The sequence below is a fragment of the Pteronotus mesoamericanus genome, unplaced genomic scaffold (genome assembly GCF_021234165.1).
Source record: "Pteronotus mesoamericanus isolate MK-2021 breed Mesoamerican mustached bat unplaced genomic scaffold, CSHL_Meso_final contig_52, whole genome shotgun sequence".
NCBI classification, from domain to species: Eukaryota; Metazoa; Chordata; class Mammalia; order Chiroptera; family Mormoopidae; genus Pteronotus; species Pteronotus mesoamericanus.
In genome coordinates, this window is record NW_026555189.1 from 2,917,099 (window position 1) to 2,989,187 (window position 72,089).

Consider the following 72,089-nt stretch of genomic DNA (forward strand, 5'->3'; position numbering starts at 1 on the left):
GAATTATCTGATATGCTACCTCCTGCAATAACTTAATGGACCCAAGTCTGATTATCCGAGAAAGTTTAGAGTTCGGTACAGTTTCTTGGTGCTTCTTTATGTGATCCAATGCTTAAGAGAAAATTCCTGAAAACCAGCACCTGGGACCAGACCTCTCTAGGGTTGAGGAGAGACAGATGTGAGAAAAAGGACGTCCCATCCCTTCTTTAAGGCCCACAACTGCTGTGCTTTGCAGAATATGGGGGAGAGGGAGCACATAGGGGAAGAGAAATGAGTCATTTCCAACACTTATATTGAACATTTCTAAATTGTTAATATTAAGGGTTCATGTCTAAAACACAAGTTTTTAGACAGACACTATCCTGCTAGCTATAAAGTGAAATGTGTGTGCATTATGTCAGGGAGATACAATGCTTACAAAACCAAATACATCTTATTTATCTCTAATTTTAAAATAATTCATTCTCTTTTTGGGTATGCAAGTGAGCAATGGAGAGAGTGGTGCATCTGCAATACCTGAAATTAAAAAAAGAAAAAGAAGACAAAATGAAAATAATCACAGGACAAAGATTCGAGTCAGTTTAAAAATGGGCAAGATTAGAATGTTGTGGATTAGGGACCCCCATTAAATGAAGAAGCAGAATATGCAGTAATAGACCATGATGGGACAGCAGACTGGCCATGAGACAGCTCACAGGTAATCAGTCAACAAAGAGAGATCTGAATGTAGTATGTTATTAATTCTTTTAGCTTGCAAAATAAACTGACTACTCACCTGCTGGTGCCAAGGATTTCAATGCTTCCAGAAGATTCGGGCTAGAGAACTTCACTAGGCACCGGAGGGGTTCTTTTCTTTCAGCCAAGATGCCTCTCTTTAAGTCACTTTTGAATTTCGTTTCAAGCTGTCAACAAATATATTTATAAATGACTACTAAACATATCGGTGTGAATGGCAAAATAAAACAGAATCAGACTGTGCATTTCATTAATTCTTATCATCAAGAAATATAGGGATTAATGGGTGGGAGAAGCATTAATTTGCTAATTGCAAAGGTAGAGGGCAACTAGCATATCAAATGATAGCACACATAAAAGGCCAAGGTGCACAGTGTCTGACTTACAGGAGACCTTGGATGTCAGTTTTGCCCACAGGTGCCCTTTCTTGCATTCTTAATGGAAAATTAGCACTACCTTTTGTTACCTGTTATTTCAGTGTAAAAATGTCATGTCTTTTCACTACCATGATTTCCTTTTTACTTCTGATTATGGAAGATTTCAAAAACATACAAAAATAAGGAGCACAGTATAATGAGTCCCATGTGCCTTATCACCCAGCTGAAACAATGACCAACTCGTGGACAGTCTTTTTTCATCTATTAACCCCCTCCTGTTCTCCACAGCCCACCCCCACTGGATTATTCTGAAGGAAATACAGGGACACCATTGTATTTCATCTATAAATATTTCAGTATGTATCTATGAAAGAACTAAAACAGGATCTTTTTCACTCCCATAACATTACCATACATAAAAAATTTAATAATATCATCAAATATCTAAGTACTGCTACTTCAATAGGTACTTGGCTCTTGGATTCTAATTTCAAAATTTTTTTAATTTACAGTAATCCTTCACATTTAGAGGCGGTGTGCTGAAATGTCTGGAGGGTGAGTAATGTCTGCAACTAATTCAAATGGTTGAGGATTAAGAAAGAAAATAAAAGAAAGTAATTGTGGCAAAATGTTAATAATTGGTGAACTGAAGCAAGGGGCCATGGATATTCACTGTAATATTCTTGTAAGTTTTCTAAAGGTTTGACAGTTTTCAAAATAAAAAGGTAAGGAAAAATTAGTAGCAGGTATGAATCAATGTGCACTTTGACTTACAGAATAGAGCCATTCTAAGATGTGTATAAAGGGAGGTTTTGCAGATTAAATCTTACGTATTCTTTTTCAATGTGGTCTCTAACTTAGCATGCTGAGTTAGCGAGAGGGCTTGTAAAAACAGATGGCTGGGCTCCACCTCCAGAATTCCTGATCCAGTAGGACTAGGGTAGGGTCAAAAATCCGCTTTTCTTTTCTTTCATTTATTTATTTTTTTAAAATTTATTGATTTAAGGGAGAGAGAGGAAGGGGGGAAGAGGAGGAGAGAGAAACTTCAATTTGTTGTTCAAATAAGCATTAGGTCTAAGTGAGCAGATTAATAGCCAATTTCAAGTGTGGCCTGTAGCTGTAGGGCACAAAGAAGAAAGAATTTTATTGGTGGGTTTAGGGGGAGGAGAGTGTTGTGAGTATAAACATAGTTATTAGAATAGGATGATCATGATTTGAATGCTCTTGTGGTGGCAATCAGCTTGTCCTCCACCCTAGCCTTTCTGGTGGCCAGTGACACACTTCTAGAATGAGCTGAGTTTACAGTACTAACTAGGCTACTGTTTTTTTATTATTTATTTATTTTTAAAAAAGATTTTATTTATTTCTAGAGAGAGGGGAAGGGAGGGAGAAAGAGAGGGAGAGAAACATCAATGTGTGGTTGCCTCTCATGTGCCCCCTACTGAGGGTCTGACCTGCAACCCAGGCATGTGCCCTGACTGGGAACTGAACTGGCAACCCTCTGCTTTGCAGTCCAGTGCTCAGTCCACTGAGCCACACTAGCCAGGGCACACTACTGTTTTTTTAATCCATATGCTACCAACCAGGCTATATAATGACTTATTTATTCAGTCTTTTATTCAACAAATCTTGTTTATTTTTTTTTATTCTATCCAAATTGGCTTTTTATTAATAGTAAAGGCTATTGGCCCTGGCCAGTGCAGCTCAGTTGGTTGGAGCTTTGTTCCGTAAACTGAAAGGTTGCGGGTTTGATTCCTTCTCTGGGCACATGCCTCAGGTGTGGGTTTATCTCTGGTTGGGGTGCGTGACCTTGGGTGAGTATTAAAAAGAATAGTAAAGACTATTTACACATAGTACTTGCAAACAGTATAGGCACAAAAATTATAAAAATAAACTAGCAGATATTTAAGGGCAAATGTAAAATTTGTACATTAGGTCATTAAAGGTTTTGTATACTTTTTTATACTGTTATTACAAACTAGATATATAAAGCAAAAAAAAAAAGGCAAGGTGCACATCAGCAACTATCATATGCTACCATTTCTGCTTTTAAAAGGAAAAAAATATAGACAAACACACTTACATGTGCAAGGACTACCTCTGGAAGATTACTTAGCCATTAAAATAGTTGTCTAAGGGACTGGATCAAGGAGTGGGAAAGAAATTGCTTTTCCTTGAATAGCCTTTGGTACAATTTAAAAATTTTTTAGAGTCAATCATGTACAAATTCTTAAATATTTTGATTAGTAATTTTTTTAAAAAACAATATTGATTTGAGAGAGAGAGAAACATCGATTTGTTGTACCACTTATTTATGCATTCACTGGTTGCTTTTTGTATGTGCTCTAATTGGGGACTGAACCCTCAACTTTGGTGTATGGGGGCAAGGCTCTAACCAACTGAGTTGCTTGGCCAGGGCTGGCCAACAAATCTTTACAAGCACCCTCTATGTTGTAAGTATTGTTCTAGGTGTTAATGGGCTAGAAAGGTATAGACTGCAATTTTTTTCCCACAGAAATACAGATCACAGCCAGTTTTACATAACTGAATTAATATGAAAGAGAAGATGAAGAGACAAATTAAAAATTTCCAAAGGTCTTTTTTACTGGTAGAGGAACTTATTAAATGTGATAGAGAAGTCTATTTTAGCTCATAAATTTATTATATGAAATTAAAGTAACAAATGAATAAGAAAGTTTTCTAGAACCATTTTCCACCGAAGGTGTTGTTCTTTTGAAAAATACTGATAACTGTAGATAGTTTATAGCAACGTCCTACCTTATACTGGGCAAATTCTAGTCTTGGTTGAGGGTAGTCTCCAAAAATTTCTTGAGTCATTCTTTGGACTCTGTCTTTTTCTATTCTGTTTTCATGAATGATCCTTGAATCCACTAGAGATGGAAGATTTCAAATAAAACATCTGTTAGAAATCTATTTCATCCTTAAAGTATCCTCCTTTCATTCCTAACCTTTTAACTTGCTTATATAATTTAAAGATAATGTTTACTGTTTCTCCTTGATTGTAATAATTTCTTATTGTAGAAAAATTGGAAAGGGCTGATTAAAAAGAAAAGCCACCCACAATTCTATCACACAGAAATAAGTACTGTTAACATTCTAATATATTCCTAACTATCCCTTTTGTCATTGACTACAAGGATGTATATTTTTAAACTGGGATTATAACAAACACAATTTTCTATTCTGCTTTCTTTACTTAACATGAATGAAATCAATAGCAGTTTCTACATCATTGTGAAGTCAAAAAAAAAGTTTAGTTCATAATGGCTGTACCATTTCATTTTACTATCATTTTAAAAGTATACTTCCAAATTTCAGTTTTTATTTTAAAACATACATACTATTTATATCTAGTCCAAGGCTTCTTTCTTGTAGAGGTGTAGTAGCGTTGTGAGTTTCAAAGGTCTAGGGGAAAAAAATAAAAAAAAAAATGTTTTCCTAATTTTAACACCTTGAAGTACAGCTGTTAGGTGGTTGTAGTACATAAAAGTATATTAAATTTTATTTTTATTTTTCTCAACAAGGAGAGACTTGAGGTCTGAGGCTTTACAGCCAGACTGAATTGAGCATTTCCTCTAGACCAGGATACTGCCGAGACTGCTGGGGTTGGCAACACGGCTGTTTTGCCTGAGGATCTCTGTACCTTGGTATCTCATAAGAATGAATCTGGAAGACATAGGTGGTGAGTGCAAAAGCTACAGAAATCAAGACAGTATTTGCAATTTGATATTTCAACTTGATAGCTATGTCTTTATAACCCTAAAAAGCTCACTGAGATTCCTTTTGGAGAAACAGCTTTCCCTACTGAAAGTCTGAATTTCTCAAATCCCTTCTCTGACCTTCTGCCATTAAAGCCACCGTTTTTTATAATAAAGTGTTTGATTATGTGAGTTTTCCTAAGAATACAACTGCCAGAGCAGAACAGTTAATATCAATTTGATGTGAGAGTGATGGGGACTGCTATGGGAGAAAAATCATCTAACTTCTTAATGTTAGATTTTTTTCCTTAAAGAGTGGCCTGCCGAGAGCCCTCACTTTTTTCTACCTAGAACAGATGAAATACGTTAAGTACAGAGTGGAGCCCAAGTAGGTTTACAATTCTGAGTAAGCAAACTTTATTCTTTTATTATTTATTATTGCATTATTTTCCATACAAACAACTGTAAATCTACTTTTGCTCCACCCTGTATAATATATGTAAGTGATCAAAGATATACACAGAACATTAGTGGTTCACCTACAGGAATCTGAACATACGAGCACACGGATACCATGCAGAGGAGCAAACAACCCGGAGCCTGTGACTATGGCCAGATCTCTTTTTCGTATTAGAGGGAAACAATGCATTTAAATAATTTTAACAGAAAAATAAATTGTGGGACTTAATAAACCAATGCTTTTTCCTTCACTTCTAACCCTTGTATCATCTGATTGACTGATGGGACAAAAATTAATTCTGCTTCTCCCAGGCATAATAGAATAATGTAATTAGCTTGAAAAGGCAGTGTTGTCATTCTAAAAAGAAAATAAATTCTAATTAGACTAGCTGATCTACAAACTGGGATCTACAGCATTGTTTTGTTTCCTTTCATGTTAACTAACTAAAAGCTTTCTCTACTTCAATAATATGTGAAGCGATCTCCTTTTGTTAGAGGTAGACTTTCCCACCTGCTCAGTGGCTTCTAACTGTTGTGTAAAGAGAAAATGGAAACTTGACTTGAAAGAATGTCATTGATCAGCTCACCTGATTATACTCTTCAAAAACAATAGCCTTAAGAGAGTCCAGATATCGGCTTCTGAAGTCCATTTTCACAATCCGATGGTGTTTGCTAGCAATTGTCAGTGCCTCAAAGTGAAAGTTATGAGACTATTAAAATTACTGTGTCTATTCTCATATTTATAATATTCATCACAGTAAAATTAGGAGTTGCAGTAAATGAATAGTTTCCACTTAAGAGTGAAAAGAAATGCAGAAAAATGTAATCTCATGTCCTGTTACTCAACTTAAAAAACAAAAAAATGCCTTAATGGCATTAAAATCACCATAAATACAAAGTCTTTTGTACCATTTTTAGAGATATGATCCTATTTAAAGTTAGGAATTTTAATAAGTTCAGAATTAGAAATAAACAATGAATACTCAAATGTTACCATTTTAGACTACCAGTAATCTAATACTACAATAATAATGCTACACAAGAATGCAAATATGTATGCTTTAGGACAAATATTGAAGAAAAAATTACATATTAAATGCAATTTATAAAAGCTCCCCATTATCTGGGGAAACACGTTAGAAGTCTGAAACAGAATTAGTAAGGTAAGGTATTTACCTGGAACTAGAGGGTAGAGATAAGTTTGCCTTAAAATACACAAAGGAAATAAATACTAGCTTTTGGGGTAATGTTTAAGCTAGCTGTTGCAGGGTGGACTCACATGGCTGTAAGTGAATGAATGACCACTATGAATTATGGAGGAAGAGATCCCAAACATAAAGAAAGAGGTAGTAGGTAAAAGGGAAATAGAAGCAAGAAGCCGTAGAAATCTTCCTGCCATTTCACTAAATAGCCAAGGAATTTAAATGACAAGCAAGTCTATCTGCTGGGATACAATAGGGCTCAGATCCACAACCCTGGAGTGCATGGTCCACTTAGCACTAGAAGTAACGTAGCCAGGATGATGGAGCTGCTCACTTACAACCAGCTGAAATGAGAGCTCTGGCACCAACTGAGGTGCCACTGTAGTTGTGAACATACATAGAGAGCAGAAGTAGCAGCAGTCACCAGGCCCATGTAGGGATGGCTTATTCTGGGGAAAGGTGCTACGAAGCCAGAGCCATAGCAAGAAGCAGGCTCTGAATGTTAAAGCAGTCTTCTTACATACAGAATGTGGAGAAAATGGCTAAAAGTGAAAATAATGTTCATTAATAGGCAAATTATGCAGTCACAAAAATGTAATGAGGTATATCATAAGGAACCACATGGAAATGTTAAAAGCAAATGACAGATGGTTTTTATAATAAAACATCTGAAAGAAAAGAACAAACTGTTAATAGTAGTTATGCTGGGTGAATGGGATTAGGGAAAAGGGTATGAAGTTTTAAAAGACTAACTGCTGATCTTTAGAGACTTCTGTGTTGGTTAAATTTTTACATTAAACTTGCATTACTTCTAGATTAAAAGACAATAAGAAGAGCTCCAAACTAATGCTTTCACCACTTTCCCATTTGCAGAAGAACCACACTTGCTTATTTTAGGAAATGAAGACTTACATGTGGCATTTTTATATACAATGCGTAAACCTACATAGACCTCTAAGATAGGATAATAAAATTTTAGAGCTGTAGTAATTGGTTCCATACCTGGCCCAGAAGGGGAATACTGCTCCTCAGCTGCGAGGAAGAAATGAAGGCATATGGAGTCTGGGGATAATACACCACATACGTAGGTTTGTACTGGTTTGGCTTTCTGTACTGTGTTCCCCAGGCAATTCGAATCCAGACTGCGTTCTCCTCAGTGTCTCTGAAGATGACCGATACCTTATTAAAAAAAAAAAGAAATATTTAAGTTTCCCAATTAAAATCTTGTGGCACCAAGAAAGAACACATGCTCTTTAGGGGTGAAGGGGGTCATCTTCCACACAGCCTTTTCTCCAGCTTTTCATTACAGTGCTTTGGAAATCTTTGAGAAAATATTTTGTGGTTGTTTTGTAGACAGATATATGCCTTGCAAAGTCTTCTGGAAGGAAGAGAATTTTTAAATCTACAATCAGGGTATGATATCAAAATTTTTCAATAATTTCTTGGGCCTGAAAAGCTGTGTTCCTCTACCCATGAGAGTTTATGAAGGCAACCTTACACATGATGTACTTGTTTTAAAATGGAGCCCTTTTAGAGGTGAAAGAATTAAGCAAAACAAAACAAAAAACTCACAAGCACAGACAACAGTATGGTGATTACCAGAGGGAAAGGGGGGTATAAGGTAGGAAGGATAAAGGGGTAATAAATGGTGATAGAGGGAGACTTGCCTTGGTGAACACACAATATAATATACAGATGATGTATTATAGAATTGTACACCTGAAACCTATATACTTGAATTAAATGTCACCCCAATAAATTCAATTAAAAAATGGAGCCTTTTTAGCATAGAGCGTGCACTATAAAATTTAATAGTAACATTTAATATAGTAATACACTTAAAAAATACTAATCCTAATGCTTTTATACATTTAGCTGAGATGCTAAAAATCACTCTAAAGGAAAGTTATGTGGTGAGAATACAGGAAATTCTACCTGGTTTCCATTTCGTGGATAAAATGTAAACCATTCTAAAATTTTAAATATAATTACCAGTTAGTCTGGAATTTAGTAACCTACTCTTTAGTAGCTCCCCCTTGATTCAGCTTCCCCTTGGAGCTCAGATCCGGCAAAGGAGGCACTGAGACAGGTGTACTTGGCTGGCCCATGCCTCCTTATTTCCTCCCTCTTGTGTCTTACTCCAGATAGAAGGTCGTGACATTGCTGCCGGCATTAAGAAGGCAGTTTCTTTGACTCTGCCCACTCTTTATTTGGCTGCTGTTCCAAATTCCCTTGGGGCATCATATAAGGAACCCTCCCCAGGTGTGGGTGTGGAGGGTGCAGAGCTGTCTGGCTTTCCCTGAGTGATGGGCCCTGACAGAGGGACCACTACTGCCCTGAATGGAAGACTGAGTCTTATTCTGAATGGTCTCTGTGTCACGTTACCAAAGCAAAAAGACCTGTAAAATCAAGACTGAATACAGTATATGGAGGGCACAGTTTAATTAGGAGGATAAAACTGGTAGCACTCAATATATTCAGGTAGTCTCTCTGGCTCAGAATGAGAATCTTTTAAGTGACGGTTCATGGAGGGACTTAAAGAGACCTGTGACCTCCCTGAATTGGACACACAGTCAGGGGTACACATCTAAGTGTATGCTTTTCTGGAGAGAGGTTCTGGATCACTTACCAATATTTTCATAAGGGTCTATGGTCCAGAAAAGGTTAAAAAAAAAACCCAAAGGGCTAAGAGAGAAGGATGTCCCCGCATCAGTCTAATTCTGGCCCAGCTAGCATCCAGGTGTTCCAGCTCACATATAGACTTCTGTTATTTTCCAAAGAAATCATCTTAAGAGATATCATACTGCAATAGTTGGGATAAAGCATTTTTCACTAACAGTAGCTTAGATCAATAATGCTCCAGCTTTACTGGGTGACTAATCCCACCAAGGTTCCTAAGTGGTTTGGATAACCTGACACTGTACCATCCAGGGGTGTCCAACCCATAGCCCAGGGTGGCTATGAATGCAGCCCAACACAAAATCATAAATTTACTTAAAACGTTATGAGACTTTTTTTGTTTTTGTTAGTGTCTGTGTATTTAATGTGTGGCCCAAGACACCTCTTCTTCCAGTGTGGCCCAGAGACACCAAAAGCTTGGACACCCCTGCGACTATCAGTTGCTGGCTACCACCAGCAAGCGACTAAAGATATAAAAAAAGGTTACTGTGAGAATCAAGTGAACCTTGTGACACATAGAAATGCCACATATTTAACTGATACATGATATACAGGCATAAAAAATGAGTAAATGTAGTTTTTATAATTGAAACATTGTTTTCACTTGTCTCTTATTTTGTAAGTTTTCCGAGAACTTTGTATTCTGAATAGTTTTACCACCTACCTCCACCCCCGCCCCGCCAAAGGCTCTGCATTGGATCCCTGAACTATAGACCCCATCCATCACTTCCCAGTTAGGTTCCCTGTGCCTTCTTATACCAGCTTCTCTACCCTATTGATTCAAGGGTAGAAGTTCTTAACCTGAAGTCCATAGTTAGAATTCAGGGTACCTATGAACTTGGTAGGGGGAAAATTACATCTTTATTTGCACTATTTTCTAATTGAAATTTATCATCTCCTTCAATTGTGAAGGTAGGTAACAAAACAGTAGATTTTTAGGACCAGCTACTTTGTTGTTCATAGAAATCCCAAATTTTTTAAAATCACATTATAGTTGTTGCAGATGCCTCAAAAATTTACACCCATTACTATGTTGAAATTAGTTGTCTGTAGACCCACCATGAGATTATTTGTGTTAAGAAACACATGCATTAACTGTATAACAATTTAGTATTTTAATACCTTGCATACCTTGTATACTTTAATATCCTGTATAATTGGTTTCTCTTGTAATTCTATGTATTTTATAGCATTTAAAAACACTCTTCTGAGAAGCTGTCCATAAGCTTCACTAATGGCCAAAGGGGCTCCTTGGCACAAAAAAGTTAAGGTGCCTGTCCTAGAGCAGCAGGTGAGTCACTCTTCAATCCTGAGTACCAGGAGATGCCAGTTGGCATGACATCACCATCACCAGCCTTCCAGAGAGTGGGGTTATCCGTCGCTGGTTATATTTTGAGGACAAAAGTGAAGATGAGCTGGGAGTCCCTGGTCATTTGAGAAAAGGGGTTAGGACATGCTGACCAGCTAAGAGTAGGGGAACTATGGATAGAGAAGACACAGGAGCTTTACTTGTACATCTCTATCTTCTAAAACGTACAGTGTCCACAGCACATCAGTCTCTAGGCGACCTTTCAAACAGGACAGATATGTCCCATGACGAACCTCCTTTGTTCCCCTAGCCTCTCCGGCTAGTCTGCTTGAAATCCATTCAGGAGGCAAAAACTTCTGGAATATGGCAGTGATAAAAAGAGAAGAAAGTGAACGACTCAATACATAGGCATTAAAGTAGGAGGAAATATGAGGGTTTCAGACTCTTCTCCTTGAATGGTAGGGGCAGGAGGCATGGGGCTCAGAGAACATAAGTTCCTGTTGTCGAAGAGAGACATTGAAGAGAGGGCACTGAAAAGGAAGGAAGAAGAGAGACTCTGAACTGAAGCTCTCTGGGAGGCTTCTTGGTTTGGGCGAAGTAGTGTGGGAACACTGCCAAGAGTGGTCTTCAAAATGAGTTGGCCAGTACTGTTCAGCTTCATAAAAAGGCTAGTTCCAGAAAGGTCCAGACCATAAATCCACAACACTTATGGAGAGTTGGCCAGGGGCTCTGAGCCAATGAGGCTTTGTATTAAAAAAAAAAAAACAAAAAAAAAAAAGGCCACTCGATGTGCCACACTCAAATGGGACTCTATTTTCATCTCTGAAAGTTTACAATTTCATTGTAAGAATATTCTTCAACTAGTATAATCAAAAGTAACTTAGGTACAAGGTATAAAAAAAATTTATTTATAAAAGAGAAAAAAAAGGAGAGACATATCTTCTCTTGGCTTGCAATTCTCCTTGAATGAATTTATAAATTAAATGAATCCCCACTCACAACGCTCAAGATTTAGTTTGTTTTATAAATCTGATAAAATGATTCTAAGGTTCATCTTGAAGAATAGTCAAGATGTTTCTGATAAAGAAGAATAATCAGGGATGGGGCAGGGTGAACTTGCCTTAATGGTTATTAAAATATTAAAAAAACTACAGTGATGGAAGGAATGGGGGGTGGTTTGCAAAGCATGTGACCGATTCATTTATTCCCCAGTATTTGTTGAGCCCCTGCCTGGGTTGGTGGGGAGCAGGATGGTCAGGGTTCTGCTCTCAGAGAGCCTACAGGCCGGGGAAAACTGACAGTAAACCCAGAACATGGGAAGGGTTGGTGACAGGAGCACAAGACAGGCAGGCAAGCAGTTCAAGTCAGGGAAGCACTCTGAGGGAGCACCATTTAAGTGGGGGTCAAAGGGATAGGGGGGAATGAGCTGTGCAAAAACCAGGTGGTGGAGGTTGTTTCAAGGAGAGGGAACAGCCTGTGCTAAGTTCAAGAACTCAAAGAAGATTAGTTCAGTTTGGCTGGAGGGTAGAGTACAGCTGACGACACCTGAGAGGCAGGCACTGCATCCAGGAGGACATGAGGGGAAACAGATCAAGGAGTAGAAAAACACAGACTCTATTAAGTATGAATGAACCTGAAGATTCCAATGACGATAAACCCATGGAAAAAGCTGAATTAGTAAACAAATGTTGGGATAAGTCATTAGCTTCTGAAAGAGAAATGATTAATGACTCTATTCCTCTCTTCTTCCACCAAAGAAAGTTCCTGTAGCTTAACTTCATTGGTGGAGGGCTGAGTGCAGAACCTTGTGGGATGCTCTAGTCAAGGGCAGAAATAAAGGAAAGAAGTTAGTCACGGAGACAGTACAGGAGCAGTTTAGGATGCATAGAAGACAACCAGGAGAAGACAGATGTTTAAGAACAAGAGGGTTTGACTGCCAGTTGTCTCAGGGCGTGACTTTGAGCACAAGAAATGGATGTTGTGCATCTTTTTTCAACAAAATTGTTTAATTTTTAGAGAGAGGGGAAGGGACGGAAAAGGAGAGGGAGAGAAACATCAATGTCATAAAGAAACAATGATTGGTTGCCTCTTGTACGCACCCAGGCTGGGCACTGAACCCACAACCCAGTCATGTGCCCTGACTGGGAATTGAACCAGCGACCCTTAGCTTTGTGGGAAGACACCCAACCAACTGAGCCACACTTCTCAGCGTTGTTGTGCATCCTTCTAGCCCCAGCATCTGGCACATGGCAGAGAGTAAGCTGAGAAGGCCTGCCCTGTGTAGATGTGAAGAGCATGGCCTAGAGCCACCTGCCTAAGTTTAAACCCTGGCTCTGCCATTTTCAGCTGTGTGACCCAACTTGTTTCATCAGCAGGATGCAATTAGTATTTGGAAAGGGGTTCATATAGGGCCTGGCTCATGCGGTGTTTGCAATCAGCACAACTGTTGAAAGATAACAGGCCACGGGATTTTGTGATAAATAGCACTCGCACCCCTCCAACAGGGAGGTTCTCAAACTTGACTGGGCATCAGCATCACCTGGAGGACTTGGGCTCCCTGCCAGTCTCTGATTCAGTAGGCCTCAGGTAGAGCCCAAGTATCTGCATGTCTAACAAGTTCCCAGGTGATGCTGATTCTGCTGATCTGGGGATCACTGTGAGAACCAATGCTCATCAAAACTCAGTTTCAGTCTGTCAGTGAGGGCAGTAACCAGGTGCAAGGGACTTATGCGTAAAGCCAGCAAGGATGGAGTACCCTTTCAAAAGGTCTTTTTGGGGAGGTCTTTGAAAGGGAGCAATAAATAACACCTCTCTCCTCTATCCTATTGAACAATAAGAAGTAAGGCAATAGAGTTGGTAGGTAGAGGCCAACATGTAACTCATGTTACCAAGAAGCTGGTGACTGGTTTATGTCTGCAGGCAAGTGGTCCTCTGGACAATTAAAACCCAGAGTCAGGCAGAGCTGCCCATGTGGCCGCTGGCAGAATCACTCTGGGTGGCCTCCCTTGCAGGGGCAGAGCCAGGCCCAGGAGCAATAGACCAGATTAGGTGCCCTCTGCAGGCAGCTGCGCTCACTCAGGTTAAGTCAGTGCTCCTGCTGGAGAAAGGCGAAGGGGTGGTGGTGAAGGGAGACACCTTCTACATGAGGGATGTATCAGGAGCAAGAAATATTTCCTTCCAAGTGTTTTATGCTTAATGATGGGCACAGAGAATGGATGTACTTTTACTGAGACTTGGGCATATTTATAAGTGGTAGAGTAGGTATCAATAGATGAAGAGGTTGAGAATGTGAAAGACGAGAGAAAAACCAAGCACGTAGGCCCTATGAGGATGTAGAAGATGGGTTCAGAGCACACACAGAAGGGTCCTTGTAAGAAAGGAGAAGAGAGAATATATACAGCGACAGGTGGCTACACGGAAAGAATGAGGGAAGTTAAGAAGGATGAGGTAAGGAGAGGCAAAGATAGATCAAGGAATTTGTGTATGAAAAAAGAGGGAACACTATTATTCTAGGGAGGACAAATATAGTATGGTGAATAAGACAGATTTTTTGGCATGTCTTTATTGTGTAAGGAGGACTAAGGCAGACAAGGTGGAAAGAGAATGAAGTAGGACAGGTTGTCAGAAAAAAGGATCACAAGATAATAAGGTGGTGCTTTTGGAAACGGAAGTAAGATTCTTCGAGGGCTCTCAAGATGCACTGACCAACACAGGAGCCACTAGGCACTCAGGGCTATTGGACTAAAATTCGTTGCAATTAAGTTAGATCAACATTTTAGTTCCTCAGTCACACTAGCCACATTTCAAGTGCTCAGTGGCCACATGTGGCTATTAGCTAGTGTACTGGACTGCACGACATAGAGCATTTTTATCATCGCAGAGAGTTCTATTAGATGGGGCCGCTCTTGAGGAAGAAGCATTTGCCCTTGAATTGAGAAGTGAGGGGAGAGCAAAGTTTTCATGATAAAAAGTCTATCTTTGTTATGGACTAGAATTGTGCAGAATATTACTAATTGAAATTCTTACAAATAAAAAAAAAGGAGTAGCATATTTTTAAGTGCACAGATGCCATGAAATTGAATTCAGAAAGATTGGGTTCTTACATTTTTTAATGCTCTTTGAAGAATTTTCTTAAACGAACTTTTGAATTGTTTCATATCAAAAAGGTCAATGTCTTCACCTGTCAAAGTGAAAAGAGAAACCAAGAAAAATTAAGAGCTACAATGTCTCCAATACATTTACAAAGACCCTGAGGTGAGCATTTTGTGTAATCTCAAAGATCAAATCACACAAATACTGCTGGTATTCTGACATAGCACTGCTAAATATTTTGTTCATTTTATCATAAATGAGTAATAATTACCTCATTTTGAAAGAAAAGAGATTTAAGAGGAACGTACTGCTGTTTATTTTCAAATTGACAAAATATCCAGTACAAATGTTCACTTTAAAAGGGAAAATGTGGAGGTGGGGGTTGGAGGCAGTTAGCACGGCAGCCTCCGCTCCCCTGATCCTACTGTGGCAGCGCAAGGGGGGTTGTGCCTCCTGTAGGACCAGGACAGGACAGGGGTTGGGGGTGGGGGCAATAAAATTAAAAAATAATATAAAAACAAAAGGGAAAATGTTACCTGGTTCTTTAGTCATCTGAAAAACATCCCAGACTTTCTGGTGCCGATGAAATTGAGTATCTGAGGGAAGTAGAGCTTATTGCTATTGTGTCATAGAACTTTTAAGTAATGTGCTTATAAATATATATTTTTAATAACACAAAGGTGGAGAAAGTAACAGTGATTTACAAACTAGGTTATACATTTTTATTCAAAACACAAAGTTTACATGGATTAAATTTACTCCAGACAAATGAAACACATCATAAAGAACTACTCAATCTATTAGAGCTTTAGCATTTACTCCTAAGTCAGATCACATATTCTCTTTCTACACAGAATGCTGCATTTATTGAACAGGTCAGGGATAATGTGCTCCCTGTAACTGGTGTGTGCACTGGCTGGATGTTCCTTTGTCTGGAGCACTTTTCTCCTCACTCATTGCAGACTTCATTCCCACACCTCATCTAAGTCTCTACTAAAATGCCACCTATGCTGTGGCCTACCCTGATGACCCTACCCAAACTGACACCCCCATCCCACGCTGCTTTAGTTTCCTTCACTACCTGACATTGCAGCATATATTTAAATGCTCATTTATATAGTGCTGGTCTCTCCAACTAGAATCCTGTGACACACAGGACTTTGTCTTGTTCAAAGTGCTTGTCTAGACACTGGCTGGCATGAAACGAGCACTCTGTATACACCTGATGAATAAATGGATGAATAAACATATGATATAGAAGACACCCTTCAGGAATTACAAACTTAAGAGGGTCTTGGAGTAAAAATGGACCAAGGAAGTTAAGTTTAATCCCACCACATTATCATCCTGGATTTACTCTGTCCCTGCACGGACCTCTGTCTGCATCCCTCTGTCTTTGTACCTAGGATGAAGGTGCTCTGTACCCCATAAAAAGGGGCTGTTGGCCCCAACACTCAAGGGCATGAACTTGCTGTACTGTTCGTACTTTTCTGTCCTTCCTACAATGTAGTGTCTTTTTTTTCATTATAGGGTGCCTTGGTGTCCCCCTCTCCTCCCATCTGAGGCAATGGCCTGACAATTCTTGATTACCCAAGTTTTGTCTACAACAGCTGTTGCCTGGCACAGTGTGATGCCTGCCCAAGAGACAGCATCCAAAGGGTTTTTGTTCCTTTCTGGTATTTTCTTCTTGGTTCTGTGTTTCAGAGTTAATATGGCCTGCTAATTGATCTCTGAATAAGGTTGTTATAATAATAATAGATATTAAAATTTTTTGTTGTTAATGATTCCATTAAACATCGCACCAAAGTTCATGACAAGTGACAAGGACTTAAATACACATGAAGACATTTCCTCAAATACAGTATGTCCTAGACTAATCCATGATCTTTGTGACAAACTTGGTCTACCTATAGTGTTCCCTAACTCAGCAAGGAGCTCCATTTTCCTTCTAGTTGCACCTACAGACCCTGAAGCCAAGCATGCTCCTCCCACTCAATTCCCTGAGACCACACCTCGTGCAAATTCATTTTAATCCTCACATTCAAGATGTATTATCATAAGACCAAATTTTCAGAAATATATTTTAAATTCTGTTAATAATAATACAAATCCTAACAGATATTTACTATGTGCTTATTATATGCCAGATACTGTACTAAGAGCACTTCAAACATTATTTCCTTTAACCCTTATAATAATCCTGTGGCTATATTGTTATAATATTATTATATTAACAGGTGCTATTATTATTTCCGTTTTACTTAGTAGAAACCTGAGGCCTAGAAAGGCAATGTGACTTGGCAAAGGACACAAGACTGGTAAGTGACAGAACTGGGATTTTTACACATCAGATTAACTTGACTCTAGAATCTGAGCCCTTACATACAAAACTGCCTCTCTGATGAAACTGGATTGGTTAAATGTAAATACAAATCACCAGAACTTACAAATGATGTCTAAAAGGGCAGCATCATTGACACTTGCACGGTTCTCCTGAAAGAGAAGGTAAAATAATCAGTAAATATGGCTATAGATTTGATTCTACCCCATTCATAGCACATTTGCTTAGAACAGACTAAGAGCACCCATTCAATACCTTACTGACAACCTTTCTCCACTCTATGCTCTCCTGTTAAGTAACAAATACACCTTTTGATTCATGTTTCAGGACGGACACTCACAACTGTTTTCCCACAATCTACTCCTTACTTATCACTTTTAACTTTTTGTTTTTTCAGTCAAGCTTCTGGACTTCCCCTACAACAGGGTTTCTTATCTAGGCACTACTAACGTTTTGAGTCAGATAGTGCTATGTTGTGGAGAGCTGCCAGAGGATGTTGAGCAGCGTTCCTGGCCTCTATCTACTGGAAGCCAGCAGCACCTGACTTGCACAGTTTTGACAATGAAACATGCCTTCAGACATTGCATTCTCTGGAAGACAGAATCATCCCAGCTGAGAACTATGGTTCTATACATATACAGTTATATCTATGCATAGCATATAGTTTCTTTCAATGTATACACAAAGGTCTAGTTTATTCTTCTTAATGGCTGAAAAATATTTTGTTATGTGGATGTATCATTGTTCAGCTAATCTTCCATGTATAGTTGTTGGCAATTTTTTTTAAACAATGCTAGTTAACATCTTTATTTATATATAATTGCTTACATATTTATAACTCCATGTATAAATGTTTGTCAATTATATTTTTATATATGTATCTTTATTTGTAATGATTTTATGCACATGAATTTTCAAAAGTGGAATTGGTGGGTCATAAAGTGTATTTATTTAAAAGTAAGGGTATACCGGAATATGGGAATTCTTTGTATTAGCAACTTTTCTGAAAGTCTGAAATCATTTTAAAACAAAAAGCAAGTAAGTAAATAAATACATGTGAAAGAGTGCCTCTTTCTGTACAACCTGACCAACACATCTCAGTATTACTATGTTTTCATCTTTGACAATCTGATGGGTAAAAAAAGAATACTGCTCATTACTATCACTTGTTTTTCTCTCCCATGGTATTCATGTTTTTATTAATGATTTGTAAGCAGTTTTGGTACATTGAAAAGTCAATTAAAAATTAGTATCTTCTCCACTATAGTAGTACTAGTCTCATCACTTCACAGTTTAGCAGCTGCTTCAAATCTCTTTTGAACTAAGATAAGGAAAGAAAAAGAAAAACAAAGGGGGTAACACATTGTTCAATGTTAATCATTTTGAACATTGTTACCTCACAAAGCAGAACCAAGTCATGAACAAGAGATTCCTTTCTCTTCCGGAAGTTTATGTTCTGCAGTTGATTTTCAGATAAAAAATCCCAGGCTTTTAGGATTGTCATCATTTCAGTCATTGGGATTTTCAAGATGGTTCTCTTCATAAACTCAGCAACAGTTTCATCCATTTCTTTGGCACTTTAATAAAACAAAAACAGCACAAAAGATAATAACCAGCACAAAAATTTAACTTACCAGTGAATTTTTTTCCAGCATATTTTTAGCTGGGATTTTGATTTGTAGGTCAAACGCCCAAATGTTTATTTTACCTTTCTCAGGCAATCTGCAAAGTGTTTCAGCAAGAGGTTTTATTTATTTTTTCCTTGAGCTGTATATTTAAATATGTTTTAGAGTTTTAAAAAGTTAGTGCTCTCTCTCCTTCCTTGGCTAGAGTATTTTGATCTTTTGATGGCAATGATATGGGAATCATGAATTCATTTACCTATTCATGTAACAAGTTCCTGGGCACTGACTATGCCAGGCACTTTTCTGGGCACTGAAATTAAATACATCTTTAACCAAAAAGGTAAAAATCCCTGCCCGTATGGAGCGTCCTTTCTACTTGGGAGAGACAGGCAACGGGAAAGTCACAGTATGTATTTAAAGTGGTAAGTGCTGCAGAGAAAACGGAGTAAGTCGTGTTAGGACACTAGTACTAGTGAAAATGGAGCAGGTTGGGAATGAGGTAGAAGTGGGGGTGGAGAGAGTAGGTCCCACAGAGAAGGTGACATTTGAGCCAATCCTTGGAGGAGTAAGCCATGTGGCTAGGTATTGGAAGAGTTTTCCAGGCAGAGGGAAGAGCAAGCACAAAAGCCTTGGGGCCGTCAAGGAAGAAGGTCTCCAGGGAGGCCAGAAGAAGGAGCACAGAGGAGGTGAGGTCAGAGATCACAAGGGCCCTGAGGGCCACTGCAAGGATCTTGGCCTTGACTCTGACAGAAACCAACTTCTGGAAGGTTTTGAGAAGAGGCTGGATATACTCTCACTTAGGTTTCCTATCAGGATTAATCTGGCTCCTGTACTGAGAATGTAGTCTAGGAAGAAGGGAGAAAACAAGGATGCCAGCTAGGATGCTACCTCAATGATGTAGGTTAGAGAGATGATGGGTAGACCAAAGTGGAGGTCAGATTCCGGATCCACTTTTAAGAGAGAGTCCACAGGATTGCCCAATGGATTAGATGCGGCGTGTTTAGCAAGAGGAATCAAAGATGATACCAAAGAAACTGAAAGAATGAAGTGGCTATTACGTGAGATGGGGAAGACTACTGGCAGCAGTGAGGGGGGCAGAGGAAAGCTCAAGAATTCTGTCTTGCACACGTAAATTTTAAGGTTAATTTTTAGACTCTAAGTGGAGACACTAAATAAATAGCTGCATTTATCACAAGACACAATGAAAGCTTGAGGTAGAGAGGATTACAGTCTCTTCTCCAATGCATTGCTAATTAACATAGAGCTATTACATCACTTTTCCAGCCCCATGCCTGAAGGTGATTCTTTAACTGTCCAAAAAGTCTTGCCACAAATCTGGTGTCACTCCCTCAGCAACAGACGGGGTAATGATCTTCTGGAGCATAACTTAGTGGCTCTCTTAAAGCTGTGGCACAGGGAAGGGGGATTCTGAGCCCTTTTATGACTTCCTTCAGGGAAGAAGCTGTAGGCCGAGGGTGACAGGTGATCTCAACTCTTACTACCTCATTTGAAGATGCTAATGGGCATCTCTCCCTCAAAATATAAGACAGAGCAAGGCAGGCAAGTATGATTTCTAAACAAAGATTAAGTAGGGTATCCTCAGACTTTAAATACCCTCAACAGCCTATCTTCTAGGAAAGAGCATACAGACCTTGGTGTCCGTGTTTAAGGTAAGAGGCAATATATCGATCTAATTTGCTGTCACCACAACTACAGGATTTCTAAAGACAGAGGCATATCCCTCACAGGAATCCTGACTGTGTTTATTTCTACCATTTAAGTGTGTGTTGAACACTGCATATAAATTATTACCACTGACTACTTCCAAAAATATATGGATCTTGACTGTATTTTAAAAAGATACTGAAAACAATAGTTACAGCAAAAAAAGAGGAACCACTGAATCGTTTACAAAAATAACTGAGTGAAGAACATGAGAACAGAATTAGTCTCATGAAAACGACCTTAAGGTCAAGACTGAAATCCTCACAAGGCCCTGCACTGTTTGGAATTTTGCCTCTGTCCCCATCATCTACCTCTATCTCCTTGGCTTTCTGAGCTCCAGCTACATTAGCCTTTTAGTTCCTCTAACACAAAACGATCCCCCCAGCAAGGCCCATCATATCTGCAATTCTCCCTGTCTAGAATATTCTTTCTGCAAATACGCACATAAGCAAGTCTTGCTCTAATTCAGGTCCCAGTTCAGATGGCTTCTCAGGAAGACTTACTCTGACCACCCAATCTAAAGTTATTTCCCCACCTTCATTGCTTGTCTTTGACAAAACTAACTGAACTTACCTTGCTTATTGATTACTTTATTGCTTAACAATATTTTACCGAGCTCCACTAGGGTAGGAACTATGTCTTATCCCTGGCTCTATCCCTAAATGACAAATACTGTGGAATGAAGCATTACTTTCCTTAAGCAGTGTGCCTGAGGGGATAACCTAGGTCGGATAAGGTTCCAACAAACATCAAAAACAATAGAGGTGGGGGTGGTCTTGTTAAAATGCAGATTTCTGGGCCTTACCGATTTAAACTGGGGCTGGGGCGGGGGGGCGGTGTCACCGAGCAGGGCTTGGGATTCTGCCTTTTAGAGTGTCTGAGAAGATTCTGTATTTTGGATAGTTTGCAGAATGCCATTCTAAACAATTTTGGTAGAAAAGAGCGCACTCAATGTCACCAACAAAGCTGGAAAACTCTTGAGTAAACTCTGATTCCCTGTGATTATCTAATTTCTTATTTTCTAGTACATAGCAACTCAGTGCCTGGAATATAGAAGGTGGTCGAGATATATTTATTGAATGAACACATGACCAAAAAAAGCTCTTTCAGGTAACTTTCTTGTAGAGCTACACCGCTTAAGAACTGCAATAAGGAGCATAAGAATTGAACGCGAGAGACTGCGTGGACGAAAACGGACGGAAGCCAAGCTAAACGGAAAAATCAAAACACCCAACTCTGGACAAAACAGCAATCCAAAGCTGGGATAGTTGAGGAGCCGGTCACGTGACAATTCTGGGAGGCTCGGCACCGCGCACGCTAACGCAAGTCCCCGCCCCAACATGGGCGGACGTGAGGTCACAACGAAGCTTCGTTGCCCTCTCTATCCTAAGTCTCTACCATAGTCCATGCCCCTCCTCCTCCAGCCGAGACCGAGCTCCAATCCCGCACCTTGGGACGTGCGGCAGCCGCGAAAAGGTCGCCCCAGAGGCTTGGGATGTGGGTTCCTCAAGGCTTCCGCCACCCTCCAGCGCACGATGCGCTGTCACTAGGTTCTTACCGTTCACATCGCCAGCCGTCTCACTCCACACAGCTGTTCCCGCCCGCTGCGCCTTCAAAGCCGCCAATTGCAGTTCCCGCCGCTCTCGAGTCCTGCCCACTAGGGGAGGGCAAACTTTGGACTGTACCCTCAGCGTAGGGGGTCTCGTGGGAAGAGCTGCAGAAGAGAAACTCAGTGAGTCCCCATGTCACTTTATTAACAGATAATATTGTTTAAATGCAGTTATTCTCACCAGTGACAGCTGACTTGTTGGTTCATCTTGCTCTTTAGGCTTTGCCGTGTCGCTGTGGACTCGGGACCCTGCCACCACCCACTGTAAAATGGGCCCGTCCAGACTGGGTGGCGCATGCGCCTCAGAGGCCACGGGAGGCTGGGGCGCGTCGAGCGGGTCAACTGTGGAGGGCACAGGAGTATTCACCACCTGGAGTTCCCCTCGCCCGCGCGCAGGCAAGCCGGCCTTTGGGTGAGGAGTCTTCGCTGGTGAATACCACTTCAGCCCTCCTGGTGTGGCCGCGAGTCGGGTGAGTGAGGGTTCAGAGGAGCGCTCTCTTTTCTGACCGCGACGTCCGGGGAGGCCGCGGTAGACCCACCTGTCTGTCTCTCGGCCCCTGCTCTCGTGCGCCCCCCGGCGCAGCGTCGTTTCGGCCGGGACTTTCTGTTGTCCTTGGAGGTTGGGATCTGGAAGGCCCGGTTCTTAGGGTGGCAGTTGCCTCCGCGTTGGCGGTTTTGTCTGGGAGGCTACAGGTGCGCCCTGAGTTGTCCGCCCCCAGGTTTCTGCTGAGGACCTGCTTGCTAGTATTTGAGGACAAGCTTTGTCCTAGATCTTTCACTCTTCTGCAGGCTCTCCCGCGGCTCTCGAGTCTTGTGACTGGGCGGGCTTCTCCGCTCCCTGAGCCTCGGCTGCCTCGCCTGTAAAATGGTATAAATCCATTGCTTCAGTTGTGAGAAGGGAAGACCTTAGCACAGTGTTTGACATGGTGAGCGCTCAGTACATTGTATGATTATTGTTATTGATTATGTAGTTTAGAATTTGCAGGCCGAAGATGGGAGCTTAGGGCGCATCTCAGCTCCCATGAGAGTTGCCATCAGTCCATCCGGCGATGGGAATCCCTTAATATGCCTATGAGTACACTTTTCAACCAATGTAGACGTTTATATCTCTTTTATTCGGTTTGAAGATTACCGTGCCTATGGTTTCCCAATAGGGGATTTAAGTAAATCCGAGTTTTGGAAATCGTCATTGAAAATTTTAAATGCATAAGAGAAGTTTGCGCTGGCAAAGGTTTTTGTTGTGACGCCCTTTGTAACTCCTTTCCTATGCATACAGGCTCTCTCACTTGTTCAGTTGATTTAAAATGAGCCTCACTTCCACCCTTAAAAACAAAAAACCTATGTTGAGGTCTGAACCAATTTTCAAATCTATGATAGTCCTAAACTCACCATTCAGTGAACATTTACTATATGCAGTTACAAGAATACTCCGTCATTAGCTTGTGCGTTCTTTGAGGTGTATGGACTGATTTTTCCCCCTGAAATTCATGTGATTTGGCAGTGCTCAGCACCTAGTAAATGCTAGTTAAAGTGTTTAGGGAAAGCTACAACTTGGCCTATTCCTTAAGAAACTATGTGATGGAAGTTAGAGTCCTACGCAGTCCTTCCCATAAAGCACAGGGGTTGCTCTCAGTAGTGGTGGGCATGGTCTGCACATTGGGCAACCAGTCACTTAATAGCACCTGTTTAGATTTGGTCACTTTGCAGCTGTGATAACTAAGTAGAAGTGGGTAGAATTCAGTAGTCCCCTGTTATCTGCTATGTTTGCTGCCTCTGTTGAATATGGTGCATAGTTTGAGACAGTTGGAGAAGTACTAATTTAATAATTCCAGTGCATTCTGAAATGCAGACTTTAAAAAGTGTACTCTAGAAAGCTTTAAATATTAGTTTACAGGTTTTTCTGGAGAACAGATTTTTCAGAGACTTTTCTGTCCTTCTGCGTGTTTAAAAATGAGATTAGAAATTGCAGCTGTAGCATAAATTTATTTCTGGCACAGCCACATAATAGCAAAATCTTTCTAAAGAAAACAAAAGTGGCATTAAAATGGGTTTTCCCCCATGTAATTATAGATCTGCTAAAGTGTTATTGGAAGGCTTATTCCCCTTACTAAAGTTAACATGTTGCTTACTTTTGGTTTATTTACTTTCTGAGATGGTGCCACCTGGTGGTTAAAATCTTCTATCATAGAATACTCATTAGGAATATTTTACCTCAGAGCCTTGGTGGGATAAGGTAAAGGAGGGAATAAAATGTGACTAATTTTTATATTGTTATTGAGAGTACCCTATTGCTTCTAAGCTCCTACTTTACTGCCAAGTAAAAGTTAAAATAGCTTTTTAGGGGCTTCGTGGCCAGTAATGAAAACACCGAATTGTCACAATTGAACATTTTTTTAAGAGTTTCAGCTGACTATTTTGGTACCAGTGTATGCATACTTGCAGAAGTGGGTGGAGTTGGCATGGGGAGGGAAATGTTGTAATTATGACAACTTAACCCTTCTGATGTTTTCTGAATGCCAGCAGGACTGAACTTTTGTTTTTTTAACTGAATAATAATGGACTTTGTCCCTCTCTTTCTCACTGCAAACGCCCATGCATGAAGGCTTATCACAAATGAATATTCCCTTCACCTTTCAGCGGGGCAGCTTCTGTTCACAATTACCTTGGCACTAACTTTTTGAACTTGTGTTCTGTATTCCTAGTGGTAGCAGGTGTTTATCATATGAATGTGAATTTTGTTTTTAGAAATGGCTTGAAGTCATTTAATCGTGAGCTTAGATTTAAGAAGAATCTTGAGAACTCAGTGCTACAGTATGCCCTGTGACATCCTTAATTGATGTAGCCAATCTCTTTTGGGTGCATCCCTAAGCTCTCGATTATCTGTCCAAGCCACAGAACTTCACATAGCAGCCTGTTTTGTTGTTGGACAGTTTCATGAAGATGACATCTGCCTCTGTAACTTGCACCCTTTGATTTCCAGTCCTGTTCTCGGAGACACATCAGAGTAAATTCAAATGAACTGTTTGTATTATGTGACAGAGCATTTCAGATATACGAGTAATACTTTAATTTCACATGCATTGTTCACTGTTTCAGAGATGCTCGCATATGTTATTTTAAACCTCATGACAACATGGAGATAGAGGTTAAGAATTATTCCATTTTAAGGAAGAAGAGACTTAGGTCTAAGATCAAGTAAACAAAGTGATACAACTTGAGAAAAGCTGAGTCCACAATTTTTGCCTTCAAACCAACTTCTCCCTACAAATCCGTGGTTTGTCCAGTTTAACCAGATTGTTCCTTTTATCTGTCTCCTCTCTTGGGGGCTCCCCTAAGTTGGCGAATGTTACCAATTTTATTAATGGTTTCTTTAAATCTAGTGTCAGAGCCATCACCATCCTGAGCACTCTTCCTAGGAATATCAAATTGTGAATATTCTGGACATGGCTGATCAGAACAATCATAGTACCGTTCTTTTTCTTGATGTAGACAGACACTCTATTTCTAATAATACAGGACCATATCAATATTACATTGACTTCTTTAGGAGCTAGGTCTAGAATTAGTGCCTGTTGAACTTGTAGCCAACTAGAGGCTCTTTGTGAAATAATAGTTTTTCTTATTTCCCTTTATTTCATTCACAAACTACCGGGAAGGTATGTCTTCCTGTTTTGAACATGGGAAAAAAATCTGTCATGGTGAGAGATTACCTTGTGTAGTGACTCTGCCACTGACTGTGTGATTGGTCTTAGTTTTGCCATGAAAATGTCTGTAATGCATATTTTGATGTACAAAAAGGCAATTTTTTATGATTCAACTGAATTTTAAAAGCTACCAACTTCCTATAGTTATTGGGAGAGTTATTAGACTTGTGCCTAGCATGTAGTGTTTGACAATATATTGCACATTAATGTAGATATATTCTTATGGCTTTGAAGAAATTTAAAAAAATAAAGAATCGGCATATATATTTAGCTTTTCTTTAGTTTATAATAATTTGAGTTGCAATAGTGTTACTAGAATAGACTTAAAGATGACTAGTAGAAGGTATCAGCACTTATTTATTTGTGTTCTAAGAACAATGCCATTGTTTTATAGTTGTATGTATTACAATACGCATTTATGCTTATATACAACATGTATATATATTTTTTATCTCTGCAGCCCAATATTTTCCCAGGTGTTTACTTTGTCAATTAAAATAAGTCATTTCAGTACATCATAAGCTTGTTTCTGAACTGTAAAAGCACAAATTTGAGGCCGATTGATAGAAATAGGCAAAAAATATTTTGTCAAATATATTCACAAAATAAAATGTTAAAGTCCTTTGCCAGGTGACTAAACCAGAGTACATCTTCCTTCAAAAGACTGAGGCAAAAACGAGATAACTGATACTATATATAAATGTAGGGGCATAATATTGGTACAGTATTAGACAACTTAAATCGCTGTACTGTATGAGACCTTATTTTTCTGAGGCAAAAATTTGTATTATTAAAGACTTTGGCGTCAGTGGCAGGCAAAAAAAGAACTTGAAGTAGGCTGTATTTTCAATTTCCATTTTAAATACTCAGCTGGGCAAAATGGCCTGATTTTCAATATTTGGCTGCGGTATTTTGTGTGTGTGTGTGTGTGTGTGTGTGTGTTTGTGTGTGTTGGTTACTCAGTGAAATAGTGATCTGGTATATTTGTAAGTTGAAATCTGAAATAGTAGATACATTATGATACTTTGGAATTACCAGTTTAGGTATTTTTAAGGATTTTATTTGTTAGGAGTGGAAGGTAGATGGGCAGTTTGAATTTCTCTCAACTTGTTTTTAACAGCTTTGTTAAGGTATAATTTATGTATTATAAAATTCACCCAATATAAGTGAATTTAGTGATTTTGGTTAACTTATACCACTGTGCAACCATTACTCCAGTGCTATCTTAGAACATTTTCATCACCCCAAAAGATTTCTTGTTGTCCATTTGCAAATTAGTTCCCCACTCTTGCCTTCAGGCCTGTGCATCCGGTGATCAGCTTTTTGTCTACAGTTTTGCCTTTCCTAAACAGTGCATATAAGTGGGATCATACAATATAGTGTTTTAAATCTGGTTCTTTCATTTAGCTTAGTGTTTTTGAGGTTCATCTATGTTGAACCGTGTATCATTTAATTTATTTTAATTGAAAAATAGTACTCCATTGTGTAAATAATACTACATTTTTAATCCAATTACTTGGTTATTGGACATTTGGATTGTTTCCAGTCTTGGCTGTTATGAATAATGCTATGAACACTGACATATATATCTTTCTGTGGATATACAGGGTGAAGCAAAAGTAGGTTTACAGTTGTTTATATGGGAAATAATACAATACTTAATAAATCATACAAGAATAAACTGTGTTTCATGTGCTCACAGCCATAGTTTTACTTTTTTCCCACCTCATATTTTTCATTTCTCTTCAGAAGATTCCTAAAAGTGTAATTTCTAGGTCATAGGTAAGTTTGTGTTTAACTTCTTAAGAGACTGTCAGTTGTCTTTCCAAGTGTCTGCTGTTTTATATTCCCCATAGCAATGCATGAGGTCCATTTTCTCCACAGTCTAACCAGTCAGTGCTTGGTATTGTCTGGGTTTTTGATTGTAGACATTCTGGTGGATGTGGAGTGGTATCTCATTGTGGCTACAATTTGCGTTTCCCTGAGGACTCATGGTGTTCAGCATCTTCTCAGGTGCTTAATTAACCAGTCCTGTATCATCTTCAGTGAAATATCTATTTAAATCTTTTGTCCATTTTTGGGGGGTCCATTTTAAATATTGGATTGTTTGTAAGCATTTCTTATTATTGTAGGTACAAGTCCTTTATCATATAATAGTTGCAGATATTTTTCTTGTAGTCTGAGGCTTGTAGTAGGCCTTTTTTTGTTTGTTTTTTAGGGCATTTTTAAGTTTGCAACCAAATGGAGCAAAAAGTAGAGAGAGCTCATGTATCCTTTGTCCCCACATACTCACAGCTTCCCTTGCTATCAACATCCCCCACAAGAATGATACGTTTATTACAATTGAGGAAGCTACACTGATAGGTCACCAAAGTGTGGCTTGTCTTTTCATTTTCTCTGTGGTGTTTTGTTGAATCAGGAAAGTTTTTATCTTTAATTTACCAATTTTTTTTCTTTTATGGATTGTGCTTTTTATGTATCTAAGAATTCTTTGCCCAAACTAAGGTCGTAATTTTCTCCTGTGTTTTCTTTCTTAGAACTTCTAAAAGATTACAGCAATTAGTTAGTTCTTTTTTTTTGTACTTTTTTCTGAGTTAAAAAGAATAGGTTTAAAAAAGACAATAGGTGCATAGTGCAACATAACTATAGCACACACCTCAAAATAATGTTTTTTTTTTACCTTTCCTGCTAATTTTCTGTGTGAGTGAACTAATTAAACTAATCTCAGGGATTTCAGCCTCTTATTATTGTAATAATCACATTTTATGGATGTATCTGCTAAATTTGAAAATTTTCCATCTGCTTCTTGTTTCTTTTCATGGTTTAGTTAGATTTTCCTGGTCAGATATTAGGAAGAAAGCAGTCTATATTAATGCATGCTAATGTGAGATGACTAATTTTCCCTTTAATCCTCTCAGAGGAATACACATTTTTAAAGGATTAATAAGCCAGTTCTCTTAATTGGTAGAATTTCATCTGAACAAAATGAGTTGTAATCAGTTTCATGAATGTGAGGCTTATTAGTATAGGGAAACTGCGTCTGCTTGCGTGCTTATTTCCAGGATCAGGCCTGTGGAGGAGTCCTGCTTTTTTCTGAACCTTCATGTTCTCGAAATACTCCTGAGAAATTATTGAATCGTTTAAATCCTTGGATAAGGAACCTGAGGCTCAAGTTTAATAATTTGCCTAAGACCAACATTCTTTTCTGATAAAGGTCACTTTATGAGAAAATATGAAAATAGTTTAGGTTGCACTAACAAATATAATCACACATACTCAAGACCCTCTTGTATCCACAGGGTGCTCCGCTGTGCTCCAACACCTCCTAAAGATGCATCCTGACTTATCTCCACATTTGCACACTGAAGAGTGCAACATCTTGATTAACTTACTTAAGGATTGTCACAAAAATGTAAGAGTTCAGAAAAATTACTGTAAAGTAAAAATGAAACTTAATGTACCACACACTGATGTAATTTAAGTGTTATCTCCACTAACAGAAGGGAATGATAATGTCTTAGCTTAGTAAAGATTAGCAATTGATGCTTGTGATTTTTCAGAAACCACTTCCTTTTATGATAGTAAAATTCAAGAATGAAGGTTTATTAGGGATCTTTTGAAATGATTTGTAATGTTTGGAATCCATGTTCTTAAAATAAAATACTTTTCCTAATTACAGAGCACTAGAATAATTATGTTCAGCTCTGACTCTTCTGATCATAATTGAATTAGTCTAAGATTTTCTGTTCCTTGATGTCTCCCATTCTGTGTTTAAAGGAAATTGAAACATTTTTATAATTAGGTGTTGATAAATTTAAATTATGATCAACTTAATTTGACAGGTTTACTTGTTAGTGGAATGGAAGTAAAATTCCATGGTTAAAACCAAAATAGGAAGAAGCCCGTTTTTGGAATGCATTAAATTGAGCTGCTGTTTTTACAGATGTCGAATATTTAGCTTTATTCATATACCTGATGCATCAGACAGTGATAAGAAGCATTTGTGTTGTTGTTTAACTTTGCACATTGCATTGTTTTCATGTGATTCAGAAACAGTAGATATGTCAATTTTTAGTAGTGTGATTTTTTTATTTTTTAAGTGTATTTTATTGATTATGCTCTTACAGTTGTCCCATTTTTTTTTCTCCCCTTTATCACCCTCTGCCCTGTACATCCATTCCCACCCCTTAGTTCACGTCCATGGATCATGCATATAAATTCTTTGACTTCTCCATTTCCTATACTATTCTTGTCATTCCACTGCCTATTTTGTACCTACCAATTAGGCTTCTTATTCCCTGTACCTTTTCAGTAGATTTAAATGAGCAAACTTTTAAGACTAAAGGTAATGTAAGTAAAACCCATAACCTATAAAGTGAGATGTTTTCACTGGTTCAGAGAATGTTGTTGATGAATAATATATTTGAGGCAAACTTTTAAGTATATGAGTATATGGTAGTATCTCATTTGGTTTTAAATTGTATTTCCCTGATGGTCAGTGATTTTGAGTATTTTTTCATGTGCTTATTGACCATTCATATAAAGTCTTTTGCCAATATTCAGAAATTGAATTGTTTGACTTACTACTGAGTTGTCAGTATTACTTTTGTCATTGGACATACAGGTCCTTTGTCTGATAAGTGTATTGTGGATATTTTCTCCCAGTCTTTGACATAATTTTTCATTTTCTTAAGGATGCATTTTGAATAGCAATTGCAAATTTGATGAAGTCTAATTTACTGATTGTTTTCTTTTGTTTGTGTTTTTTATGATTTAAGGATCTTGTCTATTTTATGGTCACAGAGATTTCTTATTTTTTCTTTTGCAAATTTTATAGCTTCAGCTTTTACATTTAGGTCTGTGATTCATTTCAAGTTGTAATTTTTGTGTATGGTGTAAGGTATGAGTCAAGGTTTCTTCCTTTACCTATGGATATCTAATTATTCCAGCATCATTTCTTGAGGAGACTTCTTTCTCCACTAAAATAACCTTGGTGCCTTTGTCAAAAAACAATTTACCATATGTTAGTGGGTCTCTTTCTGGGCTCTCTGATCTGTTCCACTGATATATAGATATATCTATATATCTTTTAACACTGCATAATTTCAAAATTAGGTCCCATGACTGTCTTTTGTCCTCTTCTGTCTTAATTCATTTTCCAAAGTGTATCTAGAGTGATTTTTGAAATGTAAGTTTAGTCGTTCTTCTCCTTTAGTGGCTCCTTTTGTCTATAATAAATCTTCATTTCTTACTTGGTGTTGCAAGACCTTAAAACTGGTGCCTACTTACCTCTTGGGCCTCAACGCTGTTCTGTACCTCTGGTCTCTCCCTCATTCCTATGTGCTCTTTTCTGCAGTTGCACTGGAGCATGTTTCTCTCTTATAAGCCTTTGTACTTGCTTTTTACTTTGCTTAACTTAGAGCCTTTTTCACTATATTCACTACCCATTTGCTAGACCATTTATCATTCCCAGGTTTTATTCAGCTTAATTTGTCATTTCCTCTTTCTTCTTTCCTGATCTTGCTTCTTTTGGGATAGTCATTCTGTACTCCAGTAACACCATACATAATACATTTCCTACTTTATGGTGGTGGTTCTTACACTTTTTGGTCTCAGGACTCCTTACACTCATAAAAATTATTGAGGACCACAAAGAACTTTGTTTATGTGGGCTGTACACATCAATATTTACTGAATTTAGAAATTGAAACAGAAATTAAAAAATAGTTTATTTAAAAATAATAAACTCATGTTAACATAGTTATTTTTTAAAACATTTTTATTTATTTATTTTTAGACAGAGGGGAAGGGAAGGAAAAAGAGAAGGGGAGAAACATCAATGTATGGTTGCCTCTCATGTGGGGCCCCACTGGGGACCTGGCCTGCAACCCAGGCATGTGCCCTGACTGGGAACCGAACTGGTGACCCTTTGGTTTGCAGGCCAGTGCTCAGTCCACTAAGCAACACCAGCCAGGGCTAACATAGTGATTTTTCCTAAAAAGCTCTTAGTTTCCAAAAAAAAAAAAAAGGAATGACATTGCTTGTGCATTTTTACAATTCTCTGTAATATCTGACTTAATAGAATACAGCTGATTCTCATAGCTGCCTCTACATTCAATTTGTGATGACATTACAGTCATGTAGCCTCCGTAAAATTCCTCTGTACCCTTGTTAGAGAATAAAAGTGAACAAAACAAATAAGATATTTGATTATTAGGAAAATAGTTTTTACCTTATGCATCTCCTGGAAAGGTCTTGAGAACTCTTGGATGTCCCTGGACTGTACTTTATGAATCATTTCTTTATAGCAGTCACATCGTTGTTTGTCTCCTCCCTCTGACTGTGTGTTGTGAGAGTAGGGCCCAAGTCCTCCCTGCATACTGCTGTATCCTAGGGCCTGGAACATTGTCTTCTAGACATTGATTGATTCACTTACTAAATCAATGGCTTAGCCAGTTTGGTTCTCTAGAAATAGCCATCAGGCATGAGAAGTTTATGCTACGTACAAGAGAAATGAAGTACATGGGCATGTCCTTTACCACTTTCATTGGGTATTTTAGGTTTTACACATAACGTCACAAGAGTATAATTCTTATTTGGGCTTAGTGTTGAGGTAAAAGTAAAAATAGGTTTTTTCTTGGATTTTTTAGTATGAGCTCTATGTTTATGGGGTGATAGGAATAAATGTAAGCTAAAGTATAAAATATTGCCTTGCATCCTAAAAGTTTAATCCTTTCTGTTATTTCTGTTTGACCAGAAGGTGTATGAAACTGCATTGTCTCTGCTTATTTGTTTTCAAGGAATTAATTTAGGAAAAATACACAGGAAATATTTATTTTGAGGAGGTTATTAGATAACAAGTAGGAGCTCTTAGTCTATTTTAAATGCTTGTCAGAAAAACTGACCATTTATCCAATGTGTACCAGAAAAATACATTTAAAGTGGTAATGAATCAGGAAAAAAAAATAACATGAGGCATAGCTTACTAATTATGCATTGCCTGGTTTCCATGAATGCCTTATTTAGAAAAAAAGGAAAAGATCTGCTTATTATTACAAGTTCAGCATTTATAGCATCATTTCAGGTCACCCTGCTTTCCAATCAACCCTTAAAAATTGTGACATGCAAACACACTAGATATGGTCCTACTAAAATTCAGGTACTTGACTTCATCTTAATCTGCTTTGGAGCATTATTATTGCCATGATAATAGTCAAGGGACTTGAAACCACTAGGGGATTTTTATTTTTGCTTTTCAAATAAAGCAGGCTGAACTTCAGACATAGATTTCCCTTCACTGTGAATTAGTGGCTTATTTACATAGTCCATATAGGCCATCGAATAACAGTGTTATGTGTTTCTGATTTATTTTGATCACATTTTGAATGAGGACAAATGAGAGAATGGCTTTGGCACCAGGCGTTTATTAAGTAGCTCTTCAGTTGGGCAGTATTTGCTAGTGAAGGAAGTTCTTGTGTTAATATGGCCACACTGCTCTTTGACATTACTCCTTGTAATAGTGGATGGATTGCGCTGTGATTTTAACGTGCCCTTAAAGCAATATTAGGAAATAAAATCGTTTACACTCTGTCATTAAGACGTTTTGGCAGGTTAATAGGCTTCCCATTTATCAAGGAAATATTTCATTTTTTATTTCTACTATAGAGCATTTATCCCTCTTTTTTAGGAAAGCCAGGATAAGCATGTTTATTTGGATATTTTACACTTGTGGTTTAACCATTTGCTTATTAACAAGGTGACACATTAAATAAGCATTTAAATTCTATGTACCTTAGCATATTATGGGATGAAATATTTTACCCTTTTCTTCTTTTAGCACAGCATTCTGAAATTTTTTGGTCATTGCAATGATCTTGATCGGGAGATGAGAAAATGCTTGAAGAAGGAGGTAAGAAAAGTGTTAAAGGATAGAAATAGTTCAACAGTAGAACAGAACATTTTTGAAAAATATTATGTATGATTGCCATTGTTAAATTTATTTCCTAGATTAGTGTAACAGAAAAATTGACTTTATATGTATATGCCCCCACAAAAACCTCGGGGAGAAATGAAAGCCTCTTCTGGGGACGATTTTAGAATATCTCTACTATTTAGCATGCACATAAATGAAAACAACTTCCTTCTTATAATCACTGTAATTCCTCTGGATGACTTTTAAAGTTTGGGAAGTTGACTTTTTACAGCATATGATTGTCTACACCACTATACTGTGTGCCTGAAACTAATACAAAATAATGTTGAGTGTAACTGTAATTGAAAAATAAAATTAAAGCTAAAAAAAAACCCAGATGCAATGGGAAAAGAAGATTCTTTTCCCAATTATAGATCTTCATAGGAATTTGATCTATAATTGTCTTTGTTCGATTAAAAAAAAGTTTGGTAAATTGAATCTCTTTAGCAAAAAAGACATGTCAATCAGCTATTGGCTGTAGCAGGTAACTAAAACTCTGGGCCTCAGTTTCCGAGGGTGGACTTAGGCTCTTTATAGCTTTAAAATTGTGAATTTCTTTATAATTATGGTCTGTATAAACCACAGGGATCTAGTCGGACTTCTTTGGAAAGACTCATTTCCTGAACCCAGTTTTAGGCTAAGACTTGGACTTGGGCAAATAGCCAGAATACTGAATTCATTGTCTTCTTACAGGTACTGCTAACCAAGCAGAGTGCATTTAAATCTTTGAAAATAAATCTAATTCCATTCATTTTGTACATCAGGTGTTTTATGTCCAGAACCTTTAAAAATCTATACTAAAAATCTGCCTTCCAATTTTCTTTCATTTTCTGTACTTTGAACTTTTTTCTACCATTATTAGCCTTATGTTGAAAAGCATTAGATACAATATTTGAAGCTTCTCAGCATCTATCTTTTTTCATTTCCATATTTTTTACTTTGGGCTTTTGTTTTTTCCTTCCTGGAATGCCTTTCCAAAGGTGTCTTTACTGTTTGAAGAACTTCCCAGAGTTCTGAGTTAAGGGTGATAATTTTCTTTGTGTGAACAAACATAAACATGTACAAATGTTTTAATCTGATTTTTGAAAGGAGTCTTTTTTGAATACGTAAAGGCTTGTTTAGATGGAAACTAAACTTAAGGCTCTGTTTCTTTTTAAATAAAATTATGGAAAAATAAAGACTATACTATTTTGGGGGGTATAGCTGTTTATTTTTCACATAATTTCAGTTGTGTAACATAGCTTTTTCTGTAAGTTTAGATTTTTTTTTTCTCCTCACAGTTTAATGGTTTTGCCATTGGCTTGATGATTGATCATACGAAATTTTCTTCCCAGGTAGACCTGAGGTGTTAGTGACTATTTGGTAGAATGTTGTAGATACTCTTATTTTATCTGAGATTTTCATATAAATTTCAGATTTTCTCCTTGATTTATTTTCTGAGTCTCCCCTGTGGTTTTTATGTTGCTTAATGACCTGATTTATTTTTCTATCCTTTCACCCTTTAATCCTCTGAACCTGTCCTCATTTATTTCCTCTCTGCTTTTAATGCTTTCTAGTTGACCACTACTGCTTCTGGCGCTCTCTTCCTGCCATTTCCTTGGTGTATCATTTGAGTACTTCATTCCTTGATACTTATAACTAGAAAAAGGATCTGGCCAGTTCTGTTGAGCCTCTCTGTGCTATTGTGTTGTTGCTTTTGTTCATTTATTGAAATAATCACTAATATTACTTTGTAACATTCTCTTTTGTCCCTCTTGGTTTTGGTTAATTGACCTTCCATTCTATCTGTGTTTTCAGTGGAGTTTTGTGAATAATATTATAGTCATCCTTTTTTATTGTCTTTTATTCCAGGGCCATTTTGACTCCCTTTGGAGATAATCTTAATATATATTTTAATGTAGACTATATTTTAATTTGCACTATGATTTGTCTTATTAGTCTGCTACAAAGTATTATCTTCAGAAGATTTACTGCTCAGACTCTGCTCCCACCCTACTTGTAGGGGCAACATATGATTATAGATATCAAATATATTTCTCAGAGCAGGTATCCATGTTCTGGAGTAGTGGCTATTTATTTGTTTATTTATTTACTTTTAGAGAGTGAGAGGAAGAGGGAGAGAGAAACACTGATTCATTGTTCCACTTATTTATGCATTTATTGGTTGCTTCTTATATGTGCCCTGACCAGAGAGAGAGTGAACCTGCAACCGTGGTGTGTCAGGGCGACCCTCTAACCAACTGAGCTACCCTGCCAGGGTGAGCAATGGCTTTTTTTGTCCCTAAGTTTTTTAAAGCAATGAAACACACCCTTTCCTTAACAATCCAACTACCATTCTGGTAGATGTGTTAGAAACCTTCAATCAAAACTTTAGACTTAGACAACTCAAAGATTATCTGGCCCAACTCCTTATATTTGAGGTTAATGGACCAGAGGATGGAGTAACTCAAAGTCAGGAATCTCCACACCATGGTCTCAGGAGGTGGAGGAGGGGATCTGGTCAAGGCCCTGGTTAGCTCTCTGTCACTGATTTTTTTGTTCTCTGTGACCTCTTTCCATACCTCTGTCTCCTAAAAGATTTTGATGTCCAACTGTTGACATACACTCAGTTTTTTCAAATTGGATTTGCTTTTACTTTTTTCAACCTGGATTTTTACTTTTTTCCCCTCTGCCGAGGGACTCTTCATTTACCTTTAAAATATGTCTGTATTGGTAATCATATTATAAACCTGTACATGTGTACATATAAGAACACTTATATTCAAGTTTCTTTGCTTTAAACAAGTACTTTTTCCAAGTGCCAGGCTCTGTGTTTCATGTTATTTATAATCTGCTAACCAGATCAGAATACTAGGTTGAAAACCTCTAAGGTGAAAACTGCATTTAGATTCAACTGATTACAGACACGTAGGATTTGGGGAGACTCTGATTCATGATTTAAAAAAAACAGAAAACCGTTGGAGGTTCAGCTGCCAATAAGTTTCTGTACAAATCAACAGGATAATGTGGTTACTAAGAGCCAGTTACTTCTGATAATACTTGTATTTATAGAAACGTAATGGGACTAGGTCATGAGAACTAGTAGGCCCATTGTAGCCCACATCGGCCAGAATACTTCTGGAGCACTGTATTTAATTCTGGTTGTGTTATTTTTTATAAGGAGTATTGATATTAGAGCACTTTATAAAATGTGCTTTATAGATATGAGAAGGCAGAAGCCCTAATCTGTGAACAGTAGAGAAACCATTGATATTCAGCCTGAGAAAGAGATTATGGGTGGGTTATCTGTAATCAGATATTTGAAAGAATATAGCAGGCAAGAAGAAATAGAGGGCAGTAGGAGAATTTCCTGGGAAACACTTACTGATTCAACGTAAAAAATTTTGGAACAATTACTGGAACAATAATTAAATAGGTAGTGAGCTCCTCATAACTAGAAGTGTTCAGTCAGAGGTTGGATAATTCGATAGATTGTGAGCTCCTGGAGAACAGGGACAAAACTCACTCATCTTAAATATCTGCTGAATTCATATTTTGGAAGGAAAATAATTGAATAAAGATTTGAATACCTGTTAGGATGCAGATACTATATTATATTGAATGAAATTATACTGGGTAGCCTCTACGGTCATTTTCCAATCTCAGATTTAATGAAATAAAAAAGACAAATAAGAGTGTTGTCAGCAAAAACATTATTTTTATTTTGCAAATATTTTAAAATATTTAACTTACTTGATATAAATGGCGATATAATCTCTTTTCTCCCCCTTCCTTTTATTTTCCAGTACATGGAAAAGAGGACCAAGAGCAGGGAGCATGGCAATGCAATGCGAAAGAGACTTTTTAATTCTCCAGACGAATCTGAAACATAAATTATATTTTCACTGGATGCCTTGGCTGAGAGAAGATCTAAAGACTCTTGTTGATAACCGAAAGAACGCTGTTTCATTTGGTCTCCAGAATCTTTTGAATAGCAAGTGACCCGTGAGAAATCAAGCCATGGAGAAACACAGAAGCCCTGGATTCAGACTTTTTGTTGGGCAGAGCCTTTAGTACTCTGATTCCTTTACCAACACACCTGACTTTTAACATGTTTCTTTCATTTGCCCACAACCACTTAACATTTGCGTAACATATCTCCCGCAATAAAATAATTGACTTCAGGCATATTTTCTCTGCTCTCTTAGACTGTCCTGAAATTAAGGCAAAGCAGTTTCCCATTAGACTTTCCTTTTGGACAGCATGGCAATCCTGGAGCTTAAACTTTGAAGATACAAGCTAGGACCGAAAGATTTTGAGGAAATTCCCAGCTCTGTTAACGATATGAAAATGTTTCAACTTTATTGTCTTTAAAGAGCTATTTTCTTAAAAAGTTAAATGTTTAACATTGATAAAATTACTTCTAGTTAGAATTTAAGTCCTAGTGGACCTTGGTTCCTGTTTGGTTGGATGTGCCCCTGCTGAGTACCAGTTAACTCCTGGGCATTAACTTCAGGCCAGCATGCCGCCTCTTGCTGGGTACGGAGCTCTCTCTGCTTCCCATACTCATTTTTAGCAGCATTCTTTTTGCCCGGTGTTTCTGAGACCTGTGGGACTCTGAAAGTCAGTTAGGTAAGGTGTCAGTAGACTATGAACTGTGAACTCCTGGTGAATTCTGTTGTTTATGTTCAGCATGATGACTTGTTGGTGTCAGTGTTTAAAAAGTGATTCCCCCGTCACAAGAGGTATTCAAGATGCTGGATCTTGACATTCACTTAGCAAGGTGGTTACAAAGGGTAACAGACATTTGATGCAGGGTTAGAGGAAGCAGAATTAATTCTGAGGACTCTGAAGACTTGAGAGTCTTGCATATTCAGGTGTATCCCCTCAGCCTCCCCTCTGCCCCCTCCACCCTGTTAGGCAGTGCAGGTACAGAAATGAGATATTTTGTCTTCAGAAGCTTATTGTAAACTGACAAGTTGACTATTAGTGTCTTAAGTGCCATGATTAGGTAGGTGTCATAGAAAACAGGTCATCCGTGCCCAGCCTTCTGGAAGAAAGCTACTTAGCGCAGGTAACTTGACAAGTGGAGTGAAATGGAATACATTCTGGGGGACACGAGTCATTTAGCATGACTGGAATATGAGAACTCTTGGTGAAGGAAGATCAGAAATGTCTTTTAATTTTGTTGGAATTTTTTCTTCAACACTGTGGTGACCAGTTGCAAATTTTAATATGGTGATTTGGGATTTGTGGAGGGGACTTAGGAGGGTGATATGTTTCAATTTGTGTTTTTAGTAAGATTTTTCTGGTTGTAGTTTGGGGTGTAAACTGGAGGCGAAGAGAGATTACACCCAGGGAGACCAATTAGATTGCTCACTAATTTAGGTGAAAAATAAGGGCCCAAATTAAGTGACTTGGCGATCAAGAGGAGTGACTAGATTGAGGGGAATTTGAACACAGAAGCAACATGACTGACAAGGTGTAGGGTTTAAGGAAAGTGTAGGAGGCCTCAGGCATTTGATTTGTGCCTGCTAGTTTTTGATGCCCTCCCCAGAGAAGGGAGTACAAGAGAGGTGTGGTGTGAACTGCTGAGTTTGAGGGGTGTGGATGATCTGGGTGCAGATGGCTTTTAGGCTTCTGAGTATTCAGATCTGGAGCTTAGTTGTCTGGTCTGGAACAGACGTGGATGACGGCAGCATATAGATCAGAGCTAGTGACCAGGGGCCAATGATAGTGGACCATGAGAGTTTTGTGGAGCAGAATGAAATTTTTTTAGGGGAGGGGTTATATAATTTTTTAAAATTATATAAGTACTACATTTTTAGGAACATTCAAACAATTTATAAGTTTTACAGAGTAAAAAGTATCCTTTATTCCCCAATATCATGTCTTCTCAGAAATATCTATAACTGAAAGTTATGTGGGGCTTCTGGGCATTTATATTAGTATTTCAGGACAGGAGAGGGAGTCCCACATACGGAGAAGGAGCAGGCACAGAGATAGAAGGCTAACCACAGTGAATGATGGTTAGAGAGGAAGGTATGTCACTGGATGAGAATAAGAGCTGAGGGGGCAGTTGATTGGGTCCCTCTACACCTGTTACATTAGAGCTGTTTGGTGTGGTAGGGAGTGGGTGGAAGCTGAAGTGGAGCTGGAGGATATAAGCACATCTGAAAAGGCTGGGCTCTGAAGGGAGGGACAGTGTAGGTTAACGAGGTCTTCTTCCAAAATCAAAAGAAAATGGCAAGTGACACTTGGGAATGAGTATATGTCGAAAGAATGCCAGAGAAGAGAGAGGGATTAATTTATGGAAAGAAATCTTTGAGGGTGCAGAAATGGATGAGAGATTCAGGGTGCATGGTGACAATGGTAATGTTTTTTTCTAGAAGACACTAGAAACTGAAAACTTGAAGCACTGTAGGACATGCAAAGTATTCTTTTCAGAGAGCAGTAAATGCCTGTTTGTGCAGGGAGTAATGCTGTTTCTTCTACAAAGAATTAAGAGTGAGGCTCTGCTTCTGCTCTCTGAGGATTCATAACCACAGATACACTAATGTCACCAGGAACTAGTGATGCTGGTAAATGTAGTGATTGGCTCTCAAAGACAAAGGCACTGAACTGTAGCATTGGCCATTTTCTGTGTTGTAAATATTTCTGCTATGGCAGACTTCAAGCTACCAAGCTGATGTCGCTGAAGGTGGTGTTGGTAAAAGATGCGCTTAGTAGGCTCTTCTGAGCTGGTACCAGCTGACTCCTGTCCCCCATGGCACACCACTGATGTGCTGAAAGAACTGCAAGGAATTACCAAGTCACTTGGTTGCCCACTGATTTATCACCTTCCCCATCTCTAACGTGTCCGTTGAAAGCACCTGTAATATCAGATGGACACTAAAGCAATACCATTGCGATCTCTGTGACAGCAGCTGTAGTTGAGGACTGCTGGAGTTCAGAGAGTCTCCTGGGGCATGTCACTTGCAGAAGTGTGAATAACCATATGCCAGGTGGTTGGGAAGGAGATGAAACCTGCCTGTGCCATCATGAGTGGTTGGATTCGTGCCCTGGCAGCAGAGTTCAAGAGCTCAGATGCCCTCAGCCCTCTTTATAATCACATGACCTTATGAGCCATCTCAAGAACTGCTGGGACCTACAGAAACGGGCCCAGGCTGCCTATAAGTTGTTACCTAGCTATGTGACTAATGACAGGGTGCTCAGTCTGGGTTTCAACTCTTACTTGAAAATGAGGTGGTTGGACTTGTTTACTCTTTTGTTTACCCCTGAATCCTTAGCATTTCAGGCCTAAACACTAAATAATCAGTAGGAGGTAACTGTTTTGCCATAAAAGATGCCGTGATGGTGAAGGCAATTTGGCCTGGGTCTTTTTTGTTGTTTGTGTTATTTTCCCTTTAAATTTCTATCCCATTTTGATGTCTGCTTCCTATCCTCACCTCTCTTACCGCTGTAGGGTGCCGCCTTTACTAACAGGAGTATATCATATCCCTTAAGAGTATTGAGGCTAAATCGAGGGTCACAAAGTCCTGCTGCGAACTCCTCGACCCTGTCTGGCTCCCTCCAGATAACCCTCACGGTGCTGCCAGGGAAATACCGTGCTCTGCTTTTGAGGTCGTCGTCTGACTATTCCAGGTGTTCCTAATCCCTCCGCAATAATGTGCACACTCAAGGCCTTGACAATACAAGGCCTGTCTACCTCTTTGGCTCCCTCTAGGAGGGGAGTTTGAGAAAGAAAATGCTGTGGAGCTGGAACATCAGGGGCAAAGGAGAGAGTGGAATGAGGTGAGAGGAGAACATGCACAGGGGCCTTGGGAGACACAGCAAGGAACTTGGGTTTTATAAAGATCTTTCTGGCTGCTGGGTGAAGAATAGTTACGGTTAAACTAATTCAACCCAGATTTAGTTCCTTAAAATTTTTTAAGCCTCAGTTTCCAAATCTAAACATTGGATGATATCAGTTCCTATCACATAGGGTTATTGTGAAGATTAGTTGAGATAATGTATATAAAGCTGTTGGAAAATTAACTGGCAGAAAGTAAAGGCCCACTCAATATTATTCTTTATGAGTGCATCCAAACGAGTATTGGAAACACTTCCCTGCATTTTAGTAGAATGCAGTAAATCACTTGGGGTGGTCCCATTTGGGCAGGCCCCCAGCAGAGCGGGTGGGGGAATCAAAGGGTGAGGAGCCTTGGTACGGGGCAGAAGGAAGAGCCAGGCTGCTACGGCCCCTAGAAGCTCTTCGCTCCCTGGCTCCCTTCCTTTTCATAAAATAAGTGAGTCCCATTGCCTAGCAGTCTGCATTTCTTTCCATTGTCACATTAGGACCTTCTGGTTTAGGTAATGTCTCCAGTCTTGCCTACTTTTCCCCAGCCCTCTGTGGATCAGAGTGAAATGTTTCTAGATCAGAGTTTTCTTCCCTCTAGAGCAAGCACATTTTCCTCCTGGGGATTTGTGTAGTTTTTTGTTTTTTTGTTTCCTTAAATTTATTTTTATTGCCACTTGGAGCCCAAGAGGCTGGAGGCAGATAGTGGTTGGGAGGAACAGAGAGGTTCTGTGTCTTCTTGCCTTTACCAAGCATCTGGCACTGCGCTGGGGTGCTGGTGATAGAGTGATGAACCAGCTGGTTAGTTCAGGTGAGGGCTCACGTCATGAAGGACCATCTGAGTCCTGGTAAGGAGTTGGGCTTTCCTTTAGAGAGTACTGGGAATACATTGTAGGGTCTATGCAGAATACAGAGTGAAGTGATAGATTTATTTCACTTAGTGTTGATTTTCAACTTCATAAAAAAAATCTGTAGTTGAGCTCAGGCCCAAGGTTTTCCTGAGAAATCTAATTTTGTGGAATATCATAAGCCTTGATGCTCTGGTCACGACAAGTTTATTAATACTTTATTGCAAGAAGCACTACACAATTTTACTTAAGAGTGAGGATAGAAAGTTGAGGTTTTCCTGACCCTTAATAAATGGAGGTTAATTTCCACGGAGTTTTTAGCTCAAAGCACAGAGTTAGTTTCCCAAGAAAGTGTGGGCTAAACTAAATAAGTAATCTCACTGGCCTGCCAGGTGGACATACCAGAGCTCATTCTATGTTTAGCAGAAGGACAAGTCACCAAGCCTCAAATAAGCTGCATTTTCCACCACACTCTGACATCGAAATTGGTGTCCTTTAAATGACATTTTATCCAGGAGTTCACATATGCCAAATCCTGCCTCAATCATTAGTCATGCCTACCTCCCCCAGTGAGGCCATGAAAGGAGAGATGTATCCATAGTGGAGACTGCAAGGGACAGCAAAGGGGATGCTTTACAGGTGGAACAGGTGGCCTAGGCTGGAGGCCTGTGGGGCAGTTTCCTTCCTCAGCTCAAGTCTGATCTCAGTGCCAGCTGGTCACATAGGAAGACAGGAGGCTGAAAATGAGACTGATGGTAGAGAGAGAGCGAGAGGGAATTGGCTGAGCTGCTGTCACTAGCAGAAACTGGCTCAGTGTCTACCACCTCTGACACCACAGAGAGGAGGGTGACACGCGCATGAAAGATCTTTGTCACGCTGATGTTAAGGACTATACCATTCTTTTTGTGAAGGAAATATTTCAAATTTACAGCAAAGTATACAGGATAGATGAACACACACATACCCGCTATCTAGCTTTATTTTAATATTTTGCCATATTTGTTTTAGGTGTTTTTTAAAAAGAAATAATACATTACAAATGTGTGTGGAGCCTCCTATGTATCTCACCCCAATTCCACCCCCTTCTCCCTTTCTTAGAGGTAACTATTACTCTGGCTTAGATGTATTTTATTCCCATGTATGATTTTATACTTCTAATATATAAGTACCCATAAACTATATTATGTTGCATGTCTAAAAATTTTACTTAGAAGTTGTCATGATGCACACATAACTTGTAGTTTACCTTTTTTCACAAGATACTGACAAGTGAGGCTCATTTTAAATTTATTTTTAACTGCTGTATAATATTCCAATGTATGATTGTACCTATTTGTTCATGTATTTCCCTGTTGATGGTCATTTAGATAATTGCTTTTTGCTACTGTAAACAATGCTTTAATTAGCATTCTTACATGTCTTGTGCAATTTGTGACAGTGTCTCTTGGGTATTAACCTGGGACCACAACCACAACCATCTTTTCTGATTTTCCCACCCACCATTGTTTTTTGACATGTACACTTGACTGAACAAAGCCTGGAATCAGTATCTCTACTCCTCCCCCTAAGTAGAATGTAATTTAACTCACTTCTTACACCTAATTGTTATTTTCTATTTCAGGGACTTCTCTATTTTTTATTCGTCAGAGCAGTGGTTGTTTTGTTTTATAAATTCAGTACGTGTTTAGGTTTTCCATATGTAGCTCATCATTCCATCTCATATCCCACACCTTCTAGGGTTAATTACTTTGTTTCTCAAAAACAAACTTTAGAAGTTCTTTTAGTCAAGGTCTACTAGTTGTAAATCCTTTTAGGGTTTGTCTAAGTGTGTCTGTGTCACTATTAGTAAGTCTTAATTTTGTCCTCAACTTGTATAATCAATATTTTGTTTTCTGGTTTACTGTTGAGAAATCTATAGTCAACCTAATGATTCTTTGAAGGCAATCTATCTTTTCATGGGTTGATTTTAAGATCTGTTTTTGGACTTCTGGGAAAGATGGCGACATAAGTAAACACGGCTCACCTCCATGCACAACCACATCAAAATGATAAATTATAGAACAACCATCACTCAGAACCATCATAAATCAAATTGAATGGAAGCCTGACAGCTACAGAATTAAAGAAACCATATCCATCCAGACTTGTAGGAGGGGCAGAGACATGAGAAGGGCTGGTCTCACATCCATGTGTGGTGGGTAAAAATTCACATGGTGGATAAAAATTTGGGAGGAATATCATGGGAGCAAGGAGTCCCAGCCCCACACCAGGTCCCCCAGCCCAGGGTTCCAGTGCCGGGAAGATAAGTTCCCATAACTTCCGGTTGCAAAAACCAGTGGGGATTGAATATGTGTTTTGGTTTGCCATAGGTAGCTCATCATTCCATCTCATATCCCACTCCTAGATTTCATTACTTTCTTTGGTGGGAGAAACTTCTGGAGTTCCAAGCAGTTACTCTTAAAGAAATCACACACGAACTTACTCATACTCCCTCTGAGCTCCAGCACTGGGGTAGCAGCTTGAAAAGCTCCAGTGGCATACAAGGAGAAGCTGAAGTGCCCAGCATCAAGGCGAGAACTGGAGGACACCTTTCTCCCAGACAGAAAGGTGGGGAGAGGCCATTATCCCTTTCCTGAACCCTTCCCCAACAGAGCCAGAGAGCCAGCAGATGGGTGACATTGGCTAACATTGTTTGCTGTGCCCTGGAGATCCCCTGAGGCTCTATTCCACCCAGATTACAGCTTTTAACAGTGACTTTTCCATATGAGTGGCTGGTTTTGGCTCATGCTTCACAACTTCCTAAATCCTTTCAAATAAGCAACAGATTGCCTCAGTGAGCCTCCCAGCCCCCATACCTCTTGCTAAGTGGCCCCAGGCATGGCACTAGCAGCAGCCAGTCTAGATTCACAGTTGGCTTTGCCTGGGAATCTCCAAGTTTAGCACAAATTGCAGCCATCTCAGATTGCTTTATAACTTAGGCAGGGTAGCCTTGGGCAAAACACAGGTGGGGGCTGATCTTGGCCTGCACCACCTGGGAGACCCCAGGGCCGGTGCACCCAGTAGATAGCTACAGACCACGTCAGAGTACCACCACCCTGCTCCTGCACAGCTGATCTTCCACGGAGAGCAGAGGTTGGTGGTTAAATGGTCACAGCCAGTACTTGCAGTTGACTGGCCTGGCTAAATCCCTCCCATTGACTTGCCAACAGCAACCAAAGCTCAACTATAAAAGGAGGGTGTACTCAGCCCACATGAAAGGGCACACCTCAAGTACCCAGCTTGGGTGAGAGGGGTGTTTGCCACTGGACTCTACAGGACAACTACTACATTAGGCCACACTACCCAGAAACAATGTCAAAGCAGCTCTAGAAACACATAGAAACAACCACAGGGAGGCTGCCAAAATGAAGAGACATCCCACATGAAGGAACAGATCAAAGCTCCAGAAAAAGAGCTAAATGAAATGGAGATAAGCAATCTGTCAGGTGTGGAGTTCAAAAAATTGGTTATAAGGATGCTCAGGGAACTTAGTGAGGACCTGGACAGCATAAAAAAGATCCAGACAGAAATGAAGGATACACTAATTGAAATAAAGAACAGTTTACAGGGAAACAACGGTAGAGTGGATGAAGCTGAGAATAAAATCAATGACTTGGAACATAAGGAAGCAAAAAATAACCAATCAGAACAACAAGAAGAAAAAAGGATCCAAAAAAACAAGGATAGTATAAGCAACCTCTGGGATGACTTCAAGAGTTCCAACATTCACATCATAGGGATACCAGAAGGAGATGAGAAAGAGCAAATTGGAAATCTATTTGCAAAAATAATGAAAGAAAACTTCCCTAATTTGGTGAAGGAAATAGACATACAAGTCCAGGAAGCACAGAGAGTCCTAAACAAGATGAATACAAAGAGGCCTACTCCAAGACACATCATAATTAAAGTGCCAAAGGTTGAAGATAAAGAGTGAATCTGGAAAGCAGCAAGAGAAAAGCAGTTAGTTACATACAGGGCAGTTCCCATAAGACTGTCAGCTGATTTCTCAAAAGAAACTTTGCAGGCTAGAAGGGATTGGCAAGAAATATCCGTCATGAAAAGCAGGGACCTACAGCCAAGATTGCTCTACCCAGCAAAGCTATCATTTGGAATAGAAGGGTAGATAAAGAGTTCCCCAGACAAGAAAAAACTAAAAGAGTTCATCGTCACCAAACCATTATTATATGAAATGTTAAAGGGATTTATTTAAGAAAAAGAAGATGACACCTACGAACAATAAAATGGCAATAAATATCTATCAACGATTAAATGTAAAAAACAAACTAAGTGAACAGAGAGAGAATCATGGCTACAGAGAACATTTTGATGGTTGCCAAATGGGAGTGTGGTGTGGTGAATGGGTGAAAAGGTGAGAGGATTAAGTATAAATAGGTAGTTACATAATAGTCATGCGGATGTAAAGCACAGTATAGGAAATAGAGTAGCCAAAGAACTTATACACATGACCCATGAACACGAACGATGGTGTGGGGATAGCTTGAGGGAGTGAGGGTGCTGGGTGGAGGGGGGCAAATGCAGAAACATCATGACAACTGTAATATCATAATTAATAAGATATAATGTAAGAAAAGATCTGTTTTCAATGCTACTCACTTTCATTATGAGATGTCTTGATGTGGATTTTAAAAATCTTGCTTGATATTTTGTCTTCTTAAATATGAATATTCATGCCACTTGAAAAATTTTCAGCTAGCAGTTCTTTAATGGTTTCTTTCATTCTCATTATTTTCTTCTTTAGAGCCTCTATTATACATATATTGAGCTCTTCTAGTCTGTTTTCTGTATCTCTTAAACTTTTTCAAATTTTCTATCACTTTACCTCTCTGTACTGCCTTCTTGGTAATATTCTCAAATCTATTTTCCAGTATACTTATCTTTTCTGCTGTGTCTTCTCTGTTGTTAAAGCACATGTCATATTTTTATTTTTAATGACTATAATCTTCTCTTTCTAAAAGTTCTATTTGGTTCCTTTTCATATTGACCCATTTTATTTTCATAAAGATATTTTCAATTCTCGCATTTATATTTTATTTTTTTCTCTTTTTTTAATCCTCACCTCAGGACATGATTACTGATTTTAGAGAGAGGGAAAGGGACGGAGAGAGGGAAACATCAATGTAAGAGAGAAACATTGATCAGTTGCCTCTTGTATGGGGGGGACCCTCAAAGAAAATGGAATTTATTTATAAAAAATTGTGTATTTATGTTTACATGTTTAAACTTTAGTCACCTTCAAAGTACTCTCCATTTGATGCAATGTACCCACTGAGACGTTTTTGCCGCTGCTCAGAATGGTTTTTGAACTCTTCGATTTTGATGACTTTTAGTGCTTCTTGCTTTTTTTTTCACCTCTTCTACATTGGCAAAATTTTCCCTTTGAGGACTTTTTTCATCTGGGGAACCCCAAAAAAACATTGCTCTGGGCAAGATCAGATGAATTGGGAGGGTGGGGCATGTCGGTCATGCTGTTTTTGGTCAAAAAGTGCTGAACATTCAGGGTGGTGTAGGCAGGTGCACTCGTAAATCGCCCGTCATAAAATGGGCAAATGTGTTGAAGAAGTCTTAAACAAAAATTGACTGAAGCTGAACACAGCCTCTCACAACAACACAGCTGGTACACTGATACAGAAGGGTTCCCAGAACACTAACCTAGTGGGGGAAACCTGTACTACAAGGGGCCTGCCCTCCAGAAAGTAATTCCAGGTTTTTGGGGTCCCCCCTATAAGTGCCCCAACTTGTGCCAAATCTGCAACCTAGGTATTTGCCCTGACCGGGAATCTAACCTGTAACCTTCCAGTTTATGGGGCGACATTCTAACCAACTGAGCCACACTGGCCAGGGATATGTTTTACTTTTAAACAGTTTTAATAATTTTTATCCAGTAGTTCTATTTGAAGTTTTTGATGTCTAATATTTTTGTTTGCTGTCTCTTTCTCCTAGTAGATTGTTTCCTCATGTGTTTTTAATTGTTTTATTGTTAGCATACCTTTAACAGGGTTTATTTAACTGAACTTTGTACAGTGTAACTTGGGGGTGTATCTCTACTGGAAGGCCTTGTATTGTCCTCTCTAAGGTACTCAAGAGGTGTTACTGGCTCAGAGCCACTTGTTATGCTATTTTTGCTGTTTAGGAATTCCTGGACCACTCTACTAATAAAAATTAATAAAAATGATTCAAGTTTGGGTGAAGGAAGACTCATGGTTATGAATTTTAGGTGAAAAAATTGTTTTCTGCCCAGAATTTAACAGAGTCAGGCTTTGCTCTTGTTTCCCTATGCTGCTGAATGGAGTTCTTTATTTGCTTTTTTTTTAGAAAAGCGTGCCCTTTGGTGGTGCTACCACTGCTTGGTATTCTTATTTCCCATACTATTCCTCATACACACTTAATGTCTTCCATCTTTTTTCCATTGTGTGAATGAAATCCTCACTTTTTAGGTTACTGGGCCTAGTCCAGGATGCACAGCATTTGCTGCTGCGCTTATATTTCTGGTGTAGAGTTTTTTGTTTTCAGCCTGTAAGGATTTTCTTTACTTTCTTGTGAGCTCAACTATACCTTTAAAAAAATTAATCTGAAATATATTCTCTAGTATTTTAAAACAGCTAGCTTTTTAACAGAAAGATTTTCAGATGACCTAATCAGCCATATTACCAAAAAGCAGATGTCCTGGGCATAAAGTTTTAGCTTTCAGAGACTCTGCTTATTAGGAATGGTTGTATTTTGAACAGTTAGAGCACTCATTCCTCATTTCTTGAGGGTGAGTGGGGAGTGAAAGGGCTGGGAGAACAGGGCGGGTGGGAAGAACATGGTAAAGAAAGGAGCTGGGAGGAAACATTCTCTTCACAGATGCCTTCATCAACATTTGGACTCTTGCTACCTAAGCCACAAATGCAATGTATGAATCTTGTTTGGATTCTGATGGGAAGAAACCACAGTTTAGGGAGCAAGAAACTGCTGCATGGACCAGCAGTATCAGCATCACCAGGGAGCTTGTTAGACATGTAGCCTCAGGCCCCACCCCAGACCTACTCACTGGCAACTGCACTTAATAACATTCCCAGGTGTTAGTATGCACATAAAAATTTGACTTAGACTATTTCTGATGTAACTACCTTCTGTAAAATGACTACTACTTTCAGATTAAAGCCCTTCCTGCACTCTTGTCAACCGCTTCTAGCTTAGTCCTTTTTCTCCAGTTAATTTATAAGCATTTTTAAGCACTTCCCTGAGGTGATTTTTGTACTGAAGTTTTTGAGAGCAGTTCCCGTTGGTGACATATTATAGTGAGGAAGTATTGATAGGACATATTGTCATATTGAATATGACAGCAAAATCTTAACGCTAGAGTAAAGCCATTATGAAATTCTCGGGGCATTTGCTTCCTACTTAACTCTACAGGGTAGAGAACTCAGAAAGTGAGACATTCTGTATAAAGGGCTTTAGACTTGGCTATTTTTTGCTGGAGTGTTTGCTCTGTACACAGAGCATCCTATTTCCCAGTATTCTGAGAGTGCACAGGGGTTCCCTTTTCTCCACATCCTCACCAACACTTACCGTCTCTTATCTTTTTGATGATAGCCATTCGGACAGGAGGGAGGTGATAGCCCATTGTGGTTTTGATTTGCATTTCTCTGATGATTAGTGAAATTGAGGATTTTTTTGGTGTACCTGTTGGCCATCTGTTTGTCCTCTTTGGAGAACTGTCTATTCACTTCTGCCCGTTTTTAAAAATTGGGTTGTTAATTTTTTGTTGTAGGAATTCCTTATATATTTGCATACTAATCTCTTATCGGATATGTGGTTTGCAAATGTTTTTTCCTATTCTGTAGATTGCCTTTCATTTTGTTGATTGTTTCTTTTCCTCTGAAGAAGCTACTTAGTTCGGTGTAGATCCACTTGCTTTTGCTTTCGTTGCCTGTGCTTTTGGTGTTGAATGCAAAAAAATTATTGCCAAGACGAACGTCAAGGAGCTTTTTCCATACCTTTTTGTTTCCGGAAGTTTTACTGTTTGGGGTCTTTAAGTTTTAATTCATTTCATGTTCATTTTTGTGAATGGTGTTAGAATAAGAGACTTAAGACACGTAAGAACCAAATGTAATGTATGAATCTTGTCTGGATTCTGATGGGAACAAGCCATCTGAAAAAAGACATTTGGGACAGTTGGAGAGATTTGACTGATTGCGTTTCAGATGATGTTGAAATTACTGTAATTTTGTTAAGCGCGATATAGCTTTACCATTATGTTTAAAAAGGTGTCCCTATCATTTAAAGATGCGTTATTGAAGTAGTCACAGGGGAAGTGATAGATGTGTGGGATTTACTTTAAAATACCAGGGAACAATGTGAGTGTAGGGGGATTAGATGAAACAAGATTGACTGTGAGCTAATAATATCTGTTGGAACTGAATGGTAGATTCATAAGGATTTATGAGACTTTTCTCTCTTCTTTAATGAATGCTTGGGAGTGTCCATAATACAAAACTGTAAATGAGTACCAGATACTTGGAGTTAAGCAATTTCTTCTGGAAAAATAACTTGTCATGAATATGTACTCTTCTGAGAAGAGAATTCAAAACTATTGGTCCTTTTTTTCTCCAAATGCTTAGTATTTATTTTGATCTTTTTGACTCTGAAGGGCTCTGGGTTTTTCTAAAGACAAAGGGCAGCCTTTTAAAAAAAAGCCAAATGTTGACAATGGAAATGCTAGAAGCAGAATAGAAATTTGTTACACCAACACCATAGAAGCCTACTCATAACTATTTTGAAGTCTTCCCCCCGCCCCCCCATCTAGGGCCTTATTTTCCATGACAAATTCCCATAAATCAAAAATGTCTATTTAAGACTTTGTTGAGAGTAAGAATACTAACACAGTCAGGAGTTTGGAGTCAGAGAATCAGACAGACCTATATTCAAATATCCCAGTACTGTGAGCTATGGTGATAGAGGACAAATTTACTTAAATCCTCAGAACCTAGGTTTCTTCAACTTAGAGGAGCTAATTATAGTACCTACTTCATAGAGTTATAGTTAGGATTAAATAATTACATTTTACAGGTGGTGAGATTTAAATTATGTTTTTGGAATACCATGAGTATCCATAGAATCCTAGCTTGTGTGTGTGTGTGTGTGTGTGTGTGTGTGTGTGTGTGACTTAGAAAACTGCTGAAAACTCAAGAACATGGCCATATGAGGACAAATACCTCTTGGCTGCCTTTAAAACCCCTTTTCAATTGTGATGTATAACCACCTATGTCAGAATAAGGAATTCCCTCCTATGAAGTAAATTTGTACAAAATTCCTCTACTTTTGGAGTTGACCACTCAGAAATGCAATTCCAAATATTTGTCTCATTTCTTTTTGGATTTTATTTGTGTTCTTAACCTTCCCACTAGAGAAGAAAGTGAGATGTGAGAACCATTTGATTGTCTGAGGAAGGTACTGCTAGGTATCCCCTGGGTGAACAAGATGAGCAAGACTCAGCTTGTGTCCTCAAGAAGGCCTGGGATATGTGTGTGTATCTTCAGGGAAGAAGGAAGAAGAGGTAGTGTTATTTATTGATTTGAGAGAGGGGTGGGGAAGGGAGAGAGAGAAAGAGAAATATTGATTTGTTGTTCCACCTATTTATGCATTCATTGGTTGATTCTTGAATGTGCCCTGACCGGGAATCTAACTTGCGACTACCTTGCCAGGACTGAAAGGCAACATTTAAAGTCAGACTTTTTCATTGGAATCTTGACTTCCCTGCATATCTTTGCCAAATATTACTTCGTTGAACCTCAATTTTCTCAGTTGTAAAATAAGGGTCTTCGCTTTAACAGTTGTTGCGTGGATTAGAGGAGACTCCGTGGCATTACTTTTGAACTACAAAGGGTCAAACAGGTATTAGTTGATATTTCCTAGCCAGGGTGTGTCAGTCAGCCTTCTGGAATCCCAAGAGGCATCAGAACAAGCTGGGAGTGGTCCCTGAATACCCTATAGATTCTTCTGGAGGTGTGAGCTGCGCCTAGGGAGGGACTGAAAAGACGAAGCTATCCCCCTTTGTCTTGTTCTTGGCCTACCTTTGCTGCTCCTGGGCCCGGACAAGGAAGCTTCCCAGGATGTGGTCCTTGGCCCACATTGCAGCACCCTCAGAACATGCAGGAAAACCTTACTCAGCAAAGAGAAAGGATGAGGGGTCACAGACCTTGGTGCCATCCTTCACCTTCGGGCACCTTCTGGGATTCCCAAGGCACTCTGGCCAGTGTACTAGGCGTTGGGAGTACAGTATGAACAAACATGGAGTTTGTAAGCTGGTGAGAAGTCTGTTGGGCCTTCCATGTGCCTGGTCCAGTGCTGTCTAGTAGAATTTCCTATGGTGGAAATATGCATGTGTCTGTGCTGTGTAATTCAGTAGCCACTAGCCATGTGTTGGGCTCTTGAAATGTGGCTGCGTGACTGCGGAACTGAATTTTAAATTTTATTTTAATTAATTTAAATTAAAAATAGCCACACGTGGCTAGTGGCTACTGTGTTAGATAGCGCTGGAAACATTTTGAGAAAGTTAGAAGGGCATGCAAACTGGCCAAAGACGTGACTTCCCATCTTAAGGAAGAGCCTTGAGGCTCAGAAAACCTGGTCCTGGCTCTGCGTCCCACTGTGTGTGTGGATTTACGGCACTCGGCCTTCCCCCCGTTTAGCTTCTAATGTGTAAAATGGGAACAGAAGGAGGATTGGATCAAATTCTTTCTGGTGCCAAATTCTTGGCTCTATTGTGATTTGCCGTTTGTGTGTGTAGATATCCCTATACCTAGTAATATTTGATAATGGTAAATCTGCTTTAAATTACTTACCATGGTTGTGTGACTGGATGTGTGAAAGTTGCTGCTTGCCCACATGCTCTCCCAGGGGAAACCTTCTCAGCTTTCTGAAAGGGGACCTGAGTTTGATAAAAAAAGATTTCTTACCTGCTGCTAATTGGATAGAGTTATGTCAGACTATCTTTACTAAGCAAGTGATTAACTCATGAATGTGCCCCAATTTATACTCTACCAATATCGAAATATTTCCCAACTTGCCTCCAGTCTCTAAACCGTGTGGAAGGGGATTTTGACTAGGACTTGAGTCAGGGAAACCCCAACGGTCTGCATGTGAGTGAGAGGAGGGAGCATCTGTGGGTTGTGCTGGGTAAGTGACGTTTCTCAAGGAGTGTACTCATAAATTTAAACATATAAAGGATTGGCCCAGACAAAGCCCAAGAACAGCTTGTAGCTCTGATTTGGAATGTCATATTTTACTGTTACTTAATTAAATCTGAGAGCAGTGGTTGGGGAAGTTGGTTTTGTAAATATTGCTCTGAAGCTTTCACATTTCAACAGAAAACAGATGCCAAGTGTTTTCATTATTATCGATGTTCAAAGTTATTGGAATAAAACACAAATCTAATCCTTGGTACAGAAAATGCCAGCAGTGGCTCAGGGTGGGTTTGGGGTAGGGGAAGAAAAATGAATTTGTCAAGTTTAAATGAGGAATAAGTTGGCTGGAAGAACTGCTTCTTCTTTTTCTTTTTTTGCAAAAGAGTCCTAAAAACGAAATATTTATCAGCAGAGGGATATAGAAACACAATTATAATTTAATGTGAGTCATAACATTGTGTTGTTCAACAAGGGAACAAAATGACTTAGAGGCAGAATAAAATTACTTCATTTGTGTCTCTGAAGAACACGATGTTCTGTTCATCGGCTCATGTCGTTGGGTTAAATGACCATGTCTATTCTTGTTCCTGAAGTGGTCAGTGGCTTTATTACTGGCCAGTTGTGTGGGGTTGCTTTTCACATAATGAACAATGATGCTAATAATTGTTTATTAAGTGCCAGGCACTGTGCTTTGTGCTTTACTTGCATCATCTCATTTAATCTTCACATTATCCTATAGGCTAAGTATCATCATCCTCATTTTATAGAAGCCAAGTGTTTTCATTATTTCATAGTGTTTTATGAAGAAACTGAGGCATGGAGGTTTGGCAACTTACCCAAACTCTAGGTATCAAGTGTATTAGGTATCACAGCTGGGGTTTGAACCCATGACCTCTGATCTAGAGCTCAGCTCTTAGTCACTTGCCTTCTCCTCTCCTAGTAAGATGGGCTTGAGAGCTCCCTTTATTTTCTCTCAAAAGGCCATGTAAATGGTCTGGCAAATTTTGCCTGGCCATGGTCATTCACAGCCACTGTCACTGGGGAAGATTAAAGTATATAAGATTTTGGCTGCTTGGTGATTTGAGTGTTTCTGCATTAAATTTTTTTTTCTTGCTGTGACTATATTCTTCAACCAGATTTCTAAATGGGGGAGGAGACAGGATGCAATAGCTTTTGGGGGATAGAGAACAAAATCTTTTCCCCACATCTAAAGACAATTTATTTCTGGGCAGGGAGGATATTTTTTTCTTCAGATTTTTAGTCTGTTTCTGACTGTTGAGTGAACACCCTGGTTTTCCAAGTATGCTTGTAGCATGCTCAAGCAGGCACTTGAGTCCCGTGAGCTGGGGCCACAGAGGACTGCATTCACACATGCATTTGTTCACTCCCTGAGGGTTTATGGAGCTCCACCTGGTTCCAGGCCCTGCGCTAGGTGTTGGGGCCATATTTGTGAACATGAGAGGCCTCACCCTCTGCCTCCCAGTGCCCACAGTGTTTCAGTGAAGGCACTGTTGGCATTTTAGGCCAGACGGTTCCTCACTGTGCGGGTCTGTCCTGCTCATTGCAGGTTGTTCTCCATCCCTGGCCCGGACCCACTCAATTCCCTAAGCAGGGAGAGAATTAAAAATGCCACCATACATTTCCATGTGCCTCCAGAGGGCGCTACTCCCCCTTGTTGAGAACCACTGCAGGAAGACAGATTTGGAACAAGCAGAAAAAGTTAGCATGCAGTCCCCACCATCTTGGGTGTGGTACACGCTTGTTTTTTGTTTTTTGTTTTTTTTGTTTTCCTAGAAATTTGGCTCATACTAGGGACAGTACAGGGAGGTATTTGCAGAAGCAGAGGGAAAACCAAATCTATTTCTCAGCGTCCTGCCCTGAGAAGTTGGTGTGTTTATAGGCTCCCCACGGAGGTGGGACCCGGAAGGCTGCTTTCCATCTCTTTTTTCATTCCCTCCTTCCTGCTTACCCGCCCACTTCACTACCCACCCCCACCCCCGTCTCCACCAAAGGGTAAACTGGATGGACCTGAATGACTGAGCCTGAGCCAGGGATTGAGGAAGACTCTGGTCAGGGGGTATAGCGAAGGGCTACGTGACCAAGAGCACTGTAGGGGAAAGAGAGGAGAGGAGAGGAGGACTCCTTTTAGGCAGGTTGAGGGCAAAGGTGAAGACACCGTCCCCCATGCTCTGGACCCTGTGTGTGTGCTGGCTCAGCTAACAGCAAGACTTCGCCTGTATCCACCCCCCTACTGTTAACAACCTAAGTTTGATGAAGTCGAGTTTACCAGTGTCTTTCTTTCATTGCTTATGTTTTTTTGTGTTCTAAGGATATTTGTGTATTTCCTGGTCACAAAGGTTTTCTCCTATATTATCTTCTGGCAGTTTTATAGTTTTAGCTTTTACAGTTGGGCCTGTGAGTCATTGCAAGTTAATTTTTGTGTATGGTGTGAGGTATGAGCCAAAGTTTCTTTCCCCACGGATACCCAGTTTTTCCAACATCATTTGTTGAGGAGACGATTCTTTCCCCACTAAACTACCTTGGTTCCTTTGTCAGAAATCAATTGACCATTTGTGAGTGGGTCTATTTCTAGGCTCTGTAGTCTGTTTCAGTGGTGTAGATGGCTACTCTTAACACCAGTAAATTCTGAGGTTATCTTATTGGGGCCACCTGGTCCCCAGGCCCTGCTTGCTGTTAACAACATAGCAAAGGATTTACGTAGAGAAGGAGAGTGAGGCTGGGAAACTGCCCTTCCTGGCAAAACCTATCAAGTGGTAAGCATTGTGTGGGGACTGAGAATGAATGAAGTAAACACAGTCTTTGCCTACATGGAATTTGGAGACTAGCAAGAGTGACACACCATTTAAGGAAGATAAAAACCTAGCATTTTAAAGTTGGGCTCAGCTTATGTTGGCAAACGTGTGGAGAGGCAGAACTCTCACAGCTGATGGAGATACATATAGCTTGGTACACCCTCCACTGAGAATAACAAAAGTTAAAGATGTCCATACCTTATAACTCAATAATGCTACTTCAATTTGTATACCCCAAAGAAACTCTCCTAGGAATACTCAGAGTCATGTACTGAGAATAGCTACAGCAGCTTTTTTTTTATTTTTAAAAATTTTTGGTAGTATTTTACAGGGGAAAAAAAAAGCATTAACCTAAATGTTCATGCACAGGACAACAAATGAATACATTCATACATTGGGAGGTATCCATGAAAGTGTGTGAACTGGAACTTCACATATTCCTATTGGACGTGTCTCACAGATCTGATGATGCACAATAAAAGCAAGTTGCAGAATAGTGTACGCACAGTATGATCCCATTTATATTAAGTTCAAAAACATACAAAAGAATTGAAAAACATTCTGCTTAGGCATACAAACGTATAGTAAAAATAGAATCAAATACATGGGACTGATAAGCCCTGAATTTAAATTAGCAGGTGACTCTGAGGAGGAGGAAGGGAATGTAATCGTGCAGGGGAATGCAGGTATCTTCAACCATGGCCGCATTTTATATTTTAAGGTAAACGCGATGGTGGGCACATTGGTATTGTTGCATTATCATTTATATACAGCACCCCCGCTCCCCCTTCCCCCGTCATCTATTCCCCTCCTTGCCCTTCCTGACAGAAACTTCATTTTGTTTACTTACCTACCAGTCTCCCCGTCCCCATTTTATGCATCCTATGGGGCATCAAGGAAGCCGACCCACCTGCATTAGTTTAAGGGTGACCCATCATTCTTACCCCAGCAATCAGTTCAATTTAGGCCAAGTCACTTGGAGAGGATTGCTGAAGTCTTCTGGGAAGCACCTTCTCTAAGGCGAGAGCTCCAGGAAGCCTCTGTCCTTGTCTCCGCCTCTCTTTCTGGACATTAAAAGAGGAAGCATGTAGCCCTGCTTGCCTGTGGCAGCCTTCCTCCACAGTCTCACGGAGTTAGCAGCACTCCAGTGGCAGAGCGGGGAGATGAGTCAATCTGCTGACTGCATCACCCCGGCTCTGAAGCCCTGCCCACCTTCGCTCTTCCAGAATGTGAGCCAGTAAATGTTCTTGAGGTTTAAATGATTTTGGATTAGATTTCCCATCGTCTTGCAGCATTCTAACTGTACCACATAGGTTGCTATGGAAGCACGCAGCAATCATTTGCTAATCAGCAGGAAATTTAAGTGTTTTTTAATTTACTCAATTTTAACTTTTTCTCCTATTTTTACTTAAATGTTTGTAGCCCACCCTGATGGTTGGCTATCAGTACTAGCAAGGGAACCCATGAACAAGAAGGAAACCATATATTAACAGGAAAGATCTTAAAGAGTCCATTGTGGTTACTGTCAAATTATCTTGTTCTGAGAACATGTGTATTAGTTTCCTGTGTCTGCTGTAACAAATTAATATAAACCAGGTGTCTCAGAACAGCAAAAATTTATTCTCCCACAGTTCTGGGGTCAGAAGTCTGAGAACAAGGTGTTGACAGGGCTGTGTTCTCTCTAAAGGCTCTAGTGGAGATTCTGTTCCTCAACTCTTCCAACTTCTGGTGGCTGTTGGTATCACTCAAATCTCTTTACCTAGTTTCCTCATGTGGTGCTGTGTCTCCACTAATGTCTCTTATAAGAACACTTGTCCTTTGTTTTAGGACCACCTGGATATCCAGGATGGACTTACCTCAAGATCCTTAATTTTATTATATCTGCAAAGACTCATTTCCCAAATAAGGTCACATTGGTGGGTTCTGAAGGTTAGGATATAGACATATCTTTATTGGGGTGCCAACATTCAACTCACCCCAACATAGTTGCTCTTTGTTGTGATTTTATAGTGCAAAGAGATGACATGATTCTATTTTCAACCTAAGAAGTGATTTCAGATTCATATTAATAGGAATAGATATAACACCCACTCATCCTCTATTCCCCTCCTTGTCCTTCCTGATAGAACCTTCATTTTGTTTACTTACCTACCCCAGATTTTATGCATTGTATGGGGACCTCAAGGAAGCCAACCTACCTGCATTAGTTTAAGGGTGACCCATCATTCTTATCAGCAATCACTTCAATTTGGGCCAAGTCACTGGGAGAGGATTGCTGAAGTCTTCTGGGAAGCACCTTCTTCCCATTTATATTCACTGGTCAGTAATAACTGGTGTTCCATGGAAAGCATTAAGTCTTATCCAAGTTGGAGAATTGCTTAGTTAACACTTGAGAGGTGATTTTTTAAAAACGATTTTTAACAAAGGAAATGAAGGCGTGTGGTGTAAATGTTGGATAACGTGTTCTTGACAGTGTAAGTTCCTGGCTCCCTGGGAGACAGGTGATGTTCAGGCTCAGATATGTCCCAGGACAAACATGGACAAAGAGGCCCAGCAGCAGATACAGGTTTTCCAGAAAAGAAAGTATGAAAAAATTAGCAGAGAGCAGATGGGTGTGAGAAGGGAAAAACTAGTCACGTTTTGAAGCCATTTAATCTCCTCTGAGAGGTGGTAGATAGATCCCAGAAAGACAGCTGTGGACATTGGAAAGGAATGAAAGGATATTGGACTTGGAATCAGAGAGACCTATTCATGTTTGTGACATATTTCCATATGATCCCTGGATCTGTTTTATCTTCTTAAATTTTAGGAAAATTGTACTTCCTGACACAAGTTTATTTTATTTAAAAAATGGGGATGATGAGGGATGCCTCTGAGGGTTGTTATGAGGATAAACTGATTTGTTCCCAGTGAGAGAACCTTGCTAATGTTGGGGGCACAGGACATGTCTGTTGATTGAGAATCTGAACTAGAATTGTCTTTGGGGAGTGACAAGTTGGAAACACCTACAGTGTAAACATGTTATTCATAATTTTTCAGATTCATCTAATTCTACAGGGTTCTAGCTATGAATAGAAAGGTCAGGATAAACACATTGGACTTCAGTTTCTAGCCATGATGGAATAACTGGTACAGATTAATCCTTCCACCACAAACAACCATAAACTTGACAAAATATTTGGGGAAACTTATGTCAGACAGTGGACAGCAAGGAGAGCAAGGCTGTGATCCCTGAGAAATGGGATCATCAATAGTTAAGTCCCATAATTGTCCAGCTCCTTTCCTGGGGACAATATTCTAACTGTGGCAGAAAGAACTGGAAACTGAGCAGAACACAATGGTCCCACAGACTGTAGAAGGGAGAGATCGGAGCTTAGGGCAACTGAAGAAGCTAGAATCCATGGAGCAGGATATCGGAGAGCAGGATGCTGTACAGAGAGAACTGTGAGTGGAGGTCCCTTCTGAGCCTGTGGCTGAGAGACACGTGCAAACAAGACCACCTGAGACTCAGCAGACAGTAGCTGCTACGGGTTTGAGAGCACAACATTAGCTACTACAGGATGAGCAGACCTGGGGCTTGTTGGATTTTCAGCCTTGCCAGAGTGGAGGGATCTCATTAATGGCTTGTTATACCCCTGGCATATCTGGCTGAGATGCCAGAAAGACTATACCTTAGAAGGAAGGATTGTGCTCTAGAGCAGGGTTTCTCCACCTTTGTCCTGTTGACATTTTAGACAGGAGAATTCTTTGTTGTGAGGGGCTATTGTAGGCTATTTAGCAGCATCCCTGACCTCCACCTACTACATACCAGTAGTGCCCCACCACCAACTTGCGACAGCTAAAAGTGTCTTCAGATGTGTCAGGTGTCCCCTAGGGGCAGAAGTGCCCCCTCCTCCCCGCCAGGAGAACCACTGCCCTAGGAAAAGACCTACTTTAGACCTTCCCTAACAAAATCCAAAATGAAGTCGTGGAAACACTCATGGTAGAGGCAAAGTTTGGAAGTTGAGTTCAACCAAGTTGGAGTGTCTTGGGAAACACTTTGGGCGGTTCCACAGGTCTGCACTAACAAATGATAAAACCAAACCTACATCAGTACAAAATGACTTGCCAGTAACTAAGCTTCAGAATCAATACTTTCCCGGGGAGAATAACAAAATCCAGATATGTATACAGTAATACATACCTTACCATATGTATTAATCACAACATTGAATTTTCAGTCAAGAAACACTAGACATACAAAGAAACAGAAAATGAACTAGAAATGTATTCAGTGAATGACAGGTTGGGAACACCTACAGTATGGACATGTTATCATGATTCTTCAGATTCACCAAATTATACAGGGCTCCAACTAGAAACAGAAAGACCAAGATAAACAGATTGGACTTCAGTTTCTAGCCATGATGGAGTAACTAGTACAGGTAAACCCTTCCACCACAAACAACTATAAACTTGACAAAATATATGGGGAAACTTATGTCAGATATAAGTTAAGAAAAAGCAGACAATAGAAACTAAACCCAAGTTGCTCAGGTATTGGACTTAGAAAAAATTGGACTTTAAAGCAATGATTATAAATATATTCAGAGACTTAAAGGAGTTAAGCAAATAGCGAATGGCAAAGAAATGGAGACCACAAAAAAGAACAAATGGAACTTCTAGAAGTGAAAGTAAAAAAAATTGAATAATACCTGAAGGTATTTAGCAGCAGATTTCAGATAATGGAAGAGAGGGTCAGAGAACTTGAAGGTAGATGAGTAATAATGATTTAATCTGAAGGACAAAGCAAAGCAATTTTTAAAAAATGAACTGAGCCTCAGGGACTTGTGGGACAATATCAAATAATTTTATATATGTGTTGTTAGAGTCTCAAATAGAGAAGGAGGCTAAGAGAATTTACTGCCAGCAGAACTGGATTACAAGAAATGCTAAAGGATATCATTTAGGTATAAAGGAAATAACGATAAAATATACAGACCAATCTAGGGACCACATCATATTAAAACAACAACAACAAAAACTGTGTAGTCAAAGCAAAAATAATCCCAAGCCTCGCATACAGCCCCCTGATAACATTCAAGGGACTCAAAATCACAATCCACAGGAATATTCTCTTGTCATTGGTTTTAAAATATGTCCACAAATTCTTTGACACTATCCCTTTCAAAGATGGAGTCCCATCCCCTTCTCCTTTAATGCGGACCAGACGTAGTGGACTCACTATAGAACGTAGTGGGAGTGACAGTGAGTGATTTCCAAGGCTGGTTCATAAAAGGCCTTGCAGCTTCCTCTTTGTCGTCTCTCCTGGATCACTTACTCTGGGGAAGTCAGCTGTCCCATTGTGGAGACACTTGGGCAGCCCTCTGGACAGCCCTGTGGTGAGAAGCAGGCCTCCTGCCCTCAGCCACATGAGTGAGCCGTTTTGAAAGCGGGTCTTTCAGTCTGTCAGGTTTCAGATGTTGGCCGCCCTGGGTAATATCTTAACTGCAACCTCATGAGAGACCTTGGGCCAGAGTAACCCAGCTAAGTTTCTCTCAAGTTCTTGACCCACAGGAACAGATAATGAATCTTCATTGTTTTGAGCTGCTAAATTTTGGGATAATTTATTATGCAGTGATAGATAATGACTTTAATCCCGTTCCTTGGTGTATCTCAGTTACCACCTCTCATAGTATTCACCAGCTTTAAAATATCTCATCTTGTTTTTCATTTTCCATTTTTTTCAAAGCTTTTACAAATACCTACACTGTTCAGGCCCACTTCCCCCGCTTCCTTCTGCTACTTCTCTCTCTCATTAATTGTTTGTTTTTTTGTTTTTCTGTTTAGTCCTTTCTGTTGCAAATTGCCTCTCTCTGGTCTTCTCCCATGGATTAGCTGGATTTCTCCAATAAGACCCAAAAGTGGAGGAGAGCAAGGGAAAAGGGGCAGAAGAGGAAATGCTGACCAAGTGACACTAGCTTTTCTTCAATAGAAAAAGAAGGGAGAAAGCTACAAACACGCATATATCAACTATTTTTTGTCCCAATAGCATTAGTATTTATAATCAAAATTTGTTATTAGCTTACTATAGTCAATACTGTGCTAAGAGCTTTAGATGTGTGTATTTAATCCTAAAAACATCCCACTGAGGTAGGTGCTATTATTATTCCACTTTTCAAGGAGAAATTTGAGGACAGAGAAATTAAATTACTTACCCACAGTCACAGAGCTCTCAAGTGACAAGACCAGTGTTTAAAGGTCTGTATAACTCCAAAGCCACGGCTTAGGCCCTCATGCATGTTGCATCAAATTAGACTCAAATGGGCCCAAATTCATTTTTAACTTTTCCAAAACCACAGGGCTGACTTCTCACAGATTCAGTTCCAGCTAAGACATTTGCAAACCCATGTTGCCTAATCTCCTGCCTTGGGCCAGAACGAAGTCCAGGCTCTTCAACTCCTGCTGAACTCAAGGTAGCCTTTTTCTGTCTTCAACCTCAGATGGAATCTGTTAGTGGAAAATCCCTGGAACATCTCGGTTTTGGAAGTGAAGTCCAATTTGTTCACATATACACAGCCTGAAGAAAGACATTATATCACCACCTTTCCATTTGTCAGTCATCTCAGTAGGTAGCAGGACCACTTGCCCCCACAGGACTGAAATCACACACTTTTGGTGCATCACGAACATATAAACTTTCCTCAACATCATGAGTTTTGGCATTGAAAAGCAGTTGTCTCTGCTGCCCATGCTGTTTAAGCTTCAGGAAGGGCACATGTCTTTTCTAAAAAACATGCTTTAAAAAAAAAATAATTAAGAAAGTAGTAAATTAACACAATAGAAAACAGAAGGGGAAATTATTTGCAACCCAATGCTCTGAGAAAATGATTATTCTTATGACACACTCATCAGGCATCCCCTTGGGCTATTGTATTCTGGCCTTTTGTTAGGTCCTTGTTTGGGCTCCAGATGTGAAAAGCTTTAGCTCTCAAGACTTTCTGTTTTGTCACTGAAACCTGGCCCATCTGTAGCTGAGACTCTGTCTTTGCACAGTTCAGAAAGTCCGAGAGCTCTGTGTTTTCCCATCAGCCCTGCTGGAGGGCTGCCTGTGATGAAAAGTAGATTTGTCATGTGTTCTATTGTTCTAGCATAGGCTTGTTTGTTGGCATAATTGATTGTGTTATTGTTTGCAACCATCTTCCTCCTTATGCATCCGCACCCTGTGCCAAGTGACTTCCAGGAGTGGGTCCAGTGAGAGGAATATATTTCTTCCAGGAGTTAATCCAGTAGGTGGAAATATTCTAAGGCTTAGGTATGTGACTTGCTTTGGCCAGTGGAATGAAGGTACACATGATTTATGCTACATCTGAGCATAAGCTTTCAATGAGATTGCATAGTTTGGCTTTCCTGCCCTCTGCCATGAGCTCTGTTTGTCCCAGGTGGTGGCTTCTCCTTTAGCCTGAGTCCTGAAGTGAGAAGACGTAGAGCAGAGCTGAACAGAGACACAAGTGAGCTGCAAACCTGAGTGCAAGAAATATATCTTGTTGTCATAAGTCACTGGGATTTTGGGAGTTATCAGCAAAATACTGACTAATCTGAGGTCTGTCCAGAAGGTATCCAGCCATGTACTATGAAAAATAGAGACATTTATTGAAGAAGATCCAAGATCCAAGAAACATTATACACAGGACAATGATGCCTCAGTCCCCTCCAAAGTAGGCACCTTGGGATGTCACATAGTTTTCCTAGTTGCCATCAGCTGCCCTGTCATATTTTCCAGAATCTCACTGATGATCTGAAATCTCTTCCCTTTCAAAGGTGATTTTAATTTTGAGAAAAGCCAGACGATTGCAGGGCGCCAAATCTGGGCTGTAGGGGGCTGAGTCATCTGAGTGATTTGATGTTTTTCCAAAAAACTGCAAGAGACATGATGCATGAACAGGCACTTTGTCATGAAGCTGCCAATCATCAGTTACCCATATCTGTGGCCTTCTGAGTAGTTTCTGGGGAGGAATGTTCAAGCTTAATACAAAATTTGGTGCAGACTCATTGCTCTACTCGATCAGTCATTTTGAATATAATGGCTACACAGTACACATGCCCACTCAACGGCATCTACTGCCCTGACTGACAAGTATAGTGAAGTCATCATTATTCACTCATGGGCATTCCAGTCCACTCTCCTTGGCTTCCAGGTTCCATCGATGTTGCACAAACCATTCTCATTATATCAACAATGGCTGGACTTTTTCTGGGCAGACCTCATATATTAGTTCCCTAGGTAAGCTAGGAATCAATAATTTTCCAGGGCAAATGTTCCTCATTGGAGGCATTTAAACTACTTCCAGGTCCCTCCCCAAACTGAAACATAACATCTCTCTGCTTTTACTAAGAGGACTAGAAACTGGCAAGTAGTTTCATCATGTTGATGGGAAACAATATAACATGGTGATTGAGTTGGAGCCTGCAGCCTAAGTTCTGCTCCACCACTCACCTGTGTGTGATCTTGGGTGATTTGCTTAACCAGTTTGTTCCTTATTTCTCTCATTTTGGTAAAAAGACTAGAACCTTAGGGTTTTGATGTGAAGAATAAATGCAATGGAAGGTAGCTATGCAGTTTTGCACTTCTACCCCTTGACTGACCCTATCTGCCCAGGCTGTTATGAAAGTTCACAGAATGTGAAGAACTTCTAGAACTGGAACTGGAAACCCATCTCTCATCTCTTCTGGTTTCTGATGGACTTTATTCTCTCCTCTTGAAGATGAACTTTCTCCAAGATCCAAGAGGCCAAGAGCCTCCTTGCTGTCTCCTTTTACACAATCCAGGGAAGAAATCTGAAGGCCTTAACTTGGGTCATGTTTCCATCCTTAAGTCAATCTCTCTGTCCAGGGGTATCCCAGGGAGATGTGCCTAGATTCACATGCCCCTTGTCCAGGGGCAGAGGCAGGGTTCGCTGCTAGAACCATGTGGAAGAGGTATCGGTTCCATAGCGCCACAATCAAAGTTACCACAAAGACCAATGTATGAGGATCCACCTGACGTGGTTTGGGGTAGTTGTGGGCGGCATGAAAAATGCAAGGTCTTGGCAGCTGTGTGACCTTGAGGAAATTTCTTAACATCTATAAATCATGATTTCCTCCTATAAATGCAGGGATAATAGTTTCTCACAGGCTTGTCATGATTAAATGAGATAACATGAAAGCATCTGGAAAGTGTTCAAAAAACACTAATTAATATACCCCAAGTCCTGTTCCACTTGCACTGGGCTGCCTAGGACAATGCATTCCCTCCTTTCACGGATGTCTCCATTTCTTCACAATGAGAAACACAGATCTCAGTGGAGCCAAGCACCCCTCTCTGTTGCTCTTCCACTTCCTCTCTGAAGGCAAGCCATGTGAGAAAGCTAATTGTCAGAGGGCAGTGTCCTGAGAATGAGACTGGAATATACAAAAAAATTTGGGTGGTTTTTAAAAAATTTCTTTGCTGGGATGCCTGAAACACTTTCACTTACTACATTAGCAAATCTTAACCTATTTAGGGTAATGAACCCCACTGAGAATCAGATTGAAACTGTGGACGCTCTTCTGTGAAAGATGCACCATTCCACATATAATTTTAGGAGTTTCACAAAATTCCAGGGAGCTCAACCATGGGATCTCACAGCAGAGGGGGAATCTTGCCAAGGAAACTCTGACACCTGGATAGTACTGGGATGGGCATTGCCGACTTCTTCTCCACTACCCTTCTTGTCCGGGCACCCACATTTGACCAGCCCTCCTAACGACGGGCACATTCTGTATCAGGTTTTAGGGTGTAGGCACGATGTATGCCCTCAATGAGTCTGTGTTCAGTTAGGCTGCAGTCAAGTCGTGCCAGCCACAGGGCCGTTCTGTCTCTTTAAGTGGATCCTATACTTTTATTTTGATGCTTGGCATGTGAATTTTTTTAAGTTGTTTCTCTTCAGAGGTATTCTTACTTCAATGTTCTTTAAGGATATCAGGATTTTGTTGTTGTTGTTGTTGAAAGAGATGGAAAAAAATCCATGTTCAAAATGGCTAAGGCAAAAAAAGAGAATGCTTTACTCACACAACTGAAAATTTTGAGTCGTGTCTGACCTCAGGCGCAGCTGCATCTAGGAGCTCAAATGTCACCATGGGAACTTGGTCCCATGCCATGCACAAACTCTGTCCTCCTCTGTTTAAGATCCATTCCAGGCAGTGTTTTCCTTGTAGCAGCAGCGGCAGCGTGGCTGCCTGCAGTTCCAGGCTTACGTCTTACTTGCTCTCAGAAATGTAAACAAGCCCACAGCAAACCAGCTTCCCATGGGGAAAAAAAGTAAACCTAAGACTATCCTTGTCCAATCTCCAACCAGAAATGTACTCATTTTTTTTGAAACTTATATAGTCTTATTAACCAATGTCATCCCAATAAATTCAATTAAAATATTATTTAAAAAAGAACAAGCATTGACAAAAATGCAGAGAAACTGCAACCCTTGTGCATTGTTGGCGGGCAGAGTGTACTCATTCACTCATCCTGTTTGAGGTGGTATGGTGGGCAGAGAGAACAGACTGACACGGGATCAATTCAAAACAGTAAAATATATGCTTAGTAGAACTGGGGAACAGGTGAAATGGGAGCTCAGAAGAAGGAATGCTAAACTTCCGCCTGTAAGGGTCGGCAAGGGCCTCCCAGAGTAGGAGGTGTATGAGCTTGGTCTTAAAGCATGAGAATAAGTTCTCTAGGTAGAGAAGAGGGCATTCTAAACAGAGGAAAATGGTGCATGCAAAGGTTGGAGGCTCAAAAAAGCAAAGGCTTTCTAGGAATCAGTGAAGAACTTCATGTAGCTAGAGGAAGGTGCTTAGGTAGGAGTATTGAGAGATAAGAAGAAATGGGACAGCCCTGACTGATGTGGCTCAGTGGGTTGGGTGTAGTCCTGAAAACTGAAAGGTCACCTGTTCAAATCCCACTCAGGGCACATGCCTGGGTTGTGTGCCAGGTCCCTGCTTGGGGGCCTGCAAGAGGCAATCAATGTTTCTTTCTCTCCCTTCCCCCCTCTAAAAGTAAATAAATAAAATCTTTAAAAAAAGAAGAAGAAATGGGACAGAGTCACATGGAATACAAGATCTTATGTATCATGATAAGGAGTCTGGGTTATTTGTTTTTTTTTTTAATTTTTAAAAATCCTCATCTGAGGACATGCTTAGAAAAGTGAGGGAGAGAGAGGGAGGGAAACACTGATGTGCTAGAGAAACATTGATTGGTTGCCTCTCCTACACGCTCTGACCAGGGATCGAACTGGTTACTTAGGCATGATGTGCCCTGACCTGGAATCAAACCCGCAACCTTTCAGTTTACAGGATGATGCTCCAACCAAGTGAGCCACACCAGCCAGGGCAAGGAGTCTGGGTTTTACTGACAGACAAGGGGCAGAGTGTTGAAGAGGTTCAAGCTCCTGACATAACCAGATGTAAGATTGTAGTGGGATTGCCCTGACTACAACATGGAAGATATAATAGGTTGGAGGAGACAGGCCTAGAGGCAGGAGGGGTCTTTCTGGAAGTAACATTCCCAGAAGAAATCAAGCTGATATCAACCATAAAAAGGGGGAATGGATGCCATGTGACCCTCAAATGACAAATGTCCTCTTATAACTCTACTGCTTGTTTCAGTCTCAGTTTTCCTCCTGAGACTCAGTTTGCTGCTGGGAGGCTAAGAGTTATTTCATCTAAGCTCTGGTACCCTCCATCTGCACCATAGCAATTGCTTTTTAAGTGTTTATTATTATTTTTATATCAATAATCCAAAAATAGTACTTTAGGTAGTGGGCATGGGGCCAAAGTATTTTATAGGAAATACAATATTTCAGAAAGGAGGCATTTCCCCAAGCACTTGGTTATTTCATGTCTTGGGGCAGAGTAACGATGATGACATAAATCATTCTGACCAGGTGTGGAGCTGGCCAGCGCCTGGAGCCCTCAGCAGGCGGCCCCTATAAAGCAGCTTCCTCGTGAATGGAGAAACTAACATTTATATGGAGCACCCACCACGTGCCAGGAGCATACAGCATACACCCGCTGCCACCTGAGGCACTTTCACACACGTTATTTTATGTAATCCTCACTCTGACCATGAGATGTAGATGGCATTTTCTCCACCTTAAAAACAAGAAATATGGGAGACTTGCCCAAGGACAAGGGATGAGAGTGAGACACCACGTGGGCCTTCCTGAGGCCCGGAGGGACCTGGAGTGGGACGTCAGTGGAGAGGCAAGGGTCAAGGGTCCCAGGGCAGGAGGATCTAGTTCTCTCCAAGGGTAAAGGACGCCTGCTCTCTGGCCATAGATCCCAAGGGGTGCCTGGGGATTTTAACAGGGGGAAGCCGCCGATCTCTTGGAGGAGCCTGACCCCTGCGGAGGGACTCTCCTTTCCCAGGGGAGCCCAAGTGGCGGAAATCAACAGCTCGCGCGCGCGGAGGACGACGCCGCGGCGGGGTCCGGGTTGGTTCCCTCCCGAGTCTGTGCGTCTAACTCAGGCAGCGGGCTGTCTCAACAGTAGCTTTGGCAGCCACAGGCCGACCCAAGAAAAGTAGGTCAGCATGAGGCCAGGCTTTTTTCCGCCGCCAGGCAGCGCAGCCGGCGTCTCCGGGCGCCCTGGGCCCTCCCCTTCTCATCCCGTTCTCCCTCCACTCCCTCCTCCTCCCTCCCCCGTCTCTGCTTCTCTCTGGTCTTCCTCCGCCTGCGCTGCCTCAGCGGGTCTCTCTCTGCTTCCCCTTCTCTCATTCCTCCTTCCTGCCCTCTCCTCTGCCTGGCCACCCCCCTCCCCCGCCCCCATCTCTTCTCTGTTCTTTCTGTCCACCTGACACCCCCGCCTCTCCTCTGTTTTCCTCTCTCCCTTAACGTCTTGGCACAGTCACTTCGGGTATCAGTACTTAATCATACAGCCCATCTATGGTCTTTTTAAAGAGACAACATGCTTGTTTTTGAAGAGCTCAAAATGTGGAGAAAAGTTCACACGTGAAAAAAGAGAAATCCCACCGCTCAGAAACCACCATGGTTGACTCTGGCTGAACACTGCCCCCAATATATTTTTATTATGTATTATTGTATTATGTATATGCATACAGTGAGAGGATAGTTATAAATATGAGCTGTAAAAATAAGATGCTGTTTTTATTAAAAAGTATTCAGTTTAATAACTTTTATCTGAATTCAATACAAGACATTATAGTGAAAGGGAAATAATTGTTGAATTTTAAATAACTGTGCCTTTACCACTTGGTATAATAAAATATTCCTTTAAGAAGAGAGGAAAGAAGGGGGAGGGAGGGAGGGAGGAAGGGAGGGAGAGAGAATGAGAACTGCAGTGCTTGGAGATTTAAAAAAGCTATGTGTTTCATTTTTTAGCTAATATAATTAATTCTCTTTTCTTCTTCTGTTCTTCCCCCATAATTAATTATTGCTAAGAAAGATGAGAACGTTAACATTTATGCACTTTCTCCTGTCACTTATGTTGTTTGCTGATTTTTAAAAGTTACACAATGATTATTTTTAATTTTCTAGATGTATAACATCCACATTTAGTTATGGAAATATATTTCCCATAGTTCTTTACTATTGATTCTATATTTAAATAAACTCAATGTTCATCACCAACCCTTTTTTCATTTTGTTAACATACCTGAATTATTTATTTAGAGTTATCTCTCAATTGTCTGGATTTCATTTTGAAGTCATTGTTTCAAGAATGACTTATGATTCCTATAGCACTTGAACAATACTATGGGCTGGGTATAATATTTTTTAAGATATACTTTATTTTATTTAGAGCTTTGTGGACATTATTCCATTGTCTTCCGGTATTGAGTGCTAGTGTGGAATTGTTTGAGGATAGCTGAATTTTTTTTCTTCCTTGTAGGTAATTTGTTTTTGTTCTGGATGTTGGAAGAATTCTACATCTTGATTTGTATCTTCTTAGCTTAACGGGGATATATTTGGTAGTGAGCATTCTGAATAAAATTTCCCCACAATGGACTGTGCCCTTTAGAGGTGAAAAGTCATTCTAATTTTTATTTCAGCAAAATTATTTGTATTACTTTGTTAAGTACATCTTCTTTCCTTTTAATCCTCACCTGAAGACATTTTTTAATTGCTTTGAGAGAGAGAGGAAGGAAGAGAGAGAGAGAGAGAGACAGAAAGAGAGGGGGAGAGAGAAACATTGATTGGCTACCTTCTCGTATATGCTCTGATGGGGTCCAACATGTAACCTGGGTATGTACCCTGACCAGGAATCGAATCCTAACCTTTCTATCTGCCGGATGATGCTCCAACAAAAGGGACCACACCAGCAGGGGCTTAAGTCCCTCTTTTAAATCTTTGTTGGATTATCAATTTAAGGAATAAAATATCCATATGTTGGATGATTTTTATCTTCCATATCTATTATCTTCTGTCCAACAGTTTTAAGATGTTTGTCATTTTAATTGTAGTGCAAGCCTTTTATTCCAGTAACTCAATTTTCAACACAAGATTTAGTCATTCTTTGCTGTCCTGAATTATTTATTAGTTCCATAATACTGTTGTTTTAGTCCTCAATTTATTTCTTTAGTTCTTCATGGTCTCCATTTAGAAAATCTCACTGTTTTATTATCTTTTCCAGAGCTCTTGTTTCATTGAGATTCATGTTCTTATTTGTTGCTGTACAGTATGAAGTAGTTATAAGGGATTTCCTTCTCTTTCTTGAGTCACACTTTCTTCTTGGTTGAGTTCTTTGTTTTATATTTTTTCCTCCTTTCCTCCCTTCCTTTATTCCTTTCCCTCCTTCTATCCCTTTCCCACCCCTCCCCTTTTCTCTCCCTCCCTCCCTCCCTCCTTTCCTTCCATCTTTTCTTCCTTTCCATTTGTCTTTTTTGCAGTAAGTCTGCATAGTTTCTATGACATTTCTTTTCATCCTGCTTATTCTGGCGCAGCTCTGACCAGACATTCTATTTGCAATTATATAGTATGAATGAATTTTTTGACTCTCTTCCTACCGTGTCTAAAACCAGATTGCTTCCTCTCCAACCTATATATTGAGAACTAGGTATTTTGTGTTCCATCCACTTATCTGAGGCCTAGGAGAATGATGGAGGAAGGGAGAGAGATCAGCCAGCAAAAATGCTTTCTGTTAGAAATGCCTGGGCTCTATTCTCTCTTCTGAATGATGCCAAACATCCTGAATCAAAGTTCACTCCACTCAGTTGGGGTGTGTATACCCGTTTCCCTCAGGGTTGGGATATTCTCCTGTGTTGTTTTCCCGTTCAGCATGCAGGTTTGGAGCCTGCCTCTCTATCTGGTCACTTTTCTCTGTTGTTTCCTGCCCTCTCCCTATTTCTTCCCAGCAGCCCTTTCTAGTATTTCTTTATCAGAAGCAGAAAGGGAAGCATTGGGGGATTTAGTAAAAATTCTCTGGATTTTGTTGATTTATAGGTACGACTACTGAGGGATGAGGGTAGCTTGAGAGCCATGCCAGGTTATACCCTTTGCTTTGCTCCAAAAATCTTTTTCATTCCTTAAGTAATCTCTCAGAGTAGTTTACCCTTTTGATCTTCTTTTTTTTGCTGTTGATGACTTTTTTTTGGGGGGGGGGGCTGCATTTAACTATTTTGCTCATTGTGTTAGATGTTAGGACTAGGAAATTGTGAGATGCCATTTCAATCACCATCTTAACCTGTTAACCTGGAATTCCTGAAGTTGTGTTCTGCCCATGACACCCGGTTGGCCAAAGACCCACCACTCTGATTGAAAAAACATCCTCCCTGCCCCTTGTCCATGTTCATTCATTTGATCTTTCATTTACTCGTTCAACAAACATTT

General features: G+C 39.8%; 2 protein-coding genes across 4 annotated transcripts; one reads left to right on the forward strand and one right to left on the reverse strand.

Moving 5' to 3' along the window:
* Positions 1–389: 389 nt before the first annotated feature.
* On the reverse strand, positions 390–18,490 carry CENPN (centromere protein N). 3 transcript variants are annotated; one of them, XM_054579009.1, is made up of 10 exons: positions 18,310–18,490; positions 17,020–17,065; positions 15,109–15,168; positions 14,584–14,660; positions 7,495–7,671; positions 5,878–5,979; positions 4,475–4,538; positions 3,891–4,003; positions 776–902; positions 390–516 (listed from the first exon to the last, which is right to left on the reverse strand). In XM_054579009.1, exons 1-10 carry the CDS (start codon positions 18,478–18,480, stop codon positions 434–436), a joined length of 1,020 nt encoding a protein of 339 aa, XP_054434984.1. In that variant the 5' UTR covers positions 18,481–18,490; the 3' UTR covers positions 390–433. The 3 variants fall into 3 exon arrangements, with proteins under 3 accessions (XP_054434984.1, XP_054434982.1, XP_054434983.1); XM_054579007.1 differs by lacking the exon at positions 15,109–15,168 and having other exon boundaries at positions 18,310–18,480; XM_054579008.1 differs by lacking the exon at positions 5,878–5,979 and having other exon boundaries at positions 18,310–18,480.
* Positions 18,491–22,182: 3,692 nt separating this feature from the next.
* Positions 22,183–37,735, forward strand: CMC2 (C-X9-C motif containing 2). The gene is made up of 4 exons (XM_054579147.1): positions 22,183–22,342; positions 28,876–28,988; positions 33,414–33,485; positions 37,334–37,735. Exons 2-4 carry the CDS (start codon positions 28,908–28,910, stop codon positions 37,418–37,420), a joined length of 240 nt encoding a protein of 79 aa, XP_054435122.1. The 5' UTR covers positions 22,183–22,342; positions 28,876–28,907; the 3' UTR covers positions 37,421–37,735.
* Positions 37,736–72,089: the final 34,354 nt, after the last annotated feature.

What these genes read in the sequence shown, in the direction of transcription:
- CENPN (XM_054579009.1), bottom strand. Translation starts at nt 18,480, where the DNA reads ATGGATGAAACTGTTGCTGAGTTTATGAAGAGAACCATCTTGAAAATC. An exon ending in TGCCCTTTTAGACATCATTT is followed by an intron (nt 15,169 to 17,019) that starts GTAAGTTCTGGT and finishes TACTTCCCTCAG; the next exon opens with ATACTCAATTTCATCGGCAC. An exon ending in TTCAAAGAGCATTAAAAAAT is followed by an intron (nt 7,672 to 14,583) that starts GTAAGAACCCAA and finishes TTTTTTAATAAG; the next exon opens with GTATCGGTCATCTTCAGAGA.
- CMC2 (XM_054579147.1), top strand. Translation starts at nt 28,908, where the DNA reads ATGCATCCTGACTTATCTCCACATTTGCACACTGAAGAGTGCAACATC. An exon ending in TTAAGGATTGTCACAAAAAT is followed by an intron (nt 28,989 to 33,413) that starts GTAAGAGTTCAG and finishes TTCTTCTTTTAG; the next exon opens with CACAGCATTCTGAAATTTTT. An exon ending in GAAAATGCTTGAAGAAGGAG is followed by an intron (nt 33,486 to 37,333) that starts GTAAGAAAAGTG and finishes TTTATTTTCCAG; the next exon opens with TACATGGAAAAGAGGACCAA.